This window comes from Myodes glareolus, chromosome 10, assembly GCF_982192425.1.
Source record: "Myodes glareolus chromosome 10, mMyoGla1.1, whole genome shotgun sequence".
Taxonomy (NCBI): domain Eukaryota; kingdom Metazoa; phylum Chordata; class Mammalia; order Rodentia; family Cricetidae; genus Myodes; species Myodes glareolus.
The window spans coordinates 6,342,338-6,412,514 of record NC_142035.1 but is presented as its reverse complement, the minus strand read 5'-3'; the positions used below and the strand labels follow the sequence as shown (position 1 = coordinate 6,412,514).

The window sequence follows — 70,177 nt, the reverse complement described above, 5'->3', positions numbered from 1 at the left end:
GAAGGCAGCTCCAGACATGGCAAAATGTTCCTCAGGTGTCAAATTACCTCCTTTGGTGGCTAGTGCTTTAATCCCCAAGCCCTGCCTGGGGTGCTGGCTGGGCCTCATACCACATCTTGCTCTCGGCTTCACGCTTGTGTTTGTGAGCTCTCTGCTTGCTGTTTTGGCTGTCGTGTCTTCCTGTTGCATTCATTCTTAGACCTCTGGAAACCTAGCCCAGACAAAATCCTCCTTCAAAAGCTGTCTTGGTCACTGTGTCTTAACATCATGGGAATAGAAGAGTAACTAATACAGAAGTCACTATCGGAGATGAAGGTATTACTGTTGAAAAGACTGGCCACTGTTTTGGTTTTGTTTTAGAGAAATATAAAGACTTTAGGACTTTGGATTGGGAAAATTGTAAGAAGAGACTAAAGGGTCATCCTAGTAGGATCCCAAAGGCAGTCATAGTGCTGAGAGCCGTGTGGGCTAGGGAGGCCCAGCTCTAGAGGTGTCAGAGGGGAATGATGTGAGCAAATGGGCTAGAGGCCATTCGTGGGATAATTTGGCAAAGAATCTGGCTGCCTTCTGTCCATGACCTGAGAACCTGCCTGTAGCTAAGTTAAAAAATGGTACAAACTTAGCGTCGCATCCTGGGTCTGTGCTGGACACAGGCTGGAGTTGTTAAGATGAGCGACTTTAATGACTTGACTGGAACAAACAGAAGAGATCTCCCAGGCCAAGCCCCACACAACTCTCATGATTTGTGAAATTAAAGCCTAAAGCATTCTGCTCCTAGAAAGCAACTACAGATGAAAACTGCAGCCGTTGCGGCTCAAGGGGACGAGGGTTGAAAGCTGACCGCAGAACCTGGCAGTGCCAATGACTTGATGCTGGATTTAGTATGAAGGATGCAAGCGTAAAGGGATTATAGATTCCTCCTCTGGAGTTTCAGAGAGCTGAAGCCGGGCAGCATGTGGCAGGAGAGTCCCCACGTGAAGGCCCTAAGATGTCAGGACGCCCTAAGAGGTCTTTGTGTGAAGTGAAGATGAAGCCTGGGTTGTATTGGAGACTCAAGGGGTGTCAGGGCTATGGGATGTCTGCCGAAGGGAGCTTCACACAGAGAGTGGGGAGAGCCTGAGAAAGAGAGAGCTGTGGCAGCAGCAAGACGGGAATGGCGGAGCCATCTAACCCTTGATACCGACATGGAATTATAAGATTCAGAATCTTTTCCCTACTGGGTTTCAGTCCAGTATTTCCTAGCTATGCCCCCTTTCCTCTCTTTTGGAATGATGTTACATATCATGGGCCCTTGTATGTTGGAAGTATGTCACTTGCCTTTTTACAAAGTTAAAAGGGAGTTACAGTTAAGAGACGGCCTTGGGCCTTAGAAGACACTCTGAACTTTTCAAAGTATTGGGAGCGTGGAAGACTATGGGGACTTTTGAAGCTGGACTAATGCGTTCTGCATCATGATATGGCCCTGAGCCTGAGAGCCGGGAGTAGAATGTGAGGGGTTGGTGGTTTGAATGAGAATGTGGGGGGTTGGTGGTTTGAATGAGAATGGCCCCTATAGGTTCATGTCTTTAAATACCTGCTGCTCAGCTGGAGGTGCTGTTTGGGGGAGGGTTAGGTGGTGCAGCCTCTCTGGAAGAAATGTGTTACAGGGAACAGGCTGGGGAGTTTATTACTCATTGTACTTCCAACTCTCTCTCTCTCTCTCTCTCTCTCTCTCTGTCTCTCTCTGTCTTTCTATTTCTGCCTCTCTCTGTCTCTCTTTCTCTCTCTTGTTCTCTGCCTCTCTCTCCCTTTCTGCCTCTGTCTCTCCCTCTGCCTCTCTCTCTCTCTCTCTCTCTCTCTCTCTCTCTCTCTCTCCCCCCCCCCCCATGCTTGTGTTGGAAGAGTTGAGGTCTCATCTTCCTGTTCCGGCCACCATGCTTGCTTGCTGCCATCCCTCCCAGCCATGATGGATTATAACTCTCTGAAACCATAAGTTCAATTAAATCTTACCTTCTCTAGGTAGTCTTTGATCATAGTATTTGATCGCAGCCCCAGAAAGTCACTAAGACACTGCGTTACACCTGCTGTCCTTCCTAGAGCAGAATCCCTAACCCCAGTCTCCAGTGCTTTGGGGGGCTAGTGGATTGTGATCAGGCTCTTTCTTTGCAGCTCGGGCTAAGCCTGAACGCCAGATCTCCCTGACTCTGCCTCCAGAGTGCCGGGATTAGAGGCCTGTCCCGACGGGGTAGGGTCTCTGTCCCCATCCTTCTTACCTCAGTTCCGGCCTCTGCCAGGGTCGGGTGTGAGGCAGCAAGAGCTCCTTCCTCCTGTTCACCTGTTTTGAGGCCTTCAGGATTTCCAGGGTCAAATTTAAAGTGGGTTTCTGATCCAGTCCTCTGGGGGAGAGAGAGAGAGAGAGAGAGAGAGAGAGAGAGAGAGAGAAAGTGGGGAGCCATGGGAGAGAGGTGGGCATGGGTGCTGCAGAGCTCAGGCTGCCGGTCTCTATGTCAGGCTGTCAGGCTCTGACTCAGGGAGGGAGGTCTACATGGTACCCCTGGCCTTTGAGAACCCTGCTTTAGACGACGTCCAGTAATTCTGTGGTTAACAGCATGGCACCTGGAAACACACAAGACAGCACGTGATCCTAATGGCCTGTTTCCAGAGCGGCAGGCGTCTGCCAGAAAATGAAGCTGTGTTATCACCTCACGGGGTCAACTCGGGTAGGCAGAGTTAGGAAGCTTCTTTGACTGTGTCTAACTTCCTGATGAAGAGGTAATGTTGGCTTAAGGCATCTCTCATTCTTGGTTTTGAGTGCTAAAGATTCTGTTCAGTAGATTCAAGACATATGTGTGTATACACACATACGAATACATACCCACATTGTATGTGCTGTTGTTTTTTATCTCAGCAGGGGGTTTGGGGGCTAAAGAGATGGCTTCCAAGGGCACTTGCTGCTCTTGCAAAGGACTCAGGTTCAAATCCTAGCACCCATGAGGTGATCAGAACCATAACCTGAACTCCAAATTCAGGGGGTCCAAAACCCTCTTCTGGCCTCCATGAATACTACATGTATGTAGTACACATGTATACATGCAAGCAAACTCTCATACACATTAACATTTTAAATCTTTTAGAGGTGTGTGTGCGTGCGCATGTGTGTGCGCATGTGTGTGCGCGCGCGTGCGCATGTGTGTGCCTGTGTGAACCATGCCTGTAATCCCAGTAGCACTCAAGAGACAGTCAGGAGGATTGATACAGCTTCAGGCCATCCGGGTCTGTGCAGTGAAGAAGGGGGCTGGAGATGACGCTTGCTTTGTGTTTTATGCTACAGAGCAGATCTCAAGCCTGACATCATTTTCTTTCAGTTTCTGGTTTTAATTAGGTGTTGATATTTACTGGACGGAGTTTCCCTCTGGATTCTTGGGTTGTCATGGTGACATTTTTGGCCTTTCGGTGTTGTTTTGGGCCAAACGCCGGCTGAAATGAGTTCTGACATGAAAGATTTTGCATGGGGTGGGGCGGGGCGGGGGGTTTGTTGGGTCAGGAAGATGCTTGTGTGTCTCCTGAGGAGGAGGCTGAAAAAACCTGAAGACATTGCAGTGTGGCTTCAGGGACTTCAGAAAAATGGCCAGAGGAGAAAAAGCCCTTTAGTTGCTGCTGTTTGCCTGGCTAGTGCCACCGCTTCAGGAGGGTGGGACCTTAGAGGAATCTGGAACCTTGGTCATATGCTGATTATTGGGTTATTGTTTGTTTGTTTGTTTTTACAGTTCTGGAAATGGAACCCCAGAGAGCTTTCCCCATGCCAATAAAGTGCTCCATCTCCAACCCTCAGTCCCAATTTTTGTTGTTGTCATTTATTTAGAGGCAAGATCTTGCTCTGCTCCGTAGTCCTGACAGCCTGGACTTCCTTTCGACCAGAGTGGCTTCCAGCTCTCAGCTCTCTTAACCTGGTGGGGTTAAAGGTGTGAGCCCCAGGTACTTTCTTCTCTCTCTCTCTCTCTCTCTCTCTCTCTCTCTCTCTCTCTCTCTCTCTCTATCTTTCACACACACACACACACACACAGGCACCCTGGTAGCCTAGGCAGCTCTAAGAACAATACCTACAGTCAAATACAGTCAAAGACGACTTCGAATTGTTCTTCACTGTGCTCCTCTCCCAAGTGTGGATCAGAGGCATGAGCCACCATGACAGACCCAAGCGCCAAATTTTCATGATCTCTGATAAGACCAGACACCCCTGTTTTTGAAGGAAACAATTCTGAACTGCTTTGTCTTTCTCTCCGGGGCCTTGTTAAGGAACATAGCCCAAGCTGGAACTCGGGATCTTCCTGTCTCAGCCTTCTGAGTGTTGGCCCTGCATCTAATTTCTTGTAGCTTTTGAATCTGTTTTCTTTTTTAATTATAAAAGTCACATGCAATCAGAAGGACAGGAACAGCAGACCATAGCAAAGTCCGGAAACACGGAACAACAACAAGAAGTAAACAAAACTTCTTTTCTGGAGTAAAGTCTGAAATGAAACCACAATATTCGAGAGTGTTTACAGTGTTTCTTTTGAAAGATCAATGAGACAGTAAATGCAAACCCCTCCCCAAGGAAAACAAACAAACCCAGCAGAAAAGAAGGCTGTAAGGAAATGCGTCAGCTTTTATCAACAGGCCTCCCCCTCCCCCAGCCACGTCCTATCGCTTCGGGGTAAAATCGGGCCTGTGTCCTCTGACAGGGTTTACAGGGCAGCCTGTGCTGCTATTAGAATGCATTATATTAATAACTGAAGTACCTCTGCAGGACTTGGTTGTAGAGGTGGCCCTGAGAATACAGCAGACCTGGAACCCGGACTCTAAACAATAGCAAAGCCAGCAGGGCAGATGGGGCGAGAACACTAAGGAGGCTGAGGCAGGAAGCTCCATGGTGAGTTGGTGTTTTTTTTTTTGTAAAGGACCGCCCCCACCACCACACTCCACAAAATCCTAGTTATACTCCTAAGTATTGTAAGCTTCCTGACTTTTTGTGTTCTATTCTCTCCCCCAAGAAGTGACTAGAAAAGAATGTTAAAAACAAAAACAAACAAGCAAGCCCCTTGTGCTGGCCTCACGTCTGAGCTCCAATCACTGTTTGCTTTACACAAGGTAAAAAATTTTTCTTTCTGAGCATATCTGTCGTAAAATCTCTCTGTGCATTTAAACCAGGAGCCTTGGCAGGCTCCTGAGACCCTGAAGGTATCAAAGCGGAAACTGGGTGGAAGTTGCTGGTTTTTCTTAGTCCCTTTTTCTCTTATAAGCCATTACATTAGACAAATTCAGGAGGATTTGCCCTTCAAAAGTCATGTGCGTTGGCAGGACAGGGTGCTACATACGAAAACCATCAGAACCCTCCCCCACCCCTAAGCCCCCTGAGTGTGAAATGGTCTCTGCGGGTCTTTGAGCTCCCTGCGGGGCAATTCGTGGCCACCACAGTAGGAAGTGGTCAGCGTGTTTTTATTTCTGTTCTTTTGCAGCAGGATCGTACACTGCAGTTCCCTGGCCGGCCTGGAACTCTAGCGGTAGGCTAGGTTGACCTTACTTTCCATCCTCCTGCCTCAGCTACCCCAGTGTTAGGGGTTCACCTGTGAGCTACCTATCACATCGGTTCCAGTTTTGTGTTTAGCCTTGCTTAACTGTTTTCCCATTCTACTGGACACTTTGTTTTCTCTTTTTCAAGTCCTAAACCTGAGAACTTGGACTGTTTCCTTAGTGGCCAGAGCAAGCCTCTGAAGACCCCCAGCCTCACTCCCTTCCACATCACCCCGATAATTCATTACTCCCTCCCCAATTTAATTCTGGCTACATCTGGGAGAGTGCGAGGTGCCTGAAATCAGATCAAAACTAGAAAAGAGGCTGAAAATTCATGGAAATGTCAGTGATTTAGGCCTTGGAAACTAAATTTTCTTAAAGATCCTTTTTACGCCCACAAGCAAAACGTTAAAAAAACCTCAGGGGAGACCCTTTGCAAAGGTGGAGTTTCCGAGGGGGCGGGAGGGAGTCCAGGTAGGAGGGAGGAGACCAGTCCAGGAGCGCCTTCCAATAGCGACAGCTGGCCTCCAAGGGACTATCTCGACCCACCCCTTTTTGCCTTTAAGAAATAAACGCTCCGAGCGAGTTTACAGCTCACGCCTCGGCCCCCGGGGAGCTCTTTTCGGCCGCCCTTCTATCTTAAACCCCAGCTCACCGACGGTTCGCGAGCTAACGCCATGAGTTTCCAGTTGCTAAGGGTGAGGAGCTGGCAGGGCACCCGAGACTCCAGACACCAGCTAGGCAGAGGATGACCGCAGGCGGTGACCGCGGGCTGGATGGGGCGTCTGCTGGCGCAGGGTCGAAGGCGCGCGCCGTCGTGCCGCCGCCCTCGCCAGTCCTTGGCCGCAGCGGGCCTCCCCTTCGCCTGGCGGCGACTAAGATAAGTAACTTAAGGCCGCGGGGCTCAGCTGGCCTAGAGGGTGTGTGGAAGCCTAGGACCCTAGAAGGCCTCTAGGTATATGGGTCTCCCGCCTGCGCTCGGAGCGGTTAGGTCGCCCAGGGGACCGACCCGGGTACGCCTTGGGAAGGTGACAAGCCAGGGCTACCTTCTAAGAGTTTGAGGGTCCCCGGGGGCAGGGTAGGGCAGTCCCAGGCTTGTCTCCTTAGGGATTCTGTAGTCTTTAGGAGAGAGGCCTTAGATACCAGGCTATTTTGCCGCTTGAAGGAAGTTAAAACCAAATTCACCTTAGCTGCTCCGGAAGAGAGCCAGATGGGTTTGGTCAACGCTGAGCCAAGGAGTGCGAGTCCCAGACTTGGGACAGAATGGGGTCGCTGGAAGCTTGGTAGATGTAAGGATCCTTAATTCCGCTTAATTTTATCTGTTTGTCAAGAGTTGCCAGGTAGGAAGACCCAAGGCCGAGAAACTGCTTCGGGCCCCTGCGGCCTTGAGCTAGCCGAGCAATTCAGGGACCTGAGTGGAGCTGAGGCCCCGGCGTCTGGGTGTGCGTCCTCTTAGCGTGGGGTTTATTCCGCTTGTAATTTAAAAATCGATAGGTATTATTTTGGAGCGCCCGAGGATTGGTGTCAGCAGCACCCCCGGGCTTAGTTCTGGAAGTTCTTTGTATTTTTTAAAGACACGTGTTCATTTATGTATGTATTTAGTGTGTGCGCGCTGTGTGTATGCTTGCGGGAGTCGGTTCTCTCCTCCCACGGTCTGCATTCTGGGGATCCAACTTGTGTTTTTAAACTTGGCAGCAAGCGCCTTTACCCACGAACCGTCTCGCCGTCATATTTGGGAGCTCTTTTAAGCCCTAGGTCCATCGCGTACCCTAGGGAATGGGGCGTGAGTGAGCACCCTTCTCCCAAGATTTGTGGCAGAAACCGGATTCCAGGGCCCTGCCCAACCCCGGCAAGGTTGACACAGTCCTTCACTGTCCGGATGGGCGGAACAGAGTCCCGGCACGTGGCGTCGCGTTTGCAAAAGTGTTTGGGATCCACCTGCTCTCGGGAGCCCCCTTCCTTAAGGCGGAAAGAGGAGTCTTGTTGCGAGGCAGTCCAGTTTATAGATAACTCCAAGCTGCCTTCTCTGACCTTAGGTGGGGGTGTGTGTGGCGGGGACAAAAGAGTGGAGCCCCCAAGCCGCGTTGCCAGAGTCACCCACGCCTGCTTCTTTGGAGGTGGTTTACATTCGGGGCGCCGGTGGCCTTGCATACACCTGGTCGCCTCTGGTCTGGTTTCCTGGGCCACCTACTGGCTCGGGGAGTGGGTCCTGGGTTGCCAGAGTGTGAGGAGTGTGAGTGACTGCAGGCTCCCTAGGGGGCGGCAGAGCGAGCCCCTGACTGCCTTCCATTCCCACATCTATGCTTCAACTGAACCAGGACCTCATAGCAAATTCTTAGGCAGGTTGTGGTGTTGCAGAGTGGGCACCTTCCCCGGTCCTGGCTGCCGTGGGGGGGGGGGGGGAGCAGCACATGTCCGCGTCTCTCCGTGGATGAGGGTTGGAGATTTGTTTAGAGTTCGGGCGCCAAGGGATGAGAAGTTGAGCTCAAGGAAGGCGGAAGCTTCCCTCACATAGACTGTGTGTCCAGGTTTCGGCCCCCAGGCCCGGTGTGGATCGGTAGGGTCCCCCAAAGTCGCGGAGGTCACGCGTGCAAGCCGCCCTCTCTGTTAGGCTCTGCGCTGTCTCTCTAGAGAGAATGAATAGCCTTGTCTAGCGGTTCCCGAGTCCCCAGATTTCTGAGAGGCGAGCATAGACACTCGCGCCCTCTGCCCCCTCGTCAGCGTCAGCAGCTCAGGAGCAGAAACGACTTGGTCCTTCTGGGCTGCTTGGGCTAGCGCAGATGCGGGAAGAACAGCGAGAGTCTGTGGGGGGCGGGGGGGACAACCGCATCCCAGGCTAGGAGAGGACCTGACCCCATCAGACACGGCTTCTAGGGCGCCTCGGTCGCCTTCGGGCGAGAGCCTGGGACTTGACCTTTTTTTGGGCACCAGCATGCAGGCATACTGAACCCGGTTCTTCCTGGAGCAGGTGCCCTCTCCTCATGCTAATGCCAAGGCCTCTGTGTTTTGGAAGCTTAAGTATCAGGACTGAGAGCCTCTTTTAAACTCACTCGGAAAACCCCCTTAGTTCCCGCGGTTCCTACTTCCCGGGTTTGTTAGCGCAACTAGTCGGAAAACCTCCTTGCATGTGGGTGGCTACTCTTACTCTCTTAAGGTGATGGGGAATCGTTGGCTTGAAAGACATCTATTTTAATTTTAGTTACTTTATTTTAGGTCGATATGGGTCTAAAGAAATGCTTATACATGCTAGAGATGGAGCAGGAAGACGGTAAACGACTTTATCCTGTGGATAGGGGAGGCACGTCCACAACAGGTTCTGGCCACCGGGCTGATGGTATCAAGGATTGCATAATTGGCTTCGGAATCAAACCGAAATAGTCCCTGCCTCCAATTCCCTCTGAACGTTTGAAGCCAATCTCCATGTACTGTTAGGATAGACCAACAAAATTAACTCTGGAGAATTATCGACCTTGTGTTTGGAATGAAAAAAATCAGTTATAATAATTGGGCCAATTTGTTTCGTTTCTTTGAATTTAAAAACATTAACACTCAACGTTGTTTTGGGGCTCGAGTGGTAAATCCCAGGCTCGGCAGCATTCCGTGGATAGGAAGCTTTGCTTTCTGCCTTTCTGTGGGATGAGGAGTGTCCATCTCTCCAAGGGTGACTTCTCTGTAACCCCCTCCCACTTCCCGGCTCCTCCTCACCCCACTTGGCCCATGGTGCTGGAGGTTTATTCTGCCTGGAACCTATTTTCCCGGGCGAGTTGAGGCTTCTGAATGGCCCGCCCGTGCCAGCTGAGGAACCGGCACTCTGCAGGGCTGGGCATCATAGCAGGGAAGGGCGTGGGTGGGGGAGCTCGGGTCTCCCAGTCGCAGCCAGCAGCCTGAGATACACCTTCGGGCGACAGCGGTGACGCGCCGTTGTTCGATTTATTCTGAGCAGGTATTACGGTGAGTTGCCTCTTCAGAACTGGGGTGGGGGAAGCGGATAGAGCTTGGGGGGCCAGACTCTAAACAAGCCCTCCTCCCCTACCCCAGCGGGCAGTACAATAAAGTGTCCAGGGAGAGGGGAAGGGGGAGACACTAGGGCATATTGGGGCTTCAGTTGCTACCCAGCCCAATTCTCCAGTCTCTGGAGCGACTGGGGCGGGATGTCAGGAAACCCCGGGAGATGAGACACCTCGGAATGAGGAGTCTCTCTCAAGTGTCATCCATCTTTTAGAGGATGGAGAAAGGTTCTTGAGGTGGGGAAATCCCGGTTGTCAGCTCTGCCAATCTCAGGTGTGCCTAGGGCTGGCATGGGTAGCCGCGTTCGGGTCTGCGGTTGTCAGAGACCGCCCACTGATGCCCCTGCAAGCCCCTGGCGACGCCCGGTCCTGCAAGACGCCAGGCAGGGTGCGGGGCGGAGCTAGGCAGGGACTGGCTAGGAGCTGCCCCGCCCGGCGCCTGGGCCTCCGCGCCGGCCCCCGGGGAGGAGTTATGATAATTTTCTTCTCATTAAGGCGTTCGGGTCCCCCCGGCTATCGCCGGGACATACTGAGGGTGAGGCTTCTCCGGTCCACGGCGGCCACATCTAGGCGCGCACAACCACCGATGCGCGTCCAGTGACCAGGACAGCGAGGCCCGCGGGTGGCGGGGGTGGCGGCAGACGCCTGGCCACCGTGACCCCGATTGTGGATTTACCGCTCGGGGGGTGGGGGGAGCCTGGATTTAACTGGCGACTGTTTTGGGGGACGCCGGACGCCATGTTGTGGAAAATAACAGATAATGTCAAGTATGAAGAGGATTGCGAGGTGAGCAGGGGCTAGGGAACGCAGCCCCACCGGTCTGAGCAGCGTCCCCGGGCCGCAGGCCGAGGCTGGGGACGTTCGCGTGGAGCCCTCGCCTCTGGGCGGGACGAGGGCCAGTCCCGGACACCCCTTGGCCACCTCCTGAGTCCCTTGTTGAATCGGGTCTTGTCCCTCGGGATCGAGGCCTGGCAAACGCGTGGCAGACCCACCTGCAGAGCTCAACAGTGGCTTCCTACGAAGCGCACGCCCCCCCCCCTTTCCGTTTTCCCCGAAGAGCGCCCTGTCTCCGACTCAGACGTGGCTTTTCCCCACGAAGTCTGTCCAAAGTGTCCACGGAGGCCTTCCTGTCAGGGACACCTTTGCGGAGTCTTCTCCAAGGCGGGCTTGTCACCTGCCCCGCTACCTCCTCGGGAAAGAAAAAAAGAATCTAAACAGCTGCAGCTTGGTTTTCAAGAGAAGTGGGGGCTGGGGACTAAGGGGTGGGGGTGAGGCCAGGATGGGGCCTTGAGCGCTCGCGAGTACTCCAGCCTGTCGGACAGGTTGAGCTAGAGTTTCGGAGAGTAGGAGGGAGGGAGGCGACGAGCGGGAAGAGGAAGAAGACTCAGGCGGCGCGAGGAGAGCGCGGGGGAGCGAGGAGAGAAGAGCCAAGACCGCCAGGCTGCGGGAGCGCACGGTGTCCGCAAGACCTCGAGGGGCTGCCCCTGCTTGCAGGCACGGGCACTTCCGCTAGGGGGCGACCGTGCCCCGCTCCTGTGTCCCCCGCTACCCTTGTGACCCCCGGGACTGATGAAGACACATCTTTTAGGAATTAAGCCTGACCGCCTTGGGGCGAGGGGACGTGCGCAGGCAAAGGTTGCCCTATTTGGCAGAGTCTTTTCATTACTTCTCTGCACCGGGATGTGTGAGAACCTTGACCGTAGCCGGGCTGGAAGACCTCGCTTCCCAAGGCGCAGAAGGCACGGCCCTGGCTAGCAAGGATCACAGCTCCGGTCCCGCGTGTTGGCGCCCGAGTCCCCGCGGCCGAACTATCTGGCCTTACCTGGGAACGACACTCCTGCGGCGACCTCGCCTTGAAGGGAGTGAGAGGGCGGGGTGGTCCGTAGGGCGGGGGAAATGAGCTCTTCGCCTACTTGGCGCTTTAACCGCGCCCGCTCCTTTTGGCGCGCCGCAGCAACATGGGCGGGCTGGTGAAAGAGGGGTCTTTGCGCCGAGTTCGCCGCACGCCGACCTCCTGGGGTGGGGATTACCTCCACAGCCGCGGTCTCACCCCGACGGTGGCCTGGCGCTCGCCCTTGGCACCTCCGAGCGCCGCCCGCAGCATAGCTCCCGTGCGTTCCCCAGTGTGCCCGGAGAACTCGTTCCCACAGGTCTTAGACTGTGGTTTACAACGAAGTCCCTGGGGCGCTTTGTCCCCGGCTGCCCTAGGGCTCGGGGGGCGGGTCGAGACGGGTGGGGCGAGCCTGGTGGGGTGCCCAGGTGCCCCTCTCTTGGCTTGCCTGTTCGCTGTAGCAGGGGTTTCGTCTTAACCGGGTTTCTGCTGTTTCTCTCCCAGGATCGTCACGATGCGAGCAGCAATGGGAACCCGCGCATCCCCCACCTCTCTTCTGCCGGACAACACCTCTACAGCCCCGCGCCACCTCTCTCGCACACCGGGGTTGCAGAGTACCAGCCGCCCCCGTACTTCCCGCCGCCCTATCAGCAGCTGGCATACTCGCAATCTGCTGACCCCTACTCGCACCTGGGGGAGGCTTATGCTGCTGCCATCAACCCCCTGCACCAGCCTGCGCCCACCGGCAGCCAGCAGCAGGCTTGGCCGGGTCGACAGAGCCAGGAGGGCGCTAGCCTGGCCCCGCACCATGGCCGCCCTGCCGGCCTGCTACCCCACATTTCAGGGCTAGAAGGGGGTGCGGTGAGTGCCCGGCGGGAAGCCTACCGCCGATCCGACCTGCTACTGCCACACGCACACGCTCTGGAAGCCGCTGGCCTGGCAGAGAACCTCGGACTGCATGACATGGCTCACCCCATTGAGGAGGTGCAGGTGAGCCGCAGGGGCTAGGGAGAGGCCATCTTACCGCCGCACTTACCTCCAGCCACTCCACTTTCCCCAAAACTTAAAAGAAACTGTCATTTCTCCTCCCCAGAATGTGGACGACCCGCACCTGCTTCTACACGATCAGACTGTCATTCGCAAAGGTAAGCATTGACCTGTTGGTGCGACCCCAACCTGTGAAGTTGTCCCTTTTCTGGCAAAGTGGAAATAATAAGTGATTAACATGGGTCATCTAGTGAGGGGGAACCTGGCGATGTCGCCTACCTTTGTAGAAGGAGAAAGAGACATTATTTTCTGACCTCAACGAAAAGAACTCCGAGGACCTGTGAATTTTAAAAGATTCTTGGTGGTGGTGGTATTTTTGAAACAATGAGTCATTCTGTACCTCCCTAGTGCTGGCGTTATGTGCAGGAGACAGTAATTTCACTTGAAAGCGAGATCAAACGTTTTCTGATTCTATGGCAGTTTTTTAACTGTTGGACAAATCGATTCAATTTTACTTTTTAGAAGTAAAGTTTATCACGTTCACGGTGGGAGGGCGTCAAAATCCAACCCAAATCAGTTGGTGGTGGCACACGCCTTTAATACGATCAGGCAGAGGCCTGCTGATCTCTGGAGTTAGGGGCCAGCCTAGTCTACAGAGTGAGTTCCAGAACAGTCAGTGCTAATACTGAGAGTCCCTGTCTGGGGCCGGGGATGGAACGCTAACCTCCAGAGGTTGAAGTCCCCGTTGTCAAGCTTGGGAGCAAGCACTTTTAATGCTGAGCCTTCGCTGCTGTAGGAGGGATTTTATTGGAGAGGCCCTTAACTCTAACACTATTGAATCTCTTACTCCTAATGTACTGCTTTAATAAGGACAGCCTTTAGGGGGTTTATAGGAGAGAGGGGGTTGGGAAAGTCGGACTACAGTGAGTGGGTGGCTCTTGATTAAGTTAAAGCTATCAGTCTGTTTGAGGGGAAATGGAAGCATCCTGAATTACAGGCAGATAGCTGTGGTCTTGAAATTGGGACTGTGTTAGTAAACTGGAAGAGGGTGGGTAGGGTTGGGAGAAAAACCTGGAAAACAAACTAACATCTCTGGCTAAACTTAACTGGAGCTGGCTCCTGTGTTTCTGAATCCCCTGGTGTCAGCTGCTCTGAAGGGCTTGGCGGCTGATCTGAGTCCTGTAGTTGGGGAAGATGCCATTTATTTCGTATTGAAGCAGTCTTCTAAAAGCAAATGTTTTAATTAAACAGATTACTGTGGTGGCCAGGAACTGGGAGAAAAAAAAAAACCCAACTCCTCCACACATGGAATCTCGGCTAATTAAGGTTCCGGAGGTGTTAACTCATGATTTCAGACTGCAGCCTTTGAAGAACGAGCGTGGCTCTTAGAAGCCTTCTTGCACTGCGTAGTTCTGTGTGCAGACTTTTCTGAAGGCCAAATTCAGCTTTGGTTTGCCCTTTGGATGAGATCTCTATCCCCTCCTGTTCTAGTGACAGGACCTGTTCTGCTGTCCCCACAGGACCCATTTCAATGACCAAGAACCCTTTGGGCCTCCCCTGCCAGAAGGACCTGGTGGGAGCCGTCATGAACCCCAGCGAGGTCTTCTGTTCCGTTCCTGGAAGGCTGTCCCTGCTCAGCTCCACGTCCAAATACAAAGTGACAGTGGCCGAGGTACAGAGGCGACTGTCACCACCTGAATGCCTAAATGCCTCGCTCCTGGGAGGTGTGCTCCGAAGGTGACACATGTTCAGGGCCCCCTGGGGGAGGGGTGGATGTGTGCCAGGGCCTTGGAGGTATTTTTGTCATTTCTGTAACTTTTATATCTTACCGCTGAATTCTAATCTGCGGAAAGAGAGCTTTTTAGTGCCTGGCTTCTTTTCCAAGTGCCAAATGCAAAAGGTGTAAAACATCAGTAACAGGTTAGCATTTGGGATCAGGCCGCACCAGCTGCATGGGGGGGGCTCAACTTCGAGTGTTTTGTCCCCCCAGGGAGTTTCTTGGGGACTGCTAGCTGAAGGTTTTTCCGCACCCCCACTAGTGGCAGTATTCTGTGGGTTTTTTTTTTTTTTTTGGGCGGGGGAAGGGAGGCTAGTTTATTTTCTTATTCTTTGAGAGTAGCCAACATTCTTTTTCCCACAGAGCAAAATCCAAAAACGGAGGCCGGTCCTTGCGGGAGAAGTTGGACAAAATTGGCTTGAACCTTCCAGCTGGGAGACGGAAAGCTGCCCACGTCACCCTGCTCACGTCTCTCGTGGAAGGTCAGTGCAGCTGAGTTATCGTTTTTACTGACTTCAAGACTGCAGGAGAAAAAAGTTACTGTAACAAGTGAGGGCCACAGGCAGAAATGAAAGCAGTTGAGACTGTGTGTCCCTTGCCGTGAATCCTGACACATTACCTGATAAAGTGATGTTCACACCTCTCTTGTTTGGGGGTTTCGTTCTGAAAGCTGATATTACTGAAATTTTACTTTTCTGAACCTATGAAATCCTATGGAGCGGCAAACCGCTCCTTGTGAGGTGAACTAGCCGTTGAGAGGTGCTGTCTGTCGGTGGTAGGCCCATAAAGTCACCATTGCTATCTTCTGCTGCGTTTTTCTAGCTGGGGGGTGTAGTAAGCATCCTGCTCCTGCTCAGTGGATGCAATGGGCACCGGCTCAATTCCCCATTTCTTCCATCAGAAGGGTTTTTTTGTTTTTCTGAAGGCATGAAATCCCTGGTCTACAAATGAGCCCTGTTCCTCAGGTCACAGCTGCTGCGTCACTGCAGGTTTTGCATGTAGACCTTTCCCCCAGCCTGGAAGGTAGCCAAGAATGCCATGCAGCCTTTAAAAGAAAACAGCGCCCCCCCCCCCCAAAAAAAGCAAGGGGCACATTATTATAGGAAGCCAGGAAGAGGGGCGTAGACACTAGTGCCTCAGCCTAAGTCCCCAGGCCCCTGTGCTGCCCGCCCAGACTCGTGCTGGCTGGTTAAGGTTGAGGATGGCCACAGAAGTGGGCTCTCCAGAGCAGAGCTGTCTTTGAACGCTTTATTTCCCTTGCCACGTGGTATGTCTGAAGTGCTGAAAGGGACTTGGCAGAACCGCCCCCCCCCCAAGCCTCTTCTCTACCTCTGGAGGTCAGAGCCAGCAAAAGTCTCACTGAGAACAGCTGTCTTGCATGGAGAATGGGGAGGGGGTGGTTCTAATGAGGCTCTGCCAGGCTTCCTTACTAACTACACTGAGAAATTTAAATAAGAGATCGGGCATTCCAGCCATGGCACCTGGATTCTGACTCACCTTAGGCCTGCCTCTCCACAGTCTGGGTTTTCGGAGTTATCGGTGTTTGAACCCTGAAGCCAGGTCACCTTTACTGGGAGAACAAACTGTGATTCCCCCCTACTTAACTCTGCTCCCCACTCTCGCACCCCTCAACTTGGAGCTGGGACGAGTCTGGGAAACCCCCACCCTCCGCTATCTCCCTAGTATTGCTGATTAAACCCAGGGTGGCCTTGAACCTTAGTGAACTTGAATTCCTGAGCCTCCCACCTTCACTTCCGAGAATTTTTTTTTTCTTTTTAAGGAGTGGTGGTGTACACCTTTAATCCTAGCACCGGGGCTGCTGGCTCTTGAGGTCAAGGAGCCAGGGCCACAGAGTGAAACCCAGTCTTGAAAGAAAGATTCTAGATCACCAAAGTATGAAGCAATGGTGGGCATTAGAAGATCCTGCCTCAAAACAAGAGAACCAACTCCTAAACATCCATGTAGCAGCACTCAAACTCAAAGTGCACACATGGACAATTAAAGAATTTAAAGAATAACAAAGAGGCAGTGGTGGAGCACACCTTTAATCCCAGCACTTGGGAGGCAGAGACAGGTGAATTTCTTGAGTTCTAGGACAGCCAAGGGCAGTTACACAGAGAAACCCTGTCTCAATCTGCCACCCCACCCCAAATAACACTGAGAAAAGTGAGCACCCAACGACAGCTCAAAGTGCCCTGTATCAAGTTTACAAGGCAAAGTAACTGTACTGACCACAGCCACTCCCAACCCTGGTCGTCACAGGTGAAGCCGTCCACTTGGCACGGGACTTTGCTTATGTGTGCGAGGCTGAGTTTCCCAGTAAAGCAGTGGCTGACTATTTAACCAGACCACATCTCGGGGGACGGAATGAGATGGCCACGAGGAAGAGTATGCTGCTGGCAGCACAGTGAGTGTTTGACTTGCGCAGACCCCGGGGCTTAACCAGAATTCTGCCGCCCAAGGAAAAGGCTAGAGCTTTGCCCTGCCAGAGCGGCAGCAGCCTCCAGTAGAGCCTCGAAGAGGGAGCCGTGGTGAATTGCTCCATCCCAGGTCGCTTGGAGGCTGCTGACTCAGCTCACAGCAGTCACAACACCCTGCTTTTTGCGTTTGCATATATTTGAGAATTTGTGTAGCTCAGTAGTGTTTGCCGAGTGCACATAAAGCTAAGCCATCCTCGGCACCACATAAAAACAAATCTAGTGGTGTGTAAAACGGGGCTGGTGTATGCCTGTAATGCCAGCATTTGGAACGTGGGAGCAAGAGCAAAAGTTAGTCATCCTTAGCTACAAAGTGAGTTCCAAGGCTAGCCTGGGCTACTTGATACTGGCTTTCTTGACCTTGGCCAGGTGACTGGACTTAACCCACTTATCTCTTCTTGTGACTGAAGAGGTTAAATGAGATAGCACTGAGGAAATCGGGCCCTGGTGTGTGGGGGTGTGCACTGGGGGACTCTGGGGATTCAGACCCTGTCATGTGCTAGGTGCTAAGCGTGAAGGTGTGACAGTCCGACACTAGTATGGGGCCAGAATGTCTCACTTAAGAGTGCTCGCCTAGCGTGCACGCAAGCCCCACATGGTCCCCAGCACTGCACAGACCAAGAATAATAGAGAAGACTTCTTCGCAGAAAGGCTATAAATTCAAGGTTGTTCTTGGCTCCTTTGTGGGTTCAAGGCCAGCCTCCAACCTTTTGAGATGTCTCAAAAACACTAATCAATAGAAAGTAAGTAAGTAAACACATTCTCCTTTTCAAGTTTATTCTAATAGGATCGGAGGGATTGAGTCTGTTACGAGACAGGTAAAGTTCACCAACTGACTGTCTCCACAGGCAAGTGTGCAAAGAATTCACAGACCTCCTGATTCAAGATCGCACACCCAACGGGAATAGCAGGCCCACTCCAGTCTTGGAGACGAACATACAAAACTGCCTGTCTCATTTCAGTCTGATAACTCACGGCTTTGGCAGCCAGGCCATCTGCGCCGCGGTGTCTGCGGTGCAGAATTACATCAAGGAGGCTTTGCTCACCATTGACAAGTCCTATATGAACCCCGGAGACCAGAGTCCTGCTGACTCCAACAAGACCATGGAGAAGATGGAAAAGCACCGGAAATAAAGTGGGGTGCATGGAGGCCAGAGTGTGAAGGGAGAGGACCTGAGCCCCCTTCACTGCGGCGATCTGTGAACACCAGCCTGGGCGGGGCAAACAGTTACCATCCACCTCACCCTGGACCTGCCTGCCTTCTTGGAGTCGGTGGCTTTTCTATTTAACCCTGGACATACTATCCCGAAGCAATTTGGTTTGATTCTTTTACTCATTAAACGTTTATTTTTTTGGAAATCCATTTCCTCTCTGAAAGGTGCTATGAGTTTTAGAATCCCTTTGTGAAATCCACCTGGGCTTAAGGAGAAACCCCACGCTGAGCTGCTGACAAGGCAGATGGATGGGAGATACAGGAATCAATCATAACTTATTTTTTTTTCAGTGTTACGATGATGTCTGGCTTTTATGTCCACTAAAATATTTATCTAAAAAATTAGTATTTATCTAGCTTTCCCTGCCCTGTCAGTGATCACACCTTCTGGTAGGAGGCGAAGGTCGGATGTTCCTAGCAGCTATTCACAGTGATGTGTGACAGGCTTCCAGCCCCGTGTTCAAAAGGGGGGTGTCCTGGTTCTAAGGAATTCAGAAAGCAAAGCCTGCTGACTGTTTCACGTTTCCTTCCTCTTTAAAAAAAATGTTGAAAGTTTGAAATTCTTTAGCTAGTAGAATTTTTTTAAATGACCTGTTCCTTTAAGGTATAGAAGCTTTATTTGCTTATTTATTTCATACCTTGATTTTTTTTTCCACGTAAACTTGAAGAGGGTAGGCACACAGCAGCGCCTGTCACCCCCAAATCCCCGAGGGGACTCTGTGTGGAGAAACTGTTGAGTGTACAGACTTTATTTATGCATAATTTAATGGGATCTGTAAATACTTCTTAGGACTTTTTGTGAAACGGGATTCGATTTTAATATTAACTTTTAACGGTGATGGGTAACATAGCACCTAGATTTTATTATGCAGATGCACACAGGGTGTTAAGATGGAAGCTGACGCAGGCCTGCTCAGGCACGATCTAATTGGAGCTGTTTAGGAAGCAATAACATCTCGTTCCTTTGGGCTGAACCAGAAGAGTAGAGTGTAGCTTGTGTGGGTGATGTGTGGGTTGGAATTGAACTTCTCTGCCTGTCAGTGCTCCCAAAGTCATTGTGCGTATAATACCTGCATAATAAAAAATATTCTCGATAGAATCTGTGAAAGCCTGGTTCTGACCCGTTTCTTTTTTCCCCCGGCTCCTAGGATGGGTAGGCTCAATCAGGGCTAACTTGAGGCTTGAATGTGGCTTAGCTGATTCTATAAATGGAGTAGGCAGTCTTGGTGCTGTGGAAGGATCTTCTTTCCGCTCCCTAATGACGATGCTCAGCTGCCCCGGATCCTTCACACTCTCTTCTTCTCCCTCGTTACCTGAGTGCCAGCACCTGGGGGTTCAGAGAGGGGGCAGTTTGCCGCCGAGAGCCTCCGGTCTGCTTAGCATGTGCTCTGCTGCCTTGTGGTACCCCAAGCCTAGGGCCACAGTTTTAAGAAGCATTGAATGGGCGTGAGGTCTTCACTGGTGTCCTTGGGCAGGTCCTAAGGGGAGGAAATAACACCAATCAAACTCGAGTGGTGACTTGGGCATCAGTGTGTTCGGTGGAAAGGGAATTCTCTGTCATCCGAAACAGTGAAGGCTGTCCTCTCTTGTCTTCATTTTGTCTGACCGGTGAGTTCGAGGGATTGCAGGAGCCCGGAGGCCTGTGTGTTTTTTGGGCTTTTGGAACTTGGATGCACTCTGCCTGTACTCGGTTTCTAGTTCAAGTGTCCTGGCATAGCCTCCAGGAAGTGAGAGGTTAATAGTTTGGCATGCATGGCTGAGCTTCCAAGGGAGGTGGGGGCAGGAGGATTTTCCACTTTGGATAAAGTCATGGCTTCAGCTCCTTTTTTATAATCCTTAATTCCTAATTCCCTCCCCAGTGCACAGCCGCTCCTGACTTCACATTGGCATGGGATGTTCTTAAGTAGTTTAAGCCATGTCAACCCCATACTTGCTCTTGGCAGCTCTTCCATGGTCCCTGTACATCCCCATTAAGTTGGATTTATCTAGATGATATGTCAAGATCACAATTGGCTTTGCTTCCAAGCACAGAAAAGAGGTCTTAGGTTGGCAGTTGTTTCTCAATCAAGACTCAAGACTCTGGGTGTAGAAAGGAAGTCACGGGGGCAAAGGGTTGAGAGAATATGAACAGCTTTCTTATCATCAGCAAACCTGCTTTGGGACCAGAGGGTGGATTTTAAAGGCTCCGTACGTGCAGGCAGCCTGCTGGGAGCTCCCTAAAAGTCAAACGACTAAAGAGAACCACAGACAGGCTCTCATACCTGGTTCAGTGCTTACATCTTACCCATACCCTTGGAAATACAGGGACGAGTTCCCTATACCCGACATCCAAAGCCTGGTACCCTGTGAAGCAGAACCAGACCCTTCTCAGGGAACCCACAGACACCTTGCCTTCTGACAATGTTCCCAAGGAGCTGTAGCCCACTAGTAAAATAAGGGGCTGTGACTTTGGCATCAGGTTCAAAAGCACTTGAACCCGAGCCGGATGGGTTTCTGTTTAAGCTTCACTGAAGTGAGCACCCTCTGCTTTCTGCCTGCTCTCTGGTGGTATACTGGCCGTCCCACACACGGCTGCCTTTATTTCTGTGTCTGGTGTATGTGTACGCGTGTGGGGGCGTGTGTGCATGCTTGCGGAGGGTACGTCAGGTGTCTTCCTCTATGGCTCTCCACCTTAATTTTGGAGATGGCAATCACTCAGGGAACCGCCAACCCACTGGTTCGGCTAGGCTGCTGGCCAGAGAGCTCCAGGGGCCTCCTGTCTAGCTCCCCAGCTCTGGCATTCTAGGTGTGTGTTGCTGAGCCCAGCTTTTTAAAAGAAATCTATTCATAATTTTTACGTTCTGTGTCCGTGTGAGTGGTGGCATGCATGTGTACTGAATGTGCCTGTATGTGGCTGGAGTTACATACAGGTGGTTGTGAGCCACCAAATGTGGGTGGAGGGAACCCAGCCCAGGTCCCCTGCAGGAGCAGCAAGTGCTCTTAATGGCGGAGGCATCTCTCCAGCACTCCACGCCTGACTTTTTTGTGGGTGCCAGGGACCCAAGCTGAGGTCCTCACAGTGCACAACAAACACTTAACTGACTGAGCCGTCTCCCTGGCAGCTCTCTGGTTTTTTGAAACAATGTTTTGCTATGTAGCTATGACTGGCCTGAAATACACTGTGTAGCTCAGGCTGGCCTTATACTTACAATCCTCCTGTCTCCACCTCTGGGGGTGGGGTTAGGATTATAGGCATGCACCACCATGCCCAGCTATGAGCTTCCCTTTTTTAAGGCATATGTTGATGTTGTCGCTGCCCTCTGGGAAAAGTACTCTCAATAAGCTCCTTTGTCCCAGCTTGCTGAAGGAAGCCCACTGTGTCTGAAGGCACACGCTGCCCAGAATTCCATGCCCATAAGGGAAATCTCGGCAGGACTGTACATCTCTTGGCTGGCATCCGGGTACCTGGCACTTAGCAGGCGCCCCCTTCCTCTGCATACAGCACACCTGTAGGTTCTCTGTGGGGACGGGGAGAGTGTTTTCCATGGCTGTTCACGCTTGTCTTATCTTCCATGTGCATGTGATTTGAGCCGTGGGTTAGGCAAGAGACAAGGCGGCTGTTTCTCATTTGAGATGATTCCGTAACAATGGCGGGCATTCTTTTCTTTTGGGGGGTCTGATGTGAGGCTGAGCCCTGGGACCTCAACTTCCTGGATTTGAACCGTTAAAAACCAAAGCGAAACAAGGTAGGGTCACGGACGGGTGAGAAACAAAGAGACTTCTCTGAGGGCCGGGCACAGCCTGGGGCTCTGGAGCCCACCGTCTTTTTCTCCAGGAAAACGCCGGCTAGTGTATGTTCCCGAGGAGGCTGCGGTGCCTTCTGATGACCTCGGAATTTCTCCAGTCTTCACTTCCTGCAGATGGGTAGAGCAGTGTCCCAAAGTAACAGTCAAATCCGCCTGCCTTTCCGTGCAAGGGAATAACTTTGAAGTGGCTGTTGTCCATCTGTTGTATTGGGGATGAGCGTATGGTTCCTTGAAACCTATTTGGCAGATGAAGGCCTTGTACTGGGGCAGATAATGTGGCTCTCGGTGGGTCCTGTATTGGCAGTGACCCTTTGCAAGGTCACCTTCAACCAGCTGAGCCCAAAGGGCTGTGAAGAGTTCCCCTGGGGGTGGCAATAGAGGAGGATCTTTCTGTTTTCCACACTGTGGGGCTTTGACTTACAAATGTCTCTTCTGGACTAGAAGTTTCTCTTGGATGATATATTGACTTCCCTCTGTCAGAGCTGATTTGCCTTGGACTTTTCCTGTCCACAGCCCCCATTTGTCTCCTGAGGCCTGTGGGTCTCTCTCCTCCAGGATGGATGGAGGCTCTGGGTGCCATCAAAACCTAACCCTTTCCTGGCTCTGTACACTCAGGTTGACAGTTTGCCTAATGTCCATTCTGATGCCAAGAAGTAGATTGCACCTTGAGCGTCTTTGTTGGTAACAGGGAACCTGATCTTCTGTGGAGATGAACTTGACCTCAGAAACTTTAAAGTGACTTACAGTAGAGTCCATATTTCACGGGTCACTCGCTGATTTTGGCACAGTGATACAAGTAATTTCTTTCTTTTTTTTTTTCTTTTTTTTTTTTTTTTTTTACTTTTTTTTGGTTTTTCGAGACAGGGTTTCTCTGTAGTTTTGGAGCCTATCCTGGAACTAGCTCTTGTAAACCAGGCTGACCTCGAACTCACCCAGCGATACAAGTAATTTCCTAGGTTCTTTTGGACAACATCTCCCTGGGTGGAATGGATGGGGAAAGGAGTAGAGATTGAAAGCCCAGATTTTAGAGACCTAGCCAAGGAATAGCTTTGTTAAGATTTTCGAGGTCAAAGCTGTTTTAGGGTGGTGTGTGTGTGTATGTATGTGTGTATTATTTGGAGAGTGTGAACATTTTTTAAGGAGGGATTTTACAAATAACCTTCACAAGTGAGAAAGGTTGAAACGATGTCAGGGCTTCTAGCCCTCACTGGCTCTAAGCCACTGGGATTTCGTAGGCAGGTTTATGTCCCCCAAAGAATCTGTTAAAGTGGAGTCTAGGGAGAGAGCTCTGTCGGTAATAGTGCTCGCCTAGCAAACCAGAGAACCCGAGTTAGAGTTCCAGAACCCATGTTTAAAAAGCCAGGCATGGTGAGCGGTCTGTACTAGCTCTGGGGAAGTTGTGGCAGGAAGAGGCCTGGCTCTCACTGCCCAGCCGGGAGACAGAACCCATGAGCCTCAGTCTTAGTCAGGGTTTCTATTGCTGTGAAGAGACACCATGACCACGGCAACTCTTCCAAGAAAAACATTTAATAGGGGTGACTGCTTACAGCTTCAGAGGTTCAGGCCATTATCACTGTGGCGGGAAGCATGGCAACGTGCAGGCAGATGTGGTGCTGGCTACATCTTGATTAGAAGACAGCAGGAACGGACTCTTACACTGCACGATATTTTGAGCATAGGAGACCTCAAAGCCCTACTCCGCAGTGACACACTTCCTCCCACCACAAGGCCACACCTCCTAAGAGTACTACTCCCTGTGAGATTATGGGGGCCAATTACATTCAAACTACCACAGTAGGGATAGAGAAAGGCACACGTTCATGTCAGGCTCATGCACCTGCACACCCATGTGCACGAAACACACACACACACAAGATGTTAAAGTCCTAGCCCCCCCCCCCCAATACCTCAAAATCTGACCCTATTTGGACATAGGGTTGTTTTGAATAGTAAGATGGATCATCCAATACGACAGGTTACAAAGCAAAAGAAAGAGCTAAAAATAACAGATGTCTGTACTCCCAGCGTTCAGAGATGGGGGCCCCTGTGAGTCTGAGATCAGGCTGGCCTACATAGCAAGTTCTAGGCCAACTGGGGCTACATAGTGAGGCTTTATTATTTATTTATGTTTTTTGAGACTGGGTTTCTCTGTAGCTTTTGGAGCCTGTCGTGGAACTAGCTCTTGTAGACCAGGCTGGCCTCGAACTCACAGAGATCCACCTGCCTCTGCCTCCTGAGTGCTGGGATTAAAGGCATGTGCCACCACCGCCCAGCCGAGGCCTTATTTTTTTTAATGTTTTTAATTTATTCTGTATGCCTGAAGGTAAGGGGTAGCATGCCATAACACACATATGCAGGCCAGAGGACAGCCTGAGATCACAACATGTATCAGGCTCCCCTTGGCCAGTCACTCTTCAGCATGTGGTCACTTAAATGTTCTGGAAGTCAAGTTCACACAGTGCGATTCTTTTCAAGCCCAAGTTCTTTCCTTCAGCACAAGACACTTGCGATCTGTCCGGGCCGCTGCCTGTACCAAGCAAACATCTGGAGCACCTGCCATGGCTGCTGGTCTAACGTCGGAGGTGGTGGACACTCGGGCTGCTTCCCTTGCCGTCTTTCCAAAGAGAGCAACCGAGAACAGTCATGTTTACATCTCTGTGCCTTCCTGTCTCTAGGGAAATACGTGTGTTGGGTGACAGAGCCATCCTATCATCAGACACACCCCTCCCTCCTGACTGTGTCTAGGGCGGGAGGTCGGTCTGGGAGTGAGGAGAAGGTGGAATCCAGCAATTCATCTTGTTACCACCATGATTCCGACATCATTGTGGGTGCCGGGGCTCAGCCTTTTCTTTTAGATTTTATTACATATTTATTGATTGATTGATTGTGTGTGTGTGTTTTATGTGTGTATGTTTTGTATATGTGCGTATGGTGTGTGTGTGTGTGTGTGTGTGTGTGTGTGTGTGTTCACGCTCACCAGCCTTTGCTTTGGGGAGGCAAAGTGTAGAACTCAGGGCTTCTCTTCTAGGCAGAGCGGGCAGCCATCTGGCCGGCCCAGTCTCTCTTCTCTGTCTTTTCTGTTTCTATGTTTTTTCTGTCCACCACACTCTGACAGGTGATGGTCTGTCAGAATCCCTGGGAATCCTAATACCCTGTCCTGGGTTCAAGTCTGTCATTTGTTAAATCTAACTGAGAGCAAGGCCCAGGCTCTCTTGTGTGTCTCTCATAGTTTATACCCACTCTGAGAATCAAAAAGAAATGGAGGGAGCTGGAGAAATGGTAAGGACACTGGCTGCTCCTGTAGAGAATCTGGACTTGATCCCCAGGACACACACGGCGGCTGCTCACACCACCTGTTAAGTCAGTGCCAGAGGATCCAAAGCCCTTTTCTGACCTACTCAGGCATCAAGCATACACACACACACAGTACACATGCATACATGCAGGCAAAACATATACAATAAAAATAAGATATAATTTATAAAATTAAAAATTTTTAAGAGAGGATGGTATAGGAGACCATAGCTGGGGGCTTAGCTCATAGCAGAACATCTGCCTCACAGGCTCAGGTTTTAATCCAAGATTAGGCTGAGGGAGTAAAGCAATCAAAAGAGAATGAGGAGGGTTGCTAGGGAACCCACTTTGCACACCTGTCTCCCTGGGTTCCATTAGAATCACACAAGCTGGCTGTGGATGGAGATGTACATATGTAGTCCCTACACTCAGGAGATGGGAGCTGGAGAAGTCAAGGTTACCCCAGGATTCATAGTAAATTTGGGGCAGCCTATGCCACTTAAGACTATCTCTAGCCAGGCACAGTGGCACAAGCTTTTAATCCCAGCACCTGGGAGGCAGTGCCTGGCAGTAGGGAACTTTTGAAGGTATAACAGGATACCAGGCCAGGCATGGTAGTGTATGCCTTGAACCACACACATACACAGTTTTGCAAAATGTTTAAAGGGGATGCTGGTTACCCCCTCAACTTTCCCTTTTGATGGGTGTCAGGCAAGGCTGCTGTGAGTCATGCAGTCTCCAGCACTGCCTCCTCTCCACCCACAGACACCACTCCACTCATCGTTGTCAGGTATCCCGAGTGCCCTCTGCCCTGCTCTAGGCTTTTCCCCCGTCAGGTAGCCCAAGTGACAGAGCATAATGGGGCCACACCTTGTCATGCTCTGCTTCCTTGGTGGTGTCTGCTCTCACTTGAGCCCAGACTGACGCAAAGCACCCTGCACTCATTCCCTGCCAGACTCTCTCCTGGTCCAGGTGGACCTCACCCCCTGCCAGACTCTCTCCCGGCCCAGGCTGGACCTCACCCCCTGCCAGCCTCTCTCCCGGTCCAGGCTGGACCTCACCCCCTGCCAGCCTCTCTCCCGGTCCAGGCTGGACCTCACCCCTGCCAGCCTCTCTCCCGGCCCAGGCTGGACCTCACCCCCTGCCAGCTTTACTCATTTTCCTCCTGTTGTCTCCTCCAGGAGAAAAGCTGATCTCAAGGCCAAGCCTTCTCCCAAGCCACCTTCTGCCATCTTCACTGATGTGGAGCAGAGCCCAATCTCCTCTCTTGCTTTTCTGTGTACCCAGCACACAAGCTCTGAGAGGGTGGCTGTGGTACCAGTGCTTCCTAGCCTGGGGCTGAGTTTGAAGACCTGGTAAAAGGCCAGCTGGTTCTAACTGGGGTGGGGTGGGGGCGTCTCCTGAGACCTTCTGTAACTGCAGGTGTGGCTGTGTGACAGCAAGGCTGAAGTCACAGAGGAGAACTTGAATTTCACATAATTTTCAGCTGTCTGGAAACATTCTTGCTTCAGTGTTTTTTCAACCATTAAATAGTGTAAAAACTGGGTGTGTGGGATAGCTCAGAAGGTAAAAAATGCTTGCTGTGAAAAATAGACGACCCAAATAAATCCAATCCCCGGAACCAGGGTGGAAGGAGAGAGCCAACCCCCACAACATTGTCCTTTAACCTATATGCCCCCCAACCCCACATACCACCACCTCAGGCACCAGGCAAGGATGTGGTCCACTGACATTCATGCAGGCAAAACACTAATGCATAGAAAATAACAAATTATAATATATATATGTATATATATATACATACATATATATCGCTATACTATGGACTGAAGAGATTTCCACTCAGATATAAGGGCCTGAGTTCAAATCCCAGCTCCTGTGGCTCCTGTGACTGACTGAGGGACTGAATGATGGACAGACTGACTGAAATTCTGATGCTCAAAAGATGAAAACTTGAGCCGGGTGGTGGTGGCACATACCTAGAGGCAGGCGGTTCTCTGAGTTTGAGGCCAGCCTACAAAGGCAGTTCCAGAACAACCAGGTCTATACAGGAAAACCCTGCCTCAAAAAAACAACAACAAGAAAGAAAGAAAGGAAGGAAGGAAGGAAGGAAGGAAGGAAGGAAGGAAGGAAGGAAGGAAAGAAAGAAAGAAAGAAAGAAAGAAAGAAAGAAAGAAAGAAAGAAAGAAAGAGAAAGAAAGAAAGAAAGAAAGAAGACTTGGGTCCCTAGGGCAATCTGTCTAGGTAGGATAGCTGAGTCTCATGGATCAACTAAGACACCCTGATTTAAGATGTAAGCTGGAGGGGGAGGCACCCAACATCCTCCTCAGGCCTCAATGCACACACCTATTTTGTGTGCACAGGCAGCTGCATATATTACCACAAGCATGAAAGCATATATACACAGACATGATGCATACATACCACATACACAGACATAATGCATACACACCACATACACAGACATGATGCATACATACCACATACACAGACATAATGCATACATACCACATACACAGACATAATGCATACATACCACATACACAAGGAAAAAAATTAAAACTAAGTAGGCTTAGAGGCTTGTACCTTCAGCGCTAGCTACTAGGGAGGCTGAGTCAGGAAAATTACTTGAGCCAGAAATTATAAACCAGCCCGGGAACAGAGAAATACCTTATCTCAAAAACAAAAACAAACAAACAAACAAACAAAACAGAAAAAGAACCCAAAAGCTGGGCAGGGTGGCCACGCCTTTAATACCAGCAGTCAGGAGACAGAGACAGGCAGATTTCCAGGTTTCCAGAATTCAAGGTCAGTTTGGTCTTCACACAAGTTTTAGGCCAGTTGGGGCTATCTAGGGAGACCCTGTCTCAAAACCTGATAAAACAACAGTCAAACAGCGGTGGCACACAACTTTAATCCCTGCACTTGGGAGGCAGGAGCAAGTAGACCTCTGTGAGTTTGAGGCCAGCCTGGTCTGCAGAGCGAGTTCGGGGACAGCCAGGGATACACAGAGAAACCCTGTCTTGAAAAACAGAAACACATTAGGTAGGTGGCCCATGCCTGCACTTTCAGTGCTCCAGAGGCAAAGACAAGAACATCACCCTGAGTTTAGAGACAGCCTGGGCTTCCTAGTGAGTTCCAGGACAGCCTGGGCTACATAGCAAGACTTTTCACAAGCAAAATGAAAAACCTAAACAGAGCTAAATTAAAGCAAGCTTTATGTAGTGGCAGTGCATTGTACGCTTACAATCCCAGAACTCAGGAGACAGAAGAAGGTAGATCTCTGTGAGTTCCAGGTCTGGTGTCGTAGTGAGACCCTGTCTCAAAACCAAAACACAATGGTGAGACACCAGACAAATGAACCAAAATGAACAAAATACAACAGATGGGTGCGGTGGTTCTACAAAACAGCCACCCCAGCCCCGGTCAGCCTGTGAAGAGTGCGAAGTCATGCTTCCCACTGAGAACGCAGGTTGGCTGCCTTCTCTGGGCATTTCTGGTTATCAGTCCTGTGTGTTTCACAGTCTGGCCCCACAGCTGGCACCAGCTTGAACTTGCTGGCTGTGGCCTACAGTGTGAGCTGGTGTGCAGCCTTCTTTGGGGACTTGGTTAAGGGTCACTGGAGTAAATGAACTACTTTGTTGAGACAACAGCTCAGACTGGCCTTGAACTCCTGAAGACAGAGGTGCACCCACGCCGGGTTTATGCATTACAGGTGACTGAATACAGGGCTTGAACACACTATTCAAGCACTCTTCAGAGCTAAGTCACCTCTCTGTTCAGTAAGTGAACTTTGCACGTGGTAGGGAGTGAATGGCTCCTGTTTTCTGGATGGGAAAACCAGCTGCTGAGTCATTCCCATTCCAGAGCCAGGACTGTGTATATATATATATCTTTGCATCTTGGACATGTAGTTGATGTGGCTCATGCAGGGAACGCTGTCCCCAGCAGGTGGATCTGGCTGTGTGGTCTTAGTCAACTCTCTTCACCCCTCTGAACCTGCTGCCTCATCCTTTTAAAAATCAGGGTTCTTAGAAGAGGACAGACATCACCCGGTCTGCTAGTTGCTTGCCTGCTCTAGGCTCAATACACAGCAGGTGCTAGGACCACTGACTTGTGCCTGGTTGAAGGATCAGGTGTGTGGCTGGACAGCTACTGTCCCTTCTGTAGCTGGAGAAACCCGAGGCTGGCCTCTAGACTGGGAGATGACCTTGTTTGTGCCCAGCCGCCACACCCTGTCCACCTAACGTTGTGTTCTGAGGGGATTACTGCCTCTCAGCAGCCACAGCTCAGGCAGAGACTTCTCTAGTCAGCTCCAGCTCACAGAACCCCGCCTCTTCCCTCAGCCCTGCCCTGATGTGGTTGGAAGCCATTACTCCATAGTAAAGACTTTCTGGAGACCAGCTTACGGGATCTGGGGTGTGCTTGCCTAGATGACAGGGAACCCTGGGTTCCATCCTCTGGATGGAATAAACTGGGTATGGTAGCACATACCCATAATCACAGCACTTGGAGGTAGAAGGAGGAGGATTAGAAGTTTAAGACCAGACTCTGGCTGGACGGTGGTGGCGCACGCCTTTAGTCCCAGCTCTCTGGAGGCAGAGACAGGCAGCTCTCTGAGTTTGAGGCCAGCCTGGTCTACAGAGCGAGATCCAGAACAGCCAGGCCCACACAGAGATACCCTGTCGAGAGAGAGAGAGAGAGAGAGAGAGAGAGAGAAGAAACCAAATAATACTGGTTGGATGTGGGGCCCTGGCGGCGTTCAGGTTTTCAAATCTTTATACCTCCCAAGCATGTATTGATTCTTTTTTTATTATTATTGATTTTATTGAGCTATATATATTTTCTCTGCTCCCCTCCCTTTCTCTCCCCTCTTGTTCTACCCTCTCCCATGGTCCCCAGGCTCCCAATTTACTCAGGAGATCTTGTCTTTTTCTACTTTCCATGTAGAGTAGATCCGTGTATGTCTCTCTTAGGGTACTCTTTGTTGTCTAGGTTCTCTGGGATTGTGATTTGTAGGCTGTTTTTCTTTGTTTTATGTCTAAAAACCACTTATGAGTGAGCACATATGATAATTGACTTTCTGAGTCTGGGTTACCACACTCAATATGATGTTTTCTAGATCCATCCATTTGTCTGCAAATTTCAAGATGTAATTATTTCTGCTGTGTAGTACTCTATTGTGTAAATATACCACATTTTTCTTATCCACTCTTCAGTCGCAAGGCATTTAGGTTGTTTCCAGGTTCTGGCTATGACAACCAATGCTGCTATGTACATAGTTGAGCACATGTCCTTGTAGAATGATTGAGCATCCTTTGGGTATATACCCAAAAGTGGTATTGCTGGGTCTTGAGGAAGGTTGTTTCCTAATTTTCTGAGAAATCACCATACTGATATCCAAAGTGGCTGCACCCGTTTGCACTCCCATCAGCAATAGAGGAGTGTTCCCTTTACCCCACATCCTTTCCAACATAAGTTGTCATCAGTGTTTTTGATCTTGGCCATTCTTACAGGCGTAAGATGGAATCTCTCAAGTCCAAATGGATCAAAGACCTCAACATTAAGCCAGCCACACTGAACCTTATAGAAGAGAAAGTGGGAAGTACACTTGAACACATTGGCACAGGAGATCACTTCCTAAATATAACCCCAGCAGCACAAACACTGAAAGAAATAATTAATAAATGGGACCTCCAGAAACTGAGAAGCTTCTGTAAAGCAAAGAACATGGTCAACAAGACAAAGCGACAGCCTACAGAATGGGAGAAGATCTTCACTAACCCCACATCAGACAGAGGTCTGGTCTCTAAAATATACAAAGAACTCAAGAAATTGGACACCAGGGGCTGGAGGAATGGCTCAGTGGTTAAGAGCATTGCCTGCTCTTCCAAAGGTTCTGAGTTCAATTCCCAGCAACCACATGGTGGCTCACAACCATCTGTAATGAGGTCTGGTGCCCTCTTCTGGCCTGCAGACAGAATATTGTATACATAATAAATAAATATTAAAAAAAAAGAAATTGGACACCAAAAGATCACATAATCCAATAAAAAAAAAAAGAAGTACAGACCTAAACAGAGAACTCTCAACAAAGGAATCTAAAATGGCTGAAAGACACTTAAGGAAATGTTCAACATCCTTAGTCATCAGAGAAATATAAATCAAAACAACTCTGAGATTCCATTTTACACCTGTAAGAATGGCCAAGATCAAAAACACTGATGACAACTTATGCTGGAGAGGTTGTGGGGAAAGGGGAACACTTCTGAAATGCTGGTGGGAATGCAAGCTGGTACAGCCCCTTTGGATGTCAATGTGGCGATTTCTCAGAAAATTAGGAAACAACCTTCCTCAAGATCTAGTAATACCACTTTTGGGTATATATCCAAAGGATGCTCAATTGTGCCACAAGGATATGTTCATAGCAGCTTTGTTTGTCATAGCCAGAACCTGGAAACAACCTAAATGCCCCTTGACTGAAGAATGGATAAAAAAAATGTGGTACATTTACACAATGGAGTACTACACAGCAGAAAAAAATAACAACAGCTTGAATTTTGCAGGAAAATGGATGGAGCTAGAAAACATTATTTTGAGTGAGGTATCCCAGACACAGAAAGACAATTATCACATGTACTCACTCATAGGTGGTTTTTAAACATAAAGCAAAGAAAGCCAGCCTACAAACCACAATCTCAGAGAACTTAGACAACAATGTGGACACTAAGAGAGACTTACATAGATATAATCTACATAGGAAATAGAAAGTAGAAAAAGACAAGATCTCCTGAGTAAATTGGGAGCATGGGGACCTTGGGGGAGGACTGAAGGGGAAGGGGAGGGGCAGGGAGAGGAGCAGAGAAAAATGTAGAGCTCAATAAAATACCAATAAAAAATAAAAAAGATGGAATCTCAGAGTTGTTTTGATTTGATTTGCATTTCTCTGATAGTTAAGGATGTTGAGCATTTCCTTAAAAGCCTTTCAGCCATTTTAGATTCCTCTGTTAAGAGTTCTCTGTTTAGGTCTGTACTTCTTCTTCTTTTTTTTTTGATTATTTGTTCTTTTGATGACCAATTTTTTGAGTTCTTTGTATATTTTGGAGATCAGTCCTCTGTCTGATATGGGGTTAGTGAAGATCTTTTCCCATCTGTAGGCTGTCATTTTGTCTTGTTAACTGTGTCCTTTACTTTACAGAAGCTTCTCAGTTTCCAGAGGTTCCATTTATTAATTGTTTCTCTCAGTGTCTGTGCTACTGGGGTCATTCTTAGGAAGCTGCCTCCAGTGCCAATGCATTCAAGTGTGCTTCCCACTCTCTTCTGTGAGGTTCAGTGTGGTTGGCTTTATGTTGAGGTCTTTGATCCATCTGGACTTGAGCTTTGTGCATGGTGATAGACATGGATCTATTTTCATTCTTCTACATGTTGATATCCAGATATACCAGCAGCATTTGTTAAATATGCTTTCTTTTTTCCATTTGATTTTTTTTTTTGCTTCTTTGTCAAAAATCAGGTGTTTGTAGGTGTGTGGATTAATATCTGGGTCTTTGATTAGGTTCCAGTGGTCCTCCTGTCTGTTCTTATGCCAATACCAGGCTGTTTTCATTACTGTAGCTCTGTAGTAGAGTTTGAAGTCAGGGATTGTAATGCCTCCGGAAGTTCCTTTATTGTACAGGATTGTTTTGGCTATCCTGAGTTTTTTGCTTTTTCATATGAAGTTGAATACCATTTTTTTTAGGTCTGTGAAGAATTTTGCTGGGATCTTGATGGGCATTGCATTGAATCTGTAGATTTCTTTTGGTCAGATTGCCATTTTTACTATGTTGATTCCACCTACCCAAGAGCATGGGAAATCTTTCCACTTTCTGGTATCTTCTTCAATTTCTTTCTTCAAAGATTTAAAGTTTTTGTCATACAGGTCTTCCACATGTTTGGTTAGAGTTACTCTGAGATATTTTATGCTATTTGTGGCTATTGTGAAGGGTGATGTTTCTCTTATTTCTTTCTCAGCCCATTTATCATCTGTGTATAGGAGGACTACTGATTTTTTCGAGTTAATCTTGTGTCCTGCTATATTACTGAAAGTGTTTATGAGTTGTAGAAGTTCCTTGGTAGAATTTTGGGGGTCGCTTATGTAAACTATTATATCATCAGCAAATAGTGAGAGTTTGACTTCCTCTTTTCTGATTTGTATCCCCTTGATCTCCTTTTGTTGTCTTATTGCTCTAGCTAGGACCTCAAGAACTATATTGAATAGATATGGAGAGAGTGGACAACCTTGTCTTATTCCTGATTTCAGTGTGGTCGCTGTGAGTTTCTCTTCATTTAGTTTGATGTTGGCTGTTGGCTTGCTATTATTGCCTTTATTATGTTTAGTTATGTTCCTTGTATTCCTGCTCTCTCTAAAACCTTTATATCATGGAGGTATGTAGTATTTTGTTGAAAGCTTTTTTGGCATCCAATGAGATAATCATCTGTTTTTTTCCAGTTTGGTTATATAGTAGATTATGATGGAGGAAGGTCATCTGTCTATGTGTTACTTTCATTGGTTAATAAAGAAACTGCCTTGGCCCTTTGATAGGACAGAAAATTAGGTAGGCAGAGTAGGCCGAACAGAATGCTGGGAAGAAGGGAAGTGAGGCAGACGCCATGGCTCTCCTCTCTGAGATGGAGGTGGGTTAGAATTTTCCCGGTAAGCCACAGTCAAGTGGCAATACGCGTTAATAGAAATGGGTTGAATCAATGTGTATGTATAAGCCAATAAGAGGTTATAACTAATGGGCCAGGTAGTGTTTAAATGAATACAGTTTCCGTGTAATTATCTCGCGTAAAGCTAGTTGGGTGGTGGGCGGGAATGCAGCCTGCCGCTCCTACTCCAAGATTACATTGACAGATTTTTGTATGTTGAACCATCTCTGTATCTCTGCGATGTAGCCAACTTGATCATGGTGGATGATTTTTCTGATGTGTTCTTAGATTTGATTTGCCAGTATTTTATTGGGTAAAAAGTATTGATTTTTGCATCAATGTTCATGAGTGAGATTGGTCTGTGATTCTCTTTCTTAGTAATGTCTTTATGTGGTTTGGGTATCAGGATAATTGTAACCTCATAAAAAGTTTGGCAATGCTCCTTCTGTTTCTATTGTGTGAAACAATTTGAGGAGTATTGGTATTAGTTCTTCTTTGAAAATCTTGTAGAATTTTGAGCTGAAACCATCTGGTCCTGGGTTTTTTTGATTGGGAGACTTTGATGACTGTTTCTATTTCTTTAGCAGTTATAGGTCTATTTAATTTGCTTATCTGGTCTTACTTTAATTTTGGTAAATGATATTTATCCAGAAAGTTGTCCGTTTCCTTTAAGTTTTCCAATTTTGTGGAGTACAGGTTTTTGAAATGTGATCTAATGATTCTCTGGACTTCCTCTGTGTCTGTTGTTATGTCCCCCTTTTCATATCTGATTTTGTTAATTTGAATATTCTCTCTCTACCTTTTGGTTAGTTTGGATAAAGGATTGTCTATTTTATTGATTTTCTTGAAGAACCAATTCTTGGTCTCATTGATTCTTTGTATCATTTTTCTTTGTTTCTATTTTGTTGATTTCTGCTCTCAATTTGATTATTTCCTCAGGTACTGATTCTTTGGCATTCATTTTCACCCAGCAAGGGTCTGTTTGAAGATGTCAGTCTTCTAGGCTGGATACTAATAGGTGGAGGGCCATCCAACAGACAAAGCTGTTGGAGTTAATGGCTTAAAGGGGGAAATCTAAGACCCAAGGAAGGAGGGACATGCCCAGCAGGCCTCTGCGGGTGTGGTCAAGGTAGACTTCTGGAAAAAGGATCTTGTCCTAAGCCCCAAATGACAGGAGTAGCCAGGCGCAAAAGCCAGGGCAAGAAGCAGCTCAGGTGTGGTGCAGAGGCCACAGAGAGAGACACAATGGGGCTGTATCCCTCATGGGACTCATTGACCCTGAAGAGGTTTGGATTTTATTCCATCTGCAATTGGGCTTTAAGTAGAGCTGGGTTTCCTGCTGTTGTCTTGTTTCAATGGTCCTGGGCCTTGTACATGGCAGGCAAGAGTTGTAGCCATTGAGCTATTGCCACAGTCTATTATTATTATTATTATTAGGTTTTTTGAGACAGATTTCTCTGTATAGCCCCAACTGTCCTGAACTCCTGAACTCACTCTGTAAACCAGGCTGGCTTTGAATTCACAGAGATCTACCTGCCTCTGCCTCCCAAATTCTGGGATTAAAGTAGTGCACCCCCATAGGTTGGCATCTCTTTTTTTATGTATATAAAAGGTCTCACTAAGTTGCCCAGGCTAGCTTTGTAGCCCAATCAGGACTTGAACTTTTGTTCCTCCTGCTGCAGTCTCCACTGTGGTCCTGGCCCATGGAGCCCAGTGGAGGGGGAGTGTGGATGAGTGGAGTCAAGGGGGTAGGGAGAAGGTTTGCTGCCAACCTGTTTTGTTGGTAGAACTGAGTGTCCTACTGCTGGCCTGGGTGACAGACACCATTAACACCTTTGAAGAAGTTGTAAACAAAACACAGTGGCTTCTGGAATTTGGCATTCCTCCTGGGCTCCAAGGGGTGACTGAGGGAGGGCCTCCTGATCTATGCTCCTTTTAGCAAAATGTCCACTTCCAGAAATGAAAACTTGTGTGTGTGTGTGATGTGTGTGTGTGTGTGGTGTGTGTGTGTATAGTGTGTATGTGTATGTATAGTGTGTGTGTGGTGTATGTGTGTGTGGTGTGTGTGTATGTGTGTGTGTGCATAGTGTGTGTGGTGTGTGTGTGTGTGTGTGTGTGTGGTGTGGTGTGTGTGTGTATGTGTATGTGTGTGTGTTTTCATATACAGACATGGGAAAGGGGGATGCTGATGGACAGTTTCTTCAAAACAGTGAAATTAGTGAGAACAGTGAACCCTTATACACTGGCCTCTTCTCCTCAGGGGGTGGAGTCAGGCCTGAGGTGGGGCCCTGCTGCCTCACAACCATGGCCTACAGGCTCCTTCTCTATGAGCCCTTAGGAGTGGGTATGGAGAACTGTCCCTTCAGGATTGACAAGGCTGTTTTTGCAATGACATCAGAGCCACGCAGTTGGCATCACCCACGGGAGATGCTCACTAAACCCCACCTTTCCCTTGTTCCATTACAGGAGGAGGGTGGGGAGAGTCAGCCACTCTCACCCCCACCCCTACTACCCTGTCATCCTGCCCCAGGTGTTTGTGCTTTGGGAAGGTTCTGGAGGAGGCAGAAGAAGACTGAAGGGCAGACTCCCTCTATGACAGCGGTTCTCAACCTCTGGGTCTCAGCCTCTTTGGGAGTGCAATGACCTTTCCATCGGGGTCACCTAAGACCATCAGAAAACACAGATATTTGCGTTATGATTCATAACAGTAGCAAAATTATAGTTCTGAAGTTGCAATGAAAATAATTATTTTATGGTTGGGGGTCACCACAACATGAGGAACTGTATCAAAGGGTCATAGCCTTAGGAAGGCTGAGAACCACTGGCCTATGCAGCTCTCATGAGCTGGTGCCCATGCTGATGGCTGTCCCAGTGGTACAGCTATGGGGCTTCAGGGTTCCTGCAAAAAATCCCAGCAAACTGACCGGCTTGCCAAGCTGAACTCTGGTGTCGTCGTCCTCATTATGAGGGGTGCATGGAAACAGACTCTTTTACTGGTTGTGTTGACAACGTGACAGAATCTAGAATCACCTGGGGGACCTCTGGGCATGGGTGATGTGGCTACCTTGGTTGTGTTGACTGATGTGGGAAGACTTGCCTTAATTCTCTCGGAAGGGGATCCTGGATTACACAAGATGGAGAAATCAGGCTAGGCTCCCATGGACATTTATTAGACCCTGTCTCTTGACTTTGGATGATATGTGGCTAGTTCTTCAAGCCCCCACCGTCTTGAGTTCTCTGTCATAATTGACGGTCTCTTGAACTCTAAATTGAACTAAGCCTTTCCTTCCTTCAGTCGCTTCTGTCAGTGCCCTTGAGCTCAGCAACAGGAAAAGAAACGGCAACAATGCCCCAGGAAAAGTCATGTGACTAAGCGATCACAGATACTCAGGATGTACAGCAGGTTGAAGGTCCCCTCTTACTAGGTGAGGTTTGGCAGTGTTCGGGAGTGTTTTGCTTGTTATAACCCAGGGTGTGTGTAAGAGAGGTGTGTGGACCACACCACTAGAGCGTGGAGATGCTGCATCTGATAAGTATTTTGAAATCCCTGGTAGTGGGTTTCTCCTTCAGTGCAATAAGTCAGATCAGGCCTAATTGATACCATCAGGTTTAATCTGAGCAAAGCAACTCCCAGTGGCTCGCAGGGGAAGAAAACAGGAAAGAAATCACATCACCTGCTGTTCCCAAGTAGGGGGTCTTAAATACCCTGTGTGCTTGGTCTTTGAGCAGCTCCAGGGGAGGAGACTCTGATGGAGGGCTTTCTGAGGGTGGGGTTTGGAACAGAGGTGTGGTTTCAAGAGGGGGGGGTTGGAATGGGAGGAGTGGGTTCAAATTCCTAGCTGAACATCTGGGTGGGGTTTGGAATGCCTCCCACCCCCCCATCCCCTTCCCCACCCCCGCTGGAGATTTCAACAGCATTTAACTACGAACATGGGATCTCCCTGAAATCAGCGCCACCCCCAGCCCATCACTAAAGTTCCACAAACTGAGAAAAAAGTCCCGAAAATGCAAAAAAATGACACGGAGAGGACTGAGGAATGTAGCCCCTGGTGTTGTGGGATATTTGATCTCACTGTGTTAACAAAATTAACCTTGGATCAGAGAGAGGAGTCAGAGACTAGTTGACAAGAATTAGCCTTAGAGAGTACGAGGACAGAGGAATAAGGGTAGAGAGATGCACAGGAAAGAGTAGGGAGGGACTTCCGCTTTCTTTTTGATTTGGGACGAGTGGAGAGATGCTTCTCTTGATGGGTCTCTGGCCAAAAGGGAAGTTCAGCTGGTTGCTTTGTTTATTGACTTCTCTGATCTAGCAAGTTTTCACTCCAACATCTGACTAAACTAGACCAGACCTGGATCTGGTCTGAGCGGTGGGGTGCTGACTATGGAGCAGTGGGGTCCAGAGAGTAGTTAAAATATCAGTAGATTCAGGGCTGGAGACGTGGCTCAGTGGTAAAGAGCAATGGCTGTTCTTCCAGAGGACCTGGGTTCAATCCCCAGCACCCACATGTCAGCTCACAACTGTCTGTAACTCCAGATCCAGGGGATCTGACACCCTCACACAGACATACATGCAGGCAAAGCAGCAATGCACATGAAATACAAATTTAAGAAAAAAATATCAGTAGATTCAAGTCCTGAAAACAATGCCCTGGCTGGGTGGACCACTTGCTTAGCATGCTTGAAGTCTCTGTGTGTGTGTGTGTGTGTGTGTGTGTGTGTGTGTGTGTAGGCACCACTCACTCAAACCATTGAGATGGGATGGATTTCTAAGCGGATTATTATTCCACCTCTGGTGTGGGTTAGTTCATAGCTGAAAAAGAACTTGGAGTCAAGCCCAGGAAATGCACATCTGTCAGTCCAGCACTCAAAACATTGAAGCAGGGGAATCAGAAATTCAAGGTCAAGCCCAGGCTGTGGTAGAGCAGACCTATAATCCTAGCACTCAGGAAGCAGAGGCAGGTAGGTCCCTGTGTGTAAACCAAGACTGTGCTTTGGTTTCTTGGACACCAAGACCCAAATAATCAAAACTACATTAATTATATAGTTTTATTTATATTAATTAATATACAAAACTATATTAATTACAACTCTGCTTGACTAATGGCTCAGGCATATTCTGAGCTAGCTCTTACATCTTAAATAAAACCATTTCTATTAATCTGTACATTGCCACAAGGCTGTGGCTTACTGGTAAGATTCTATCATCTTTCTCCTTTGGCAACTACATGGCATATGCCTGACTCCACCTCCTTTCTCCATGTACTCAGTTTAGTTTTCCTGCCTACCTATATTCTGCCTTACTATAGGCCAAAGCAGCTTCTTTATTAAGCAAAGGTAATAAAACATATTTATAGCATATAGAGGGGAATCCCACATATTTGTGAGTTTGAGTCCAGCCTGGTCTACAGAGCTAGTTCCAGGATAGCCAGGACTACACAGAGAAACTCTGTCTCGAAAAACAAACACAAAACCAAACCAACCCAAACAACAACAGCAAAAGAGAAGTTCAAAGTCATCCTTGTTAATTGGTTTTCTGCCCCCCAGTAGTAGGTTTCTCTACCGAAGCAGTAAGCCAGATCAAGCCAAATTGAAAAGTATAAAAAACAGGTTTATTTGAGCAAAGCAACTCCCGGGAAGATTCTCCAGTCCCAGGGGTTGAGCCCAGAGAAGCTGTGCCCACAAATAAAAGCAGGGAGACTTTATAGGTTGTAGACGAGGGGTGATAACGTGTCTGCCACAAGCTGGCACATATGGTCAAAAGTTGAGCACTTTAGGTGGGGACTTGGATAGCTGGCAACTTCAGCAGAGGAAGTTGCAGTAGCTGCTAAAAATAGAGCACTGGGATTTTTGGTTCTTTTCCATTGTTCAGAGACTCTCTGAGTGGATGGAGTTTGGAGAGGGAAATAGGAATGGGGTTTCTAGATCATGCAAGAGTGACCTGGAGGTACCAACTGGATGCTTATCTACTTGGCAAGTTCAATATCACCTGGGCTATTGGAAACGCTAATACTCTGGAAAGGGACAGGGGATGAGGGATCCTTTGAGGCTGGGGCTTCCTGGGCTACAGTGTGGAATACCATCTCAATAGAGACTTCTTTCTTCAGTGACATGTTGTTGTTTCTGTGTTACCCCTTAGCAACCCTAACAAAACTCACTGGGTCATTAAAAAAAATTACCCTGTAGCAACCCTAACAAAACTCACTGGGTCATTTAAAAAAAATAATTAAGTAGAAGAGAAGAGGAGGCTAGTTAGGAAAAAGTGGGAGAGGATCAAGAATGTGGTGGGGGTACATAATCAAAACACATTATAAAGCATGCATGAAAACATCATAGTGAGGCCCATTATTTATAACTAATATATGGTAATAAACAAATAAATCACAGAAACAGGGCTGGATTCTGAGGTATAGCTCTAGGATAGATGTGAGTAACAGCCTTTATAGGAGTGTGATGTGGGATATCCTGTATTTGTGTTGCTTTCATTGGTTGATGAATAAAGCTGTTTTGACCAATGAATTAGCAGAGTAAAGCCAGGCAGGAAATATGAACAGAGATATACAGAGAGAATAGACAGATTCAAGGAGACACCAAAGAAGAAAGACATGCCAAAACCTTACTGGTAGGCCACAGCCTTGTGGTAACACACAGATGAATAGAAATGGGTTAATTTAAGATATAAGAGTTAGTTAATAAGAAGCCTGAGTAAATAGGTCAAACAGTATTGTAATTAATAAAGTTTCTGTGTGATTATTTGGGTCTGGGCGACTGGGAAACAAACAAGCAGTCTCCATTTACAAATGACGCTCATTGCCTGGGTCATGGATCCACATAAGACCTTAAAAATTTTAAAAAATTAAAAAAAAAGGCTTCTAGACCCACAAAAATGGGAACCAAGAGCAGCTTCTTGGCAGAGGCATTTTATTTTCTTATAGGCTCTGTTTGCTGGTGGCGAGCAGAGGCACGGTTCCTTTAAGAGAAGACGTCCTGACTCAGCATTATGGGGGGCGGGCCGTGAAACTGTGCAGCTTCTTTGAGAGAAAGCTTCCTGGTTCATGCTGGCGGCACAATAGCTCTGGCTCTTTCAGTAGGCTGAGCACTTGAGTGGATTTGTGGGCAGTGTGCTGCAAGTTACTTGGTGGCAGCATGGGCCAGCTGCTTCCCAGAACTGAGGTGGTGAGCATGGCTCCTACCAGGCAGTCCCAGAGCTGGTGGTGAAATACCTCCGCTATGTTAAAAGATTGAGAGAGGCAGAGCCAGTATCCAGAGCCTCTGCAACCAAGCTGCTTACCATTTTAAAAGCACTTCTTATCAGAAAAGGATTTCAGATACATAATAGGACAGATTCAGACATAAAAGACCTCTAAACGAGACACGGTGTGTTTTAAAAATGTACGTAGGCTTGGGAGAGAGAAGAAAAAAAATTTAGACAGTTATAAAAAGAAATAGTTTTAAAAAATAAATAAAGTCTTTATAGAAACAGTAAAAGTAATATAAAAGAATACAGACAAGGTTGTGAGCCCACCAAAGAAGAAGCAAGATGTGGCTGCCCCGCTGAATAAGGTACTGAGCCACATGGCTAGCATAGACAATTGGAGGAGGAGGCCTGAGGGCTGGAAGGACTGGAGACAGCCAGAGCATGTTAAGCCAGCCTTTGAAAGGGGCCATAGGAAGCTACTGGGCGTTTAGAGGTGAGGAGAGGAATGGTTGCATTTTCATGGTCATGGTTTACATATCGTTTCTTCCTCTCTCTCTCTCTCTCTCTCTCTCTCTCTCTCTCTCTCTCTCTCTCTCTCTCTGTGTGTGTGTGTGTGTGTGTGTGTGTGTGTGTGTGTGTGTGTGAGACTATGGAAGGAAGTACATGCATGCCATGGCACAATTGTAGGAGTGAGAGGGCAGGTGGATTTAGTTCTCTCTTTCCATCTTGTGTAACAACCTTGGCTGGCCTGGAACTCACTCTGTAGACCAGGCTGGCTTCGAACTCATAGAGATCTGCCTGCCTCTGCTGGGATTAACGGTGTGTTTCACCATGCTTGGCTTCTCTCCTTCCATCTTACATGGGTACTGGGGAATCAAGCTAAGGCCATCAGATTTGTGTGGTCAGCCCTTTACCCTGAGCCATTCTTGTTTGTCCCCCTTACATATTTAAAATCATTTTAGGTAAGCTGGGTGTGGTGGCGGTAAGCACTTGTGAGGCTGAGGCAGGAGGATCTCTGAACTTTGTGAGACCTTGTGTTAAAACAAAACACGCACACACGCACGCTCTCTCTCTCTCTCTCTCTCTCTCACACACACACACACACACACAAAATAAAAGTAATCACTTTCTGGAGTGAATGGAGAGCAGTTGTCAGGGACCAGAGAGCCCAGGGGAGCTCAGGCAGGACAGGCTGTAGCTGGCCCTCTCTGGAAGCTGGGGATGGGGCTGGCTGGGCAGAGCAATGTTGGAAGCATCTGGAAGGCAATTGTCGGCTGACAGTGTGCTGCTAGTGACTCAGAAGAAGCTGGCCAACAGATGAGGCTTTGGCAAGATTGGTCAGAACCAGGCTTGGGCTGCAGCAACTTTGATAGAGAAATAAGAGGGCTCAGCACAGGGCCTCTGGGTGGACTGGAGGAGACCAAGCTGGGCCACACCTGTAAGGCAGTTCCTTAAGGCTGGCCAAGGTTTCCCAAAGGTTTGAATTGGTTCCTTTTAACACCAGAGTGGGGTGGGAGGTGAGGAGGGTGGGGAGGTTGGGGAGGGGAGTTTGGGGTGGGTGGCTGGAAAGAGAGACGTCACAAGAGGCTGTTTTTGCTGAGAAGCCTGACCCTGGGGAAGTTGGGGAGGAAGGAGCCCAAGGGTGTGGGCTGGGGTGGAGTGGGGTGGGGCTGAGGGGTAGCATTAGGATTTTACTGACTGTCAACACTGTTGGAGGTCAGAAGATGCAGAGGACTGGTCTGTTCCTTGGAAAAATGTTGGGGGTGGGTGGGTGGGGGATGGTAAATTCTCTTTTGTTTTGTAAACAGTCATTGGAAAGAATTAAAGGGAGTTCACTGAGCGATTATTACACAATAGGCTAAAGGTTAAAGGCTAAAGGCTTCTGCTCACCACTTCTCCAAAGCACTCTCCCGAGGACAGGGACGTCCCTCCCAGCAGCCCTCACTGCTCCACCCTCAACTTCAGGAAAGTAGGCTTAGGTCTTCTAGGGCCAGTCAGACTCAGTCTGGGAGCCCTTGGACCGGAGGCTAAAGGCAAAGTCAGCTGTCCGCCTAGGGATGCCATCACCCCACTTCTCTAGCAGCCCCAGAGAGACTGGCCCGGGAGATCCTTTCACCAGGCCCACAGGACGGCCTCCTCCTGTTAACAGGTTGGTACAGTCTTGTTTGCTTTTTGTTTGTGGGTGTTTGTTTTTTGTGCTCCCCCTCCCGGTTTCTCAGTGTTGCCCCTTCTGTCTTGGGACTCTGTAGACCAGGCTAGCCTCGAACTCAGAGATCCACCTACCTCTACCTCCCAAGTGCTGGGATTAAAGGTGCGTGTGCCACTGCTCCAGCCGCCACTGCCTGCGCAGTCACCACCACCACCGCCCAGATTGGCCCAATTGTTAATAGATTAAAAATGTTCAACATTTGGTGGTCACTGCTCATACCCTCCTGCACACCCTCAGTGGAGGTTTCAGCTGTGCGGTCTCCAGTCTCCATTGCTACAGTGCCACGCATGTTCTAGGTGCTATAAACACACCAGGAAGAGGACTGCCTTCCTTTGTCAGTCCTGGAGGGCCACGTGTGAAAAGATAATCTTGTCAGAGATTTACAGTGTGGCAGAATTTGGGCATTCTGGTTTGGGGTAGAGTGGCAAGGCAGGTGGGCAGAAATGTTTTATTTTTCTTTAAGTTTTCTTTATTATTATTATTATTATTATTATTATTGTTATTATCTTGAGACAAGTCTCACCACATAGCTATGGTTGTTGTGGAACTCACCATGTAGACCAGGCTGGTCTCAAACTGAGATATCTGCCTGCCTGTCTCAGAGTGCTGGGTTCAAAGGCATGTGCCACCACATCCGGCTGGGAGAACCATTTCTAAATCGATTTATTGTAATGATTTTGCAACTTCAAAAGTTTTTTGAAGGGTGGTTGTGCACACCTTTAATCCTAACACTCAGGAGGATCTTTGTGAGTTTCAGGCCAGCCTGGTCTACAGAGCTAGTTCCAGGACTGCTAGGGCTGTATACAGAGAAACCCTGTCTCAAAAAACAAAGCAAAGCATGCATTATTAGAAGCCCCAGAATCATGTAGTTTTTAGAGATTTGTTTTTGTTATTCTAAAATTGTGTGTGTGTGTGTGTGTGAGAGAGAGAGAGAGAGAGAGAGAGAGAGAGAGAGAGAGAGAGAGAGGGAGAGAGAGAGAGAAAGTGCATAGGTGCCCTGCAGATGCCAGAGGTATCCCATCCCCTGAAGTTGGAGCAGACCTATGTGGATGCTAGGAATTGAACTCTGGTCCTCTGGAAGAAGAGCCTGCTCTTAACCATTACAGCATCTCTACTGCCTCCTCTACTCCCTTTTATTCCCCTTTAAAAACAAACAAATAGGGTCTCATGTATGCCAGGCCAGACTGGCATGAACTCATCATAGTTTAGGATGATCCTCTGCCTCTACCTTCCCAGTGCTGGGATTACAAGTGTGTGCCACCGCACTCACCCGGAACTGCTTTCCATCTTCCATGTTCCTCCCCGCCCAAAACAATAGTGCTTAGAGATGTGTGTTCATTTTTATAATATACTATCCCAGGATATATATACGTTCGTATCTTTTATGGAATCCTTGACATTGCTTCTTTTGCTAATAAATTCTGCTTGGTGGCGCACACCTGTAATCCCAGCACTTGGGAAGGTTGAAGCAGGTCAGTCTGGGTTCCACAGTGAGACCCTACCTCAAAGCAAATAGACAGAAAACCCAAACCTAAAACATAATTAAAGTTAACCTCCTAGCGTGGTGACATCGTACCTGTTGTTGACCCAGGTAGCCTGGAGGGCCAGGCCTCCTGGGCAACAGTTGACCCAGGATGGCTGCCAAGTGATAGTGACAGCTGCAGCTACCCCTGCCCAGTTGAGGGTCTGTCCAAAGGCCCCGTCCCAGCTGGCCCGGTCCCAGCTGCCTTTTCTGCAGCCAGAGATAGAATGCCAGCTGGCTCTGATTTCAGAGTGGGTGCCAGGAGCCTAGGCTCACTGTGTTCGCCTCGCTGATAGCTTCGCGCCAGGAGCCAGGCAACTCCTAGTTCCTCTGCATCTCCTCCCGCGTGTGGGAGCTCTAAGTATGTTGCACGCTGCTGTGAGTTCCTGAACCAGGAGCCAGTGACCTTTATTCATCAGACCTGCATCAGGGAGCATCCCTTCCCCCACACCGTCCAGGGGCTTTTCTTCTCTCTGCTGTAGTAGAGTAGGCTTAAAATTTCTGATTGCTAATGCCAATCATCAGAAAGTATGAGGAGGTAGGAGCATGGCACAGGTGGTAGAGCGTTTGCTTAGTGCGCATGAAGCCCTGGGATCTACTCACTCACTGTATAAACCAGGTACGGTGGTGCACCCCTGTAATCCTAGCACCTGGAAGGTAAGATCAGGAGTTCAATGCCATCCTCTGCTTCGTGGTGAGGTAGAAGGCAGAGACTGGCTGGAAGTTGCCAGCATTGCAACAGTAGCTGGGTTAACTGGGTAATTCAGCAGTATCTCCTGTCTTCCCTGCCCCAAACCTCTCTGATGTTGGGGATTGAACCCAGGGCCTTCCATATGCTAGGCGAGAGCACCTCTCAACTAGATCTCCAGCCCCTTTTACATAGGGTCCCATCAAGTTGCCTAGGCTGGCTTTGAACTCATAATCCTTGGTTTTGGAGGACAGCCATTCAGGGTAGCCGCTATTTGACTGAGCACTCAGCCTGACTTCTCTGCACTTCCTTTGTTCAGTGGAGTAGGAGCTGTTGGGAGGGCAAAGGTGTTTGAATGCTATTGGCGGTCTGAATATGAATCTAAGCCCTGGGCTGGGCGGGGTGGTGGTGCACACCTTCAATCCCAGCACTCAGTAGACAGGCAGGAGGCATCTCTGAGTTTGAGGCCAGCCAGGTCTACAGAGCTAGTTCTAGGACAGCCACGGCTACACTGAGAAACCCGGTCTGGAAAAACAAAACAAACAAAAAGGTATAAGCCCCGTTCTGCACCCAGATCACCTGACCAGGTGTCAGGAGACAGGGCGGATTCCAGCAGGCTGGCCAGTGGTCCAGAGTTTAGCCCTCTACCCCTAACTCTTTATCATGTAAAGGACAAGGCAGCACCCATGCTTGCTTCTCATAGACTATCTCCCCTTGCTGCTGGGGAGCTGGGAAATCCAGTGGTAGGAACAGGGGGGAGGGTTTGGGGGAAGGAAGATGTACAAAGGGCTCTGCTGCAAGTGAGCAGAAAAGAGCCTAGGTAAGGTGGATAAACTCCATGGGCTGTTGTGATTCCATTCACATGCCTGCTCCTCCAAGCACACATTCCTAGCCAGTGCACCCACTGAACTCCCCGAGGCCCCACCCAGATGAAGTGTTAGTCTTGCGTTGGTACAGCTGTGACCTAGACCTTCTGGAGGCTGGCAGAGTTGCCAGGAGGCTGCTCGGGCAGGGGACATGTGCACTCAGGCTGGCCGGGCTGGCAAAGCCATCTGTGGCCTCTTGTCACAGGCTGCCAGGCTGGGCAGAGCCACGTGCCGGACTGGAGGGAGCAGACCCTGGTGAATGGCCTCTTTGGAAAGGGGACCATTGTTTTGCCATGCGCACAAACAAGCAAGCAGAGTGGAAAAGGCTTGGCTTTGCACTCAGCGACCTGACCCTGCCACAGGAAGGGTTGAGCGGCCTCGGAGAGCTGAGGTTTCCCTGTGGCTGAGGGCAGGATGGCCACTGCCTCTTTCCAGTCCTCACAATCAGCAAGTCGGAGCTGTGTGTGTGTGTGTGTGTGTGTGTGTGTGTGTGTGTGTGTGTGTGTGTGTCTCTGTGTAAGACTTGACCTTGGAGGATGATTCCGGGCCCGCCTTCCTTTCAGCCCTTCCCCTGGTTGGCCTGTTGCATTCTGAGTGGCTCAGCTTGGCTGTCAATCATAGGATAGCTGTCCCAGGGCTACAGGTGGACTTGAGAGCCAATCCTGGAGCCCACAGAATGTGCTGGACCAATGAAAGCTGGCTTGTCAAGTTCTATACGCTGGGAAACATCAGCTCCACTTTTCCTTGCTTAGGTTTCTTAGTTTGAATTCCCGGTGGCAAATGGTGGCTGAAAAGTTAAAAGGAAAATATATGAAAAGATTTTAAAAATTCTGTTTCCCCCTTCTCCTTGTGTCTTCACCTCTACTTTTTCCTCTGAGAGGGTCTCAATATGTAGCTCAGGCTGGCTTCAATCTGGCCATCCTCCTGACTCAGTCTCCCTACTGAGAGGGAGACCACCACACCCTGATAAACAATTCTCAAAGTTTGAATCATTTGACATTCTGAGCAACCAAAGGGACTCTGTGCCACCCTGTTGCAGCCTGCTTGAGACAGGACTCAGCCCAGGGTATCCTGTAGGTGCTATCCCCCTGTGCTAATCACTTCCTATCCTCTTAGGTTATCAGATCAGTGTGTTCACAGAACTCTGATTCTATGTGATGTGTATTGAACTGACTTCTGATTCTCCTGCCTCCACCCCAGTGTTGGAACGACAGGCGTGTACCACCATGACTGGTTTATGCCGTGCTGGAGACTGGACTCAGGGCTTCAGGACTGCTAGCTAAGCACCACACCGCTGGGTTACAACCCTGGATCCTTGTTTTCCTCGTGACGTTCATTTCACTCCACACTATACAGACTGTGCCTTGATTTGTTTAAAGCTGCCTGTCAGGGATGGAGAGAACACAGCTGCAGAAGACCCAGGTTCAATGCCCAGCACTCACAGGGCAGCTCAAAACCGTCTTTAACCCTAGTCCAGGGGATTCTGCATGTATGTGGTGCACAGACATTGATACAGGCAAAACATTCATACAGGACTATGTAAGGGAATACAGGTGTGTGCTCACCCTTTACCCCAGTCACTGAGCCACCTCCCCGGCCTCAGCTGCCTCCCCCTGAAGCCCCTTTGATTTCCTCCAAACCCCCACCCCCACTTCTATTTCAGCCATCTTCTGCAGGCTACTTCCATCGAGGAAAAGGAATTTAGCGAATGTTTAACGTCTAGAACTTCTGCTCTTTCCACCGCTCTGGTGAATGTGATGGCCTGAACTCTCCTGGCACTGAGGACTCTATCCATGCAGGAATTCAACAAGAATGGGCAGAGGCCTTTAAATGTCCAAGTAATCAAAGATGATAGGATAAAAAGAAAGCAGTGGCTGGGCAGTGTGGCACATGCCTTTAATCCCAGCCTTGGGAGGGAGAGCAGGCAGATCTTTGAGTTTGAGACCAGCCTGATCTACAGATCGAGTTCCGAGACAGCCAGAAGTACACAGAGAAACCCTGTCTTGAAAAACAAAAAGAGAGCAGTGAAGGCATTTAGGAATAAATTTGCTTGTTGAATTTATTTGAAGCCGAGCTTCCAGAAATGGAGAAGTAATTTGGCTACAGGGTGACCAACACAAGAGCAAATGCCAGTTCCCTGGGTGGGCCGAGGACAATCAGCTCAAGGCTCGTGGGTTGTAAGTGCTCTCTGAAGCCTAAGGGAGCTTGCACTTCCAATGAGTAGAATTTCCATTCTGTCCTTGGTCACAAGTTTAAAAACCTCACAGTTTGTATAGTGTAATTACTTGGGGTTCACTTTTAGCTTAGACTAGTGTAACTCATTCTGGCAATAAAGTGGAAAGAGCTAAGAAAAAAAGGAAAACAAAATCACTCCTACACAAAAAAATAAGCAAATCTTTTTTTTTAAAAAAAATTATCTGGCTATATTTCCATAGTTTCAAGCAAGACCCACTTATCACAGTGTCTCTCAGTACCCAATGAGGGCAGTTAGCAATAAAAAATATTGAATGAGCCAATGAGTGATGGAAGTCTAACTCCAAACAGCCTTGTGGACCAGGCATTCACAGGGCTAACCATTGTCTCAGGTGCAGTAGTGACAACTCTCATTGCTAGACAAGAAGTGACTTAAGGCAGGAAGGATTTAAAAGGCTTGAGATTTAAGGGTGTGGTCCACCCTGGAGGGGAAGGCCAGCTGGCTGGCTGACTAGCTGGCTAGCTGGCTGGCTCTCATCTGTGACAACAGGTGTGTGTGAGGCTGCTTGTTCACACTCTGCAGATCAGGAAGCAGAAGCATGAAGGTCGGGTGCTCAGCTCACTGTCTCCTTTGGTCCATTTGATTTAGTCCAGGATCCCAGCCCATGGGACGGAGCTGCCCACAGTCTTCGCTCAGTTAATGCTCTCTGCAGACACCCTTCTCTTGCCAAAATTCCTTCCTTGGAGAAATCAAAGCAACATTTACCGCTCCTCCAAAGGTTCCAATGACACACCGAGGGATAGTTCTGCCAGAGTTAGTTCACTCTGGGGAATTGGTGAATTTTTTGAGCATCCTTACAAAGCCTAGGTGAGGGGTTACTTACAGGGGTGTGGGCACTCCTCCCACAACCAGCCACAGTCCAAAAGCCTTACCCCAGTAGAGATGAAACCGCTTCCCCCCAAATATGCTCTAGCCTTTTTCCCAGTCACAGGCAGCATTTCCCAGTGGTTTGGAGCAACTGGGTTCTCAAGTGAGCATCTCCTTCCCTACTCTGAGAGGACACTGTCTGTTGGGGTGTAAGCTGTCAGTCAGCTCATCTAGGATCTTGTGGTGGTGGGAGTGTTTGGTGGTGGGGGTGTGGGGGGACAGGGGCACACAGCTGAATTCCCCAAGATGGCAGTTGCTTGACTCTGGGGCGCCAATCACGAGTGGACACAGCTGTGATTGCTCTTTTGCTTCTTCCTCCTCCTCCTCCTCTTAGTTTCCTCCCCCTCCCAAGAGCCCTGATTGTCTTGGAACTCTGTAGACCAGGCTGCCCTTTAGCTCACAGAGACCTGCCCACCTTTGCCTCCAAAGTGCTATGATCAAAGGTGTGCACCCCTGTGTCCGGCTTTACTAATGCTTAATTCATTCACCAGGCAGACTGACTTCCATTCTTGGCTTCATATCCGACCTTGGCGAACTGAGTCCATCTTTCTCCAGCGTGCTCTAGTAAGGCAGTCGATGCTCTTGTCCCTGTGTGTGTGTGTGTGTGTGTGTGTGTGTGTGTTGTGTACATTGAGTCCCCAGAACCCTTAGCTCCTCTGGGTGGTCCCAAGTTTCTTGTCCTCCCAAAGCCTCTGCTAATGGGAGGGAGGTGCCGTCTAGATGGCTGCTGCGGTGTCCTGCTCTCCTGGGCTCTCAGAGGTGTCCTCAGGGCAGTGTGTGCTGGTCTGAACTGGTGGCTCTAATGGCCTAGGGAAACTGCTCTGTGTTTTCGGGAGCAGTGTGACCAGCCAGTATTCAAGTCCGGCTGTGATCAGGTGACCCACACTTAGGTAATTAGAGCTCTTCCCCAGGATTCCTTCCACCTCTGGACAGGGCGCCACAAGACGGTGATTTGTGCTGCGGCCCTGGCCTCAAAGATGGCCATTTGTGAGGCTAAAGCTGACACCTAGAGAGAATCAAGGTCAAGGAGGTGCTGAGAAGAGCCAGGGCTGGCTTCTTGACTGTCCTTCCCACATTCTTCCTGAAGTGTCCCTAATGCCAGTTTCCTGGTCTACAGTCAGTAGGGACCACAGCAAGTTCTAGAAAGTGACAGCACTTGCCCAAGGTCTCAGCATGGCTAAGCCAAGGTTCCCACCCAGCAGAAAGGTGCACCAGCTAACCCTGCCTTGTCTACCCCAGGCCTGAGCAGGAGGGAGCCTTTCTACCTCTTGGGGAATCCCTGCCTTAGGCCTTCTGGGCAGCTGTTATCACCCAGGAGCTGGTGTCACCTGCAAGGGAGGAAAGAGACTTGGGCTCAAAACCTTTCTCCCTCAGGCCAGATGCTTCGGGGCCACGGGGGAAGCTACTCGCATGAACACCTGTGGAACAAGGGCTGCCTTTATGAAAGATTCCCTTGGTCCAACACCAGGCCTGGGGTGGCAGTTGAACAAACAGCTGTAAAGCACGGCCATACAAGGAAGCCTTTAAAAGGTCTGCCAGCCCTTGCTCAGGTAGCCCTAGCCCCAGAGGCCAGGCACATGGAGGCTCCCGGTGGCTTGGGTCACAGGCAGCTAGTTGGCAGGCTTCTTGGAGTTCTCAGCCTGCCCCAATCACAACCAAGGGCAAAGTGCACACTCATTGAGGGGCAGTGGAGGTTGTCTCTGAAAACAAGAAGGCCCCTCTTTGCCAGAGTTAAGCCACCTCAGGATGCAGAGAGAGCCCAGCTCACCACATCCCCTTGGCGAGCTCGGGCGACAAACCGAGCGGCTTTCAACATGCTCTTGTTTTTTTTATCAATGGCTTCCATTGTAGGTGCCAAGTCCCAGCTCTGGGAGTTGGTTCTGTGCCCTGGCCAACATCTGAACCTGGGGACACGGCTTCTTCACTGCCTTCCTTGGGATTGTGAGGTTTTTCAGAGCCTGAAAGGCCACCTCAGGAGGCTCCCACTGGAGTAGCCTCTTGGACAGCCTCCCTTCACTGGGATCTTTGAGGCCTTTGTCACTGCCCCTTCTTTCCCACCGTCTGTCCGGTGGTCCCCATTGCAGGCTAAGATGGGGTTGGGCAGTGACTGCTGTCCCTGCCACTTGGTTTCTGAAACAAAGTTTTATTAAAACAGCCAAACCCTCTCATGTTCAGATTGCTGATAGTGGCGTTGCCCTGGCATGCTGCCACTGAGTAGGACAGAGACATTGGGTACACAGCCCCCCACTTCCTCCCTGGCCCTTTAAGGGGAAAAAATTGTCCTCAGACTTTTTTTGTTGTGTTTTTTAGAGACAGGGTCTCATGCAGCCATGCTAAACCTCCATCTTTCTATGTAGCCAGAGCTGAGGCTGTAACACAGGCCTCATGCATGCCAGACAGGTGTGTACCATTGAGCCACACCTCCAGCCCCTTTGTTGTTTGAGACAGGGACTCAAACAGTACGGAGCTCGGGCTGACCAGGAGCTTTCTATGAAGCCCAGGCTGGCCTTGAATTGGAAACCTTGCGCCTTACCCGTGTGTGCCACCGTGCCTGGCTGGCCTTTTTGTTCTTTAGCTCTGATGACAGATCCTTTCACTTGACCCGTATTCCCCATCATCTGCTATGGATGAAGCCCTGAGCTGGGAGAGATGTGAGAGAGTGGCGCCCAAGGCAGACACATGGCTGCCCCTGGGGAAGCTGAGGTGGCCGCTACAGCAGTTCAACTATAATTTTGCGGTTGGGTTGCAAGTTACAAAGGAGAAGGTGGTGTCTTCTGGGGACCCAGCCCAGCGGAGGAACAGATCTGTAGCCTGAGTGACCAGTTGGCAGGAGCTGAAGGGTGAGTGGGGGTCAGTAGGCCACTGGGTTGGTGTAGGAGTACAGAACTGCTTCTAGACAGAGGCCCTCTGGGCAAGACAGGCTAGAACTGGTTCCTTCCAGGAATGGAGTTAGGACTTGGGAGGGAGTTTGAGGGATGTAACTCTGAGATGGCACAGTGCTCCACCATGGCTGGTACTGGGGGAGATGAGGTTGGGTCCCTTTTGTGGAGACAGTAAGGTGGTCCAGAGTTCAGTCTTAATTCAGACCCATGCACGGTTTCTGAGGTGCAGCTGCCCAAGCCGGAAGTCTGCCCGGGAGTTGTAACAATGTCTAAGTGAAGCTGCTTGGTCATGCTGGCCACAAAAGAAGTGCCCAACGGCACAGCAGTGGAGAGACAAGACCCATGTAAGATGGACAGGGAGACGGTAGGTGCAAGACTGGATACCGCCAACGATGGAACAGTTGGCAACCAGCGACCTGAACCGCTATGGCCGAAAGTCTGTTCTAAGTCCCCGTTTTTCCTCCACTCTACTCTCTGGACAGTCTGGTGAGACTAGAGAAACACAAGGGAGTAGAGGACTAGAGGAGGCACTCAGAGTGGTAAGAGGACGTCTTAATCCAGGGAATAGGAGCTTGCAACCAATCAGATCAGCCACCTGAGGGGCCAGGGAGATGGCTTGGTGGGCAAAATGCTTGCCTCAAAGGTGTAAGGGCCTGCGTTCAGATCCTGATCCCTGGACCCCATATAAAGATTTTTCTTTCTTTCTTTCTTTTTCTTTCTTTTTTTTGAAAATAAAGTTTATTGAGAGAAAGGTAAAGGGGAGGAAAGAGAGAGAGGGAGAGAGAACAAGATTTTTTTTTTCAAAACAGGCCACCTGGGAAGGACCTTAGGTTTTCATGGGACAGACCGAGGACTGAAGATGACTCAAGGGTCAGGAGACGTTTGTGGACATTGAGCGTCCTCAGGGCCAGGCTCTGACAGCCTCTCCTCTGCCGTCTATGCTAAAGCGTTGCTTCTGTGGGAAGCTGGTGAGAGTATCCGCTGACTTGAACTGAGTTACCATTTACTCATTCCTCATTTTTCATTCACTCATCCATTTATTCATGTTTGGTAGAGCCAAGGTGACTGCATGTATCTACAAACCTAACTTAGAATCTTAAACGTTGGGTTGTAGCCAGGCATGGTGGCACACTCCTTGAACCCAGCACTCGAGAGGCAGAGGTAGGAGATGTTTGTGAGTTCAAGGCAAGTCTGCTCTACATAGTGAGAGCCTGCCTCAGGACAAATTATTATTGTTATTCTTGTGTGTGTGTGCATGTGTGTGTGTGTGTGTGAGAGAGAGAGAGAGAGATAGAGAGAGAGAGAGAGAGAGAGAGAGAGAGAGAACGCATGTGCTGGAGGGCATGTGCACATGTCACAGATCAGGGGACAACTTTGTAGACCTGGTTCTCTTTCAACTTAATGTGGGTTTCAGGGCTCAAGCTCCGATTGTCAGGCTTATGTATTCAATGCCTTCGGTTACTGAGCCATCTCTTGGGCCTGCACAGAGCTCATTTAAAGACAAAAGATCAAAAATGAGTGATCTGAGAAACAGCAATGATGCAGGAGTGGCCCAGGTCTGGGTTTAGGGGATGCTGGGGTGACAAAGCAGTCTTCCTCTCCCTGTCTTTGTCAAGCTGTTAACAAGGTGCCTGCCAGAAGCCTCAAGGCCACCAGTACAAGGGACTCTAAGGGCCAGGGCCCAGGGTTACTGACTTATGATTCGTTGGCTCAGAAGGGTCATGTGTTTCTCAGTGACTCCAGGAGCCAGAGGCCTTAAACGTTCAGGCACTTCGTGTTCTCCATGAACTGGGCAAGGGCAATCAAGGGAAGCAATAAAGTGGGAGAGAGTTGAGTGGACACTGGGCTTGGAACCACAATGTTGGCTGCGAGGAACGCATTTGGCACCTGGAGTCTGGGGCGTAGCATAGTTGAGGCCATCTTCAGGCTCTCAGGAAACTAGCATTCCAGGGGAGCTCTGATGGCTGCTTCCTCGACCCCACTAGGAGTCTGGAGAACCTCGCTCTCCTCCTTTTCTCCCTCCCCCACCCAGTCCAGCCAAGGAAAGGAATGAAATTAACTGTCCATTGTTTCTCGAGACTTCCTGAGAACAACAAAGGGCCTTTTTAGCAGAGAAAGTGGAGTGAGCCAAAGCTGCATGCAGAACCTGGAAGTCACCGAATTCGGCTGTGTTGGTGCCAGATGGGAGACACCCAACAAGGTTGTGTTCAGGGTTGGACCTGAAACAGGTAGGCTGCATAGAAAGCCCAAATATGGCCAGCCTTTCAGCTGTGCTGTACTGAAGTATATGGCATCGACTAGATACTCAGAAATGACACACAGAGAAGGTTCTGGAAGAATCAGTGACCATGGGATCCCATTCCCTTCTGCGTTTCTCCGTTGTTCTTCTGGCAGGTCCACTTGGCTGTAAGCCAAGGGAAACAGATGTGAAGACTTCTGACTTGGTCTCCATCTTCATCTGCCTCCAAGATGCCTCTCGACAGAGAGTTCCAGGCAGAGAAGGCAAATGATCTGTCTGTGGAGGCAGAGAACGTGCCAGAACCAAGGGATTAGCAGTGAAATGGAGCTGAGCAGGGCCAGAAGCAGGAGACAAAGCTGGAGTTGGGACTTTTCCGAAGCTTGATGCAGTGTGGTGGTCCAAGGTGGACCATCTGGCCACCTGTCTTACCCTGAATTTCTGTTGCTCCAGTTCCCTACCAGCAGGGTAGGAGCTGGTTGCCCAAGGCAGTACTAAATTAGCAGACACTCATTTTCACCATGTCCCAAGATGGGGACAGTCACGTCCCCTGGTGACTCGAGGGGGAGATCTCTCTCCGCCTCATCCAGTTCTTTTCTTCCATGGGGTGTTTCACGATATAGTTTCTCTGTGTATCCCTGGCTGTCCCGGAACTTGCTCTGTAGACTAGGCTTTGAACTTGGAGATCTTCCGTCCTCTGTCTTCTGAGTGTCAGGGTTAAAGGCGTGCACCACCACCACCCAGCTTTCATCCAGTTCTTGATGACTTTTGGGGATTCTCAGTGCTCTTTCGCTTACCTGGTGTCCCTCAGCCCTCTGCCTCTGCCTCCCTCTTGTCTCCGTCAGAGTGTGGCTTCTTGTCATATAAGGATATCAGTCATTTCATGTAGAGTTTGTTCTGGTCCAGCATGACCTCATCTTAATTACACCCATGAAGGCTGTTTCCAAACAAGGTCACCCTCTGAGGTCTAGCTGGACAGTGGTTCTGGGGACAGGATGTTCTTTAACTCAAGACAGTGGCTAGACACGCAATTCCTTTGTGGAAGGGACTGAATAGGCCAAGGAAAAACTTAAGGAGTCGTCAGGGATACAGGAAGTGATGAGAGGCTGGAGAGCAGGGAGGATGAGCATGTGGGGGAGGGTGTGATGGGAGCAAAGGATGTTCAGGATGGGGAACAGAGGACCAGGAAATGTCCAGGACACCAGCTGAGTAAAAGGTGGATTCTAGAACATTCCCTAGGGGACTGACGGCTTCTGAGCCAGGTCATCAGTGACCGGAGTTCAGCAAGTCTCAGAACGTGATAGAAAGAAGCTCTGAGGACCTACACACGTGCCAGGAACTTGCCCCTGGCAGCAGGAGCTCACCAGGGACACTCCAAACCTCTTGGTTCAGTGCGTGGGCACCCCTCGGAATTGCTGATGGCTGCCCTAGAGTAAATACCCCTCCCCATGAGCTCATGCTTCAATTAAGCCTCCACCTCCTTCCCTCAGGCCTGGTCCCCACTGCTGTCTGGGGTGCTGCCTGGTACCAGTGGCTGTTGGTGTGTAGGACAGGGTTCTATCCCGAAGTGTTAGGGGGGAATCTTCTGCTTTTTCTCAGAGGCTGTGCTGCCAAAGTGAAGAACAGGATGCTAGGCTGCCCGCTTCCAAAAACTCACACACAAACTTGGGAGATTAAACAGCAGAAACACTTGTTGAAGATTCCGGGAGCCAGATTTCTGAAGTCACTGTTGCTGTGCTGAAGTGGGGGTGTCAATGGGACCCCAGTCTCCCCGGGATTCTGTCTTTCCCTCCTTCAATGCCTTCATCTTCATCCACCACTTTTTCCCTCTTATACATGTCCAGACATGTGACTGTAGCACATACAGATAAATCAGGGGAATTTTCTCACTTCCCACCCCACTCTCCTTTCTGTTGAACACAGAGTCTTCCTGTAATGATTAAAGCCGGCCACAAGCTCACAATTCTCCTGAGGACTGGGATGGCTGGTGATACCACTATACCCACCTCCATTTCTTCTCTTCTCTTCTCTTCTCTTCTCTTCTCTTCTCTTCTCTTCTCTTCTCTTCTCTTCTCTCCTCTCCTCTCCTCTCCTCTCCTCTCCTCCCCTCCCCTCCCCTCCCCTCCCCTCCCCTCCCCTCCCCTCCCCTCCCCTCCCCTCCCCTCCCCTCCCCTCCCCTCCCCTCCCCTCCCCTTCCTTCCTTCCTTCCTTCCTTCCTTCCTTCCTTCCTTCCTTCCTTCCTGTGTGTGTGTGTGCGTGTGTGTTGCACTGGTTGTCCTGGAGCTCACTATGCAGACCAAACTGCCTTTGAATTTGCAGCAGTCCTGCCTCTGCTATGGAGTCACAAGCATGAACTACCAAGGCCAGCTCCATCTCTACATTCTGAGTCAAATCTACAAAGAATGCCCCATTGCTGTTTGTGGTGCTGGGAACCCAACACCAGGCCTTGTGCTAGGCAAGCCCCCACCTCCGAGCTACACTCAGATGAAGTTCATATTCCTTTTGAGAAGATGTCAGCTTCTGGGAAGCAGGACCAGGTTTGCCTAGGGAGCCCTTACTCTGTCCAAACAAAATTCCTCTACTAAGAGACTGTGTACACAAGGTGCATGTCTGTGCTGCCTCACATGTGAACACCAGAGTGTCTTTTAAAACTATTTGTTTATTTGGAGTGTGTGTGTGTGTGTGTGTGTGTGTGTGTGTGTGTGTGTGTGAACATTATGGTGACTGAACTCAGGTTGTGGGCCACTCTGCAGACCAGGCTGTTCTTGACTTGTAATCCTCCTGCCTCTGATACGGGGTTACCATGGCAAGTACCTATACTCACTGAGCCATCTCAGCTGCCTAAGTCTTTTATTTATTTATTTGGTTTTTCGAGACAGGGTTTTTCTGTGTAACAGCTCTGACTGCCTTGGAACTCACTCTGTAGACCAGGCTGACTTTGAATTCACAGAGATCTGCCATCTCTGCCTCCCAAATGTTGGGATTAAAGATGTGTACCACCACCACCCAGCTTGCCCAGGTCTTTTAAAATAGAGTTATTTTTGGTTTTTCAAGACAGGATTTCTCTGTGTAGCCCTGGCTGTCATGGAACTTGCTCTGTAGAGACCAGGCTGGTCTTAAACTCAGAGATCTGCCTACCAATGCCTCCCGAGTGCTGGGATTAAAGGTGTGTACCACCACACCTGACATGGATTAATTTTTAAAATTAATTTAAATTTTTATGTGTGTGCCCATGTGTATACACTACATGTGTACAGGTGCTTGTGTCAGATCTCCTGGAACTGGAGTTACAGATGGTTGTGAATTGCCTTATGAGGATGCTCGAACTCAAACTTGGAAATAAACTCTTTTTCAAAGGGGAAGAACTCTTCACTGATGAGCTGTTTCTCTAGTCACCCAGGGTCCTTATTGAAGACTGTATTTCCCAGGCTCCCTTGGAGCTACAGACCATGCGCTTATTCCTAACCAATGAGATGCCAGTATTTGGTGGGTGTGATTCATGGCTGTGGCGTCCTTCTACCCTCTCCTATGTAAAGCTGAAAGTTAGATGTTTTGTTTGGAGCTTGCTGACTTTGCATGGACCCATTCCAATGACCCTGTGACAAGCAGCTCAGAGATATTTGAGTGATGTGTCCCACATGCCACACCTACAGGTTGCTTTTTCAGTCATTCTTTGTTATGAATGAAAACAGGCAATTAATGAGCAAGATGTTATGCTGGGCATTAAATATACCTTGTTTCCAAGCTTTGTAGCAATTACAATACGAAATCACCATCTTGTAGTATGTCCTGTTATCTTTATGAGAGTCACAACTATGATCCTCAGTTTACAGGTAAAGGGACTGAGGCACAAATGGGTGGCACTTGTTCACATTTCAAAGACAGTTGTCAGAATCAACTAGCTTTGTGTGCCTGTGTACATTCCCATGTTCATGGCGAGTCTCCCACTTGGTCCCATGCTCATGAAGAGTCTCCCACTTGGTCCCATTCTCATGTAGAGTCTCCCACTTGGTCCCATGCTCATGAAGAGTCTCCCACTTGGTTCCATTCTCATGTAGCGTCTCCTATTTGGTCCCATGCTCACGTAGGAGATGCAGGGGTCTGGCTCTGTGTTAGTGACTATCAGGGAGGTGCTGTTACAAGGCAATGGCATCCAGACACTGGAGGGAAGGTTTCCACAGGGCCAGGAAGTTTGGCTTATTTCCAGATTATTGTAATAAATATCCCGCAGATACTAAATTAAGTAAAATTTAGAAAAGAATTGTGCTGTTTGAACTATATTGTGAAAATGCCTTTGAAACTGGCTAAAGCTTACTATTTTTTTCTTCTGTTCTAGGGATGAGCCAAAACCTCCTCTCTGCTATGCAGTCTCTCTATCACTAAGCCACACCCTGGACCCAAAGTTTGCTTCCTAAGCTTGAGGTCACCATACTTGTTAAGGGCACAGTACCTGATACTGTGTTACAGGCAGTGTCCTGATTCTACCCTTCTAGGTGATGTGGGAGACATACCTTTGCTTTCCTGTTTCCTCCCCTTTCCCTCCCCACATCTAAAGTCTCTCTATGTAACCTTGGCTGGCCTAGAACTAACTATGGTGACCGACCTTGAACTCACATAAATCTTTCTTCTGTTTCCCTTCTTCTTCTTCTTCTTCTTCTTCTTCTTCTTCTTCTTCTTCTTCTTCTTCTTCTTCTTCTTCTTCTTCTTCTTCTTCTTCTTCTTCTTCTTCTTCTTCTTTTTTTTGGCTCATCTCAGGCCTGAGGCTACAAAGTAGGAACAAGAGGAGAACAAAGAGCAGGGTAGAGAAGACAGAGTGCTGGTTTGGGAGTTTGGGTGTAGCATGATTAATAAAAATCCAGAGACAGAAATGGGGTTTAACCTGAAGGTCAGAAAAGCAAAACAGCAGCCACTGACTCTCACCTCTACCTCAGTTCAAAATGGCGATCCTGCCTCCATGAATCTCAGAATGGGACTTTGTCAGAGATCTGTCTCCTCCCATTTTATAATCCTCTCTAGGGCTGGGATTAAAGGCGTGCACCACTACCTCGCGGTTTCTATGGCAAACTAGTGTGGTTGCTGGGATTAAAGGTGTGTGTCACCACTGCCTGGTCTGGATGAGGGATCTTGTGACCACTCTACTGAAAGGATCTGAGGAAGGAGAGCTCTCTGTCACCTTGGGGCCACTTGTCCACCTTAAAAGAGGTCAATGTGATGCAGACAGTCACATCAGCAGGAACCTGGGTGGTCAGAGAGGTCACAGACATGGTGATGTCTAGAAGGACATCAATTGGCCCTATCCTTGTGACTCTCAGTCCCACGCCTCCACACACCTCAAGTATCCTTGACGAACAGGAAACAGTGTCCTTTCTTCTTGTCTGGTACCTATTGGACACACTGAGCCTGGGACCTGGGCCCCTACAGGGTCAAAGCCTACCCCCCCATTCCCTTTCCCCCCTCTGCAAAGCCCCTGGCTAACCCCGAACTCCTGGGCCTCCCCTAATATCACTGGCTCAGAGATGTCTTTTCGCCTGCATGGCTCTCTCAACGCTGCCCTGCTGAGTTTCTGCTCTCGTGCTTTGCTATCCACTACCTGCACCTACACGGACCTCGTCTGTCTGTCTTCACACTCCTCCGTCACTAACTATGTATACAGACCTTGTCTGTCTGTCTTCACGCTCCTCCATCACTAACTACGTATATAGACCTTGTTTGTCTGTCTTCACACTCGTCCATCCACTAACTATGCACGCAGACCTCGTCTGTACATCTTAATACTCTTCTGGCATTTTCCATGCCAGTTTATCAATTCTGTGGGGAAGGCCTGGCCAAGCTGAGCCTTGAAACATGTGAATGAATGAATGAATGAATGAATGACTGGATGAATGAAACCAGACAAGGGAGGCTCAAGGGCACCCAACTGCTTGCAGTTGGGGTCACCAGACCAGGCATTCCATACACAGCAGGGATGATGGACTTCCTGAGCGGAGTCCTGCACCATGGGATTTAGAGTCAGCTGGTCACCTGCTGTGGCCCCGAAGCCTCCTTAACCAAGGATGATGGCAGCAAATAGTCCTAGACTGTGTTGGGTCACCCTCCAAACATCTGAGTGAGTGAAATAGTGAATGACCTGAGTCATTCACAGGCAGAGTTTAGAACCTTCCAGAGGACCAGGCCTTGAGCAAATGCTGGTTGTGGGGCTGACAGGCACAGAGCCCTTCTCTGCTGGGTATGCTGAGCGCTTTCCCATGCAGTTGCAGGGTAGGTTAGGGAGTGTCACAGCCATGTGATACTCTGTGAGTTGTAGAAGGCAACTGGCATGAGCCACATGTTGTGGTGCTTTTGTTTATAAAGTTAGAGCCCGACAATAGTTGGGGCAGTCATCAGCTTGTCTCTGGGCAATCCCCTCCCACTGGGGCATGACAGTATCCCACAAATCCCCAGGCAGAGACGGGCACTGTAGTGGTGTGTAGATTTTCAAGACCAGGAACCCAGAGACTTGGCTGCTGTGAGATGCCACTTCAGCTTGTACCCATGGGCATGGTGCAGACTTCAGGGCCAGCTGCTTGCCAGGCGGAGGGTCTGAGCACACTGTTGTCTCTCTGTCTTACGTCTTTGTCCCTTTCTCTCTTCATCGTGTGTCTGTCTCTTTGGTTCTTTTCTCTCTGTCTCTGTCCCACATCTCCCTTTCCATCTCTTGTCTCATTCTTTTGTTTCTCTCTGTATCTCTGTCTCCTCCCCCTCCTTTTTCTCTCTATCCCTCTCTCTTTCCTGACTCTCTTCTTCCTCTCTCTTATCTCTTCCCAGCTCTGTCACTCATCCTCCCCCTCCCCTTCCTCCTCCCCTTCCTCCTTCTCCCCTCTGTCTCTGTCTGTCTTTCTCCCCTCCTCTGGTTTTCTTTCTCCCTTGTTCAATTGTCCTCTCTCTCCGTGTGAGTCATGACATCCGATTTACTGACTTGTCAGTTTTTAAGGAGATGGGAGGAAACTGATCTGGTTGGGAACAGATGTTGGGCTCTTATTCTCTGTCATGCTTTTTTAACCAAAACACCCAAATTTATTTTTAAAAATTCCAGGGTAAGGCTTTCAACCCTTCAGAGATTAAATTTCACCTCCCTTGCGTTTTCCCAAAGGTCACGCGCAGATTTGCGAAATGTTGGGGTGCCTGTTGTAAATGTAGCCCATTCTTGTTTAGGATTTAGAAAAAGGCAGGCTAGGTCCCCATCTATGATTCATTCATGAATTCATTCATTTATTCATTCACGAAGGTGCGGGAACCAGATGTGTGCCTGACTGCTCTAGGCTGCTGGCTCATAGAACCAACACTCTCAGAGCTGAGCTGGAAATCAGATTCACAGCAGAGAAATAGGTGTGAGCTGGAGGGGTGGGGCATCAAGGATGACTTCCCGAAGAGACGCCTTTCTGAGCTCAGAGCTGGGAAGAATAGCCGGGCTTGGCTTTCTAGGCTCTGGGGACCGCACATAGAGAGCCTGACATAGGAAGCAGGTGGCCCTGCTTCAGGGGTAGCAGGAGCTTTGAGCCAGGAGAGATGAGTCCGGAGGCTGGGAGGCCCGCAGATGCTGACATCCCTTGTACCCGGATGAACTGTCGATGTCACTGAGTGTGTGCTGGGTGTGAGCGCACTGATTTCAGGTCTTAGGTTCTCTCTGCTGAGTGAAGATTCTGAGTGGACATAGATGAGGGCTGGTGGTCCCACAGGGGCTCTGCTGGGTTCAGGGAGCGTGAAGGGGGGAAAAGTCCCAGACTAGGGTCTCCGCCTGAACCGGCTGTGTCCCACGAGTGTGCCCACCTCTGACACACTGGGAAGCTCCTGGTGTCACTGTTGACACACTAGGTCACGTGGGACAAAGCAGCTCTGAAAACAGGAGTTGAGGGTCAGACTTCAGTGGCTTCTGTGACTGGCTGGAGAACAAAGTCCCCTTTGTCACCACACCTGGGAGGATGTCCTCAAGGTGGGCAGGGGACACAGCTGTCACCATCAGCACACATGCACCCAAGCCTGAGGAAGGAAGGTGTGAGCTCGCGTATGGATCCACACCCTGCGCCATGACAGAACCTCTAAGTCTATGACTCTGCATGGCAGCCCTCTCCACTCCCTCCATCTTCTTTTTCTCCCCCTTCCCTCCATCCTGGACTTTCTTCCTTCCTTCCTTTGTTTCCTCCCTACCCACCTGTTGGTCTTTTCCCATCAGACTCCTCTTAGCTACATTCTACTCACAGGACATGGATGCAGAGGAGAAGGCTTCTCTTGTGCCCTGGGCTGAGCTGGACCCCGAGGGGCATTCAAATGGCTTCCTTTTTTGTTGTTTGTTTGGTTGGTTTGTTTGATTTTTTTTTTTTTTGACAGGGTTTCTCTGGGTAGCCCTGGCTGTCCTAGAACTATTCTCTAGACCAGGCTGGCCTTGAACTCACAGGGATCCACCAGTCTCTGCCTGCTGAGTGCTGGGATTAAAGGCACGCAGCTGGGATTAAAGGCATGCAGAACCTTTGGGGTTCAAGAGGGAGAGTGAGGCAGACTGCCTTTTTGAGTAAGAGATTTATTAGGAGAGCTATCAAGGCCATAGGATTCTGAAGAGAGTTCAGGCCCACCAGATTAAGTTACCGTGCAACTCAGTAATTTCCTTATATGTCACTTCTCTCAGACTGAAGTGGGGTTATGATTTAAGTACGGGCTTTTCTTTTCTCTCTTTCTTGAGAGAGGTTCTCACAAGGTTCAGGATGACCTCAATTCCTTATCCTTCTGCCTCCACCTTCTGAGTTCCAGGGTTACAGAAGTGCACCGCCATGCCCTGTTTATGCACCACTGTGCTTCTTGAACGTTAAGCAAGTGCTCTACCAACCAATGACAGCTCCAGCCAGCGGCCACCTGATGTCTGTGGGCTTGGCTCTGAGAGCATGTGCCCTTGTTTCAACGTACAGGTAACTTGGATGGGAAAACAGGATGGGACTTTGGTGGGGTGACGCCACATTTCCTGATGGGCTTTGAGACTAGGGACCTGAGGCAGGGGGATCCTTTAAGTTTGAGACCGGCCTGATCTACATGTGAATTCCAGGCCAGGTGTGGAGCGAGTTCTGTTCTCACTCTATTGTGATAAAACACTCTGGCTGCACTTAGCTCAGGGGAGAATGAGCTTATTTGACTTCTACTTCCAGGTCATAGTTCATCACTGAGGGAAGGATGGGAACTCAGTCAGGAACATCAAACTCAGGCAGGAACGTCAAAACAGAAGAAATGCTGCTTCCTAGCTTGCTCACTGACTCCTTGTTGACTAGCGCTCTTTTCTTTTCTTTTTTCAAAATTACTTATTGGGCTGGAGAGATGGCTCAGTGGTTAAGAGCACTGGTTGATCCTGTAGAGGACTCAGATTCAATTCCCAGCACCCACATGGGAGCTCACACCATCTCTAGCTCTGGTTCTACAATACAGCCATAATGTAGATGCTAGAAACTGAACCAGAGTCCTTTGGGAAGAGCAGTTGGTGCTCTTAGCTGCTAAGCTATTTCTTTAGCCCTTTGACTAGCTTTCTTACACAGCCTATCAGATGCCTAAGGAATGGTGCCACCCACAGGTGGCTGACCTTCATGTATCGATTCAGACGACTCTCCACAAACATGTTCAAAGGCCAATCTGATTCAGGAAACCCCTAAATTGAGACGCCTTTCTGGAGTGACTCTCGGCTGTGTCAAGTTGACTGTTAAAGCAGAGTAAGTAGGACAGACTATAAAGGTCTCAGATTTGGGGGTTCAAGAGGGAGAGTGAGGCAGACTGCCTTTTTGAGTAAGAGATTTATTAGGAGAGCTATCAAGGCCATAGGATTCTGAAGAGAGTTCAGGCCCACCAGATTAAGCAGGTGTCCTCTTGTACAGGTCTCAGAGATACGGTGGAGGTCACAAGCCATGTAGTTATGACTATCCCATAGTGAGAGCGCTTGCGCTAAGGCTGTCTGTCACTCTCTACAACAGGGCAGCTTCATTGTTCTAGTTAGCGTGGGTCCATCCTGCAGGATGTGCAAGCTGTGGCCTCTGAGGGCTGAGGTGCCTAGTAAGTATCCTTCTGTGAGGGAGGGTCTAGAGACAGACAGTTACAGAGTGCTCGCCCTTACCGTCAGCAGCTGTGAGGTGAGAAGGGCAGAGGCTGCTCCATGTTGGCGTTAGCGAGCAGCCCCAGTCCAATCCTGGGGGTGGGGGACTTGGCTAGCCTTGAAATGAGCTCAGGAGGTGATACCAGCTTGGCTTGCATGCAGGAAGTTGGGCATGTTCAAGTGGTCTGACATCTCAGAATGGCTAATTCATTCTTCTTTCCTCAGTGAGGCCCCGCCCATCTTCACGGAACCCTAATCTGTCGAAAATAAATCAGAACTGCTGCTGTCTTATTCATGCTCCCTGGATAAAGAGGAAGCAGAATTGTCCATTGAGCATGCAAAGGCTTGTCCTAAGCACTGCCTTTTGGGAGCAGAAGGTACCCGACGCCCAAAGAGAGCCAGCTTGATGCCGGCCAGACTGCCATCTGTACTTCCTCCAAGCCAGGCACTTATCAGCCCTACACTTGGCCACCCAGAATCCCCGAGCGAGCGAGGGAGCCGAAGGAGCAGATTAATCCCTACCAGTGTGGCCCTCCTTTAGAACCTGGTGCCAACATGCAAGTTCTTCAGAGACTCTTGGGTCTTCCTAGGCAGCCCTCCTCCTGGATTTCCCATTGTACAGGTTCTTTTCTTCCTTTCGGATTCCTTGTCAACTCTTCTTAGCTTGACCTGGTTACTAGTCCACAAGGACACAGGATATGATCTTGTGATGCTTAAAGAAACAGCAAGTTGGTGGTGGCACACGTCTTCAATCTCAGCACTCAGAAGGCAGAGGCAAGCCTCTCTGTGGTCAAGGCCAGCCTGGTCTACAGAGTGAGTTCCAGGACAGCCAGGGTTACATAGAGAAACCCTGTCTCAGGACAAAAAATAACAATGGAAAAAAAAAAAGCAACAAAAATAAACAATAGATCTAAAAAAAAATAGGTCTATTTATTCATCTGTGTGGGGCACATATGGAGGTCAAAGGACAACAAGGACAACTTTTTAGGAGTTGGTTCTCTCTACCATGAGGTCATTGAGGTCAGACTCAAGTCTATAGGTCTTTGTGGCAAGCTTCTTTACCTGCTGAGACACCTAGCCAGCCCTTACGCCTGCATTTGATCCGAGGAGAGAGATGCCATTTCCTGCCAGGTGAAGTGCATCTGGATCAAGTGTCTTGTCTATTGTGAGTCCTCTTTCCCCAATATGCAGTTTCTTCAAAGGAAGGAATATCCTGTCCCAAGGGCTGTCACCCTCAGAAAGATGCTGGGTATGGTGGGACACAGTTTTAATTCCAACACTTGTGGGTTCCAGGCTAGCTGGAGCTGGAGGGCAATGAGGGGAGTGCGGGGGGGGGGGGTGGATGGGGGGGAGGGGGGGAGTGGAGGAGGAGAGGCCGGAGAGTGGGGCTTAGAAGGGAACTTAAGTTTGTCTCTCAGGCGGAAATCATCCAGATTTGAGCCTGTTCCTCACACCATGGTGATGTCTCTCATTTCCCATCTCTCAAGTGCTGTCAAGTTACCTGGACAGCTGTGGAGTTCTTGCGGCTACATGACATATGCCTTAGGAACACACTTGTGCTTAAAACACGAATCTGTGGCTTCCCCCACTGTGGAATTTTCTTCCCAAACAAACACAGAACAACCCTCTGTGTTCCTAAGAACTTGGTTTTTCCTCCAGCTATTTTTGTAGCTAAATTAAAAGTTTATGTTGTTCTTTATGCCCGCTGACTTTCGCTGTTTGCTTTGTACAAAAATATTATCTGAGACAGGGTTTCGCTCTGTAGCTCTGACTTTCCTAGAACTCTGTAGACCAGGCTGGCCTTGAACTCACAGAGATCCACCTGCCTCTGCCTGCCCCACCCCCATGCTGATATTAAAGGCACGTGACACCACCACCCAGCTCTTCCTGGCTTTCTAAAGACACTTTGAAGGCTGGCGAGATGGCTGGGGGAGGAAAGGTGCTTGCGGCCAAGTCTAACTACCCAAGTTTGATCCCCAGGCCCCTCATGGTGGATGGACAAAACAAAAAACCCAAACACCTCCCACAGGTTGTCCTCTGATCTCTGCACGCACTTCATGGCACGTGCCCCCTGCCCCCAGTAACTAAGTGTAAAAGGGCTGAGCTCTGCGTCTCTGAGTCACAGGCGTGGAGAGAGCCAGATGCAGGGTTACATCATTTAAAGGATGTGTTTATGAACGGAAACATTTCTCGCAGGCTGTCAGGAGTTCCAGAGCCGTGTGGGCCACCCACTTTTCTTCTCTGGGCACCACGAAGTTCTCATGTAAGATTTGGGTACCAAATCATGTCCTCGAACGATGGGATGCTCCTTTGTTTATTTGATGGTGTTCTTATGGAAGAGTGGGTGACTATGCAACTCAGTTCAAAAAGCAAACATGATCATCTGCCCATGTTTCCCCAAGCTCAACCAGGGTCAGTTAGCCATGAACTGTGGGGCATCTGGAATAACCTGGGACCAGAGGTGGGCCACTGATGCTCTCCTGCCGGGAACAGTAGCCACAGCTTGCAGGAACTGACCTTTCAGTGCTGGAGATGCAACAGCCCAAGCTCTGGCCTGGCCCGAGAGAGGCTCTCGTTGCTTCAATTCAGATCAGGTGAGCCCTTCTGGGCTAAGAGATTGGGCCATCTGGAAACCAAGTCCCCACACAGGAACCGCGCGGTGCTGAGAGGGGAGGCCAGGAGAAGAAGGGAGGCTCAGTTCTTTAGTGGGGAGAGGAAATGGTCCTGTGACAGAAAACAGTTGAGGTCCGCTTGATAATTTAACGTGAGCACATGGTTAGCAGGTCCCAGATGCGGCGTTTTTTGTCTCTTCCCGGTTTGTTTTCTAGACAGGAAAGTCAAACACATCGTTCTGTTTAGATGGGTTACCAGCTGGCTTTCCTGCCATCCCACCCTTCAGGAACATTAATTAATGTGTTACTATTTTTCATTATACTCTTTATTCCTTCCATATCATTTTAGTTTTTCTTTGGGCCATGGTGGCACACTCCTTTAATCCTAGCCCTCAGAAGCAGAGGCTGGTGGATTGCTCTGAGTTTAAGGCCAGCCTGGTCTACAGCGTTGCTGTTATACGAAGAAACCATGTATCAAAGCAAGCAAACAAAATACTATTTTTAATCGTATTCATGCATGGTATGACTGAGTGCAGATGTCTGTGGAAGCCGGAAGAGGGCGTCAGATCCCTGGGCTGGACTTACAGGTGGTGTGGGCTGCCTGGTGTGTGTGCTGGGAACTGAACCCAGGTCTTCCTGAAGCCAGTCCCTTGGGCGTGAATGCATCCTCCTCCGTCCAGGGCAGTCTCTTTCACCACTCCCGCCCACATTCGTGCATAACTTAACAATGCATATTTTTGTTCATAATTAAAATATTTATTTGTAAGTAATAAATAATTCATAAACACTAGACATGTGTTAAGTTGAGCCATATGAAGCTGTCACTTTTTACCATCAAGGCAGCCCAAGATTTGCAATTTCACATGGCTTAATGCTTTGACAGTTTGGTTTTTTGTTTCATATTGTTTTGAGACCGGTTTTCACTCTTGAGCCCAGGCTGGCTTTGAACTTATGGTAGTTTCCTCCCTCCAGCTTTCAAATGTTGGGATTGCAGGCATGAGCCACCACAGCTATTCCTTAGCAAGCTTTTGTTCATTTTGATACAGGCCCTCTCTATGTAGCTCTGAGTATGGCATGAAATCTAGTTGGTCTTAATAATAAAAACCCAGAGCCAGATATTAGGGGTTAATGATGAAGGTCAGAGAAGCACAGGGCAGCCACTAGAGAGTTCTTTTACCTCTACTGATGCTCAGACCAAAGAGGTGACCCTGTCCTCCAGCTGCCTCCTCAGCCTCCCTACTGCTAGGGCTAAAGGTGTGGCCACTACACCCTAGTCCTTAGTAAATTTTTTAAAATGTAAGTATTGCTGATAATCCCCGCACTCTGGAGGCAGAGGCAGATGGATCTCTGTGAGTTTGAGGTCAGTCTGTTCTACATAGTTCCAGGGCAGCCAAAACTACCTAGAGAGACCCTATCTCAAAACCGAAAGTAAACAAAATTAAAAAGAAGAAATTAAATTAAACTTAGAATATTAGGAGGCTCATCTTGCCATGCTAGTGCATGTTTGTAATCTTAGCTCTCAGAGGTGGAGGCAGGAGGATGGCTAGTTTGAGACTCTTTTTCAAAACACAAAGCAAGGACTGGGGCGGTAGCTCAGTGTAAGTAAAGTCGCTTGCCACACAAGCCCAATGACCTGAGTCTGATCCTCAGAACCCACATGAAAAGCAGGATGTGGGTATGCATCTGTAATCCCTGGACTCCCATAGGGAAGCGGAAGGTGGAGACAGGAGACTGGCAGTAAAGCACCGGGGGTGGGGAATTGGTGGGGCAGAGTCTGGACTCTGGTGCCACCACAGAGATGAGGACACTGCCTCCGTCAAGGGAGAGGCTAGAACTGACTTCTGAAAAGTTGTCCTCTGCCTTCCACACACCTGCCAAACTCTTATACAAACAAAATTAGAAGGAGAAAAAGCTTCAGTTTTATTTTTCATCTTTCAGACAACACAAAAAGAAGACTTAAAGCACTCTTGGTGACTGCAGGTAAGGCATCTGCCACTGTGAAGACAGCTTCCCCATCCATGTGGTCAAAGATAGCCCATAAGCTTCACTGTCAGATTTTAAAAAACAGAATCATTTGTTGTAAAGGTACAGCCATGCTCAGCTCAATCATATTTATTTATTTGTTTGTTTTTCAGGCAGGGTCTTGCTGCATAGCCTTGAATGTCCTGGAATTCACTATGTACGCCAGGCTGGCCTCAAACTCGTAGAGATCTGCCTGCCTCTTCCTCCAGAGTGCTGGGATTGAAAGTGTGCACCAACACACCTGGCTTTTTAAAGGGTTATTTTAACTTTTGTCTCATTTTTATTATGCGCATGTGTGAAGCATGGTTAATAAAAGTTCAGAGACAGATACTGGGGTTCAACCTGAAGACCGGGAAAGCAAAGCAACCAGTCACCGGCTCTTACCTTTACCTCAGTCTGAAATGGCGATCCTGCCTCCAGGAATCTCAGAATGAGACTGTAACTGAGAGCTGTCTGCTCCTGTTTTATAATCCTCTCTAAGGCTGGGTTTAAAGGTGTGCCCTACTACTGTCCAGTTCCTGGGTCAAACTAGTGTGGCTACTAGGATTAAAGGTGTGTGTCCCCACTGCCTGGTCTGTAAGGCTAACCAGTGCGGCTGTTTTACTCTCTGATCTTCACGCAAGCTTTATTTATTACAATACAAATGAAATGTGTGTGTCTGTGTGTGGAATCATGCATATGAGTTCAGGTGCCCTTGAAGGCTAGAGCCCCATATTCTCTGGAGCTGAAGTTACACCTATTGTGAGCTGTCTGATATAGGTGCTGGGAACCAAACTTGAATCCTCTGTAAGACCAATGAATGCTGTGAGCCGTCTCTCCAGCCTCCATTATGTTTTGTTCATCTGTTTGATGTACTAAACGAAGCTATGCTTGCAATGCTGCTAGGTAACCTATCTTCTTACAAAATAGGAACAGTAGTATATAACAATTCCCAGGGCCACGTGCATGTGCAGGCATTCCCTAGGGTTTGTTTTTTGTCGTCCCCCGTCCCCAATAGGGTTTCTCTGTGGGACAGTCTTTGCTGTCCTGGAACTTGCTTTGTAGACCAGGCTGGCATCGGACTCACTGAGGTCCACCTGTTTCTGCTTCCCAAATGCTGTGTGCCACCGCTGCTCAGCTGGTTTTTTAAAAGTTATT

At 49.0% G+C, this 70,177-nt stretch overlaps 1 protein-coding gene and 1 long non-coding RNA gene across 7 annotated transcripts; both read left to right on the top strand.

Annotated features, from left to right (window-relative positions):
* The first annotated feature begins 10,048 nt into the window (after positions 1-10,048).
* On the top strand, positions 10,049-18,929 carry Tfap2c (transcription factor AP-2 gamma). Of its 5 annotated transcripts, none has more exons than XM_048440863.3 (7): positions 10,049-10,322; positions 11,872-12,357; positions 12,461-12,512; positions 13,875-14,091; positions 14,495-14,613; positions 16,394-16,538; positions 17,457-18,929. In XM_048440863.3, exons 1-7 carry the CDS (start codon positions 10,275-10,277, stop codon positions 17,740-17,742), a joined length of 1,353 nt encoding a protein of 450 aa, XP_048296820.1. In that variant the 5' UTR covers positions 10,049-10,274; the 3' UTR covers positions 17,743-18,929. The 5 variants fall into 5 exon arrangements, with proteins under 5 accessions (XP_048296820.1, XP_085553081.1, XP_085553082.1 ...); XM_085696955.2 differs by lacking the exon at positions 10,049-10,322 and adding an exon at positions 10,948-11,171; XM_085696953.2 differs by lacking the exon at positions 10,049-10,322 and adding an exon at positions 11,205-11,686.
* A 23,651-nt stretch (positions 18,930-42,580) lies between these two features.
* On the top strand, positions 42,581-65,711 carry LOC125404948 (uncharacterized). 2 transcript variants are annotated; one of them, XR_007233417.3, is made up of 4 exons: positions 42,581-42,932; positions 63,089-63,243; positions 63,894-64,029; positions 64,632-65,711. It is a non-coding gene; the product is annotated as an uncharacterized LOC125404948 (long non-coding RNA). The 2 variants fall into 2 exon arrangements; XR_015004230.2 differs by lacking the exon at positions 63,894-64,029 and having other exon boundaries at positions 42,664-42,932; positions 64,632-65,710.
* Positions 65,712-70,177: the final 4,466 nt, after the last annotated feature.

Excerpts from the sequence above, each read along its gene's own strand:
- Tfap2c (XM_085696953.2), top strand. The coding sequence starts at position 11,495 with ATGGGCGGGCTGGTGAAAGAGGGGTCTTTGCGCCGAGTTCGCCGCACG. Across the intron at positions 14,092-14,494 it reads CTGGGAGGTGTGCTCCGAAG|AGCAAAATCCAAAAACGGAG; the intron begins GTGACACATGTT and ends TTTTTCCCACAG. Across the intron at positions 14,614-16,393 it reads GCTCACGTCTCTCGTGGAAG|GTGAAGCCGTCCACTTGGCA; the intron begins GTCAGTGCAGCT and ends TGGTCGTCACAG.